The following is a 72,089-nucleotide window of genomic DNA, read 5'->3' as shown; positions in this document are numbered from 1 at the left end:
TACTTCGGGTAGCTTTTATATTCCAAAACCCAGGAAGTATATGGATGCTTCTTATGCTGAATAGACTTCATATGAGTTCAGCTTCTCTGGTGGATACCTCCCTTCAGCTTGTGTTCTCAAAGGGATAGTTGAAAGAAATACTCCGAAGAGCTTCTGGATGATATACTAATTCCAGAGACATTCTCCAGTGCAATTCTCCTGTCTGGTTCAGTTTAGATATTCTGTAATTTACTGAACCAAGGGAAGGGCTGAGTCTGGCTCTGGGCCAGAGTGAATTGGTGGGCTGCAAATTTTCCACCCTAATATCTCAGTTTAATTCAGGTGCATAGAAGGCAGAGAAAGGAAAAGCAAAAAATCCACTTGTTAGCCAGCGGATTACAGCACAGTTGTCATATCCTCTGTCTGTCTGACTCTAGCACCAATTACCCTAACCCTCATCACCTGGGACACTAACACCTCTCCTTCCAAACACAGCAGTGCCCCCAATTAAATCTCCCATGCATTGTCTCTAACATGTGCCACCAGGATTAGTTATCAGGCCCCAAGATTGATGGTGCATAATACAAAAACCCCGATCAGTAATAATTCTCAGGCAACATTCAGAACTGCAATTTATTCCACTAGTAAAACATAGAGAAGGTAAATTAGAGAGAGTATAATCATTTCTTTTCTTTCTTATAAATCATGCCACCTCTGAGAACTAATGTCCTCTCTGCATGCTCAGCCAGACTCTGTTTCATAATTTTGGGGGATGAACGTTCATAAATGTGCATAAATGTGAGGGACTGATAGCATTTAAACCCGTGCAATCTGCACAAGGAGTTATCCAAGCAGATACCAATGGAGACTTCATCAAGCCTCTCTCCTGCCAGTCAGCTACTCCTGGTGTTCCAGTCCCGGGTTCCCAACTCCCGGCACAGCTCTTTTGATGGAAACAAAAGGCAGGAATAAATGGTCAGTTTTCAGAGTGGAGAGAGAAAAATAGCAAGGTCCCCAAGGGATCTGTCCTGGGACCTCTACTGTTCAACATATTCATAAATGATCTGGAAAAGGGGTAAACAGTGAGATGGCAAAGTTTGCAGCTGACACAAAATACTCAAAACAATTAAGGCCAATGCTGACTGCAAAGAGTTACAAAAGGATGTCACAAAACTGAATAAATGGATGGGAAAATAGCAGATGAAAATCATGTTGATAAATGCAAAGTAATGCACGTTGGTTGGAGAACATAATCCCAGCTATAGATACAAAATGATAGGGTCTAAATTAGCTGTTACCACTCAAGAAAGAGATCTTGGAGTCACCCTGGATAGTTCTCTGCTAACATCTGCTGAATGAACAGTGGCAGTTAAAACAGCTAACAGAATGTTAGGAACCATTAGGAAAGGGATAGATAATAAGACAGAAAATATCAGAATGCCACTATATAAATCCATGGTACGCCTACAACTTGAAAACTATGCAACCGACGAAGTGGGTGTTCACCCACGAAAGCTCATGCTCCAATACGCCTGTTAGTCTATAAGGTGCCACAGGACTCTTTGCAACTTGAACACTGTGTGCAGTTCTGGTTGCCCCATCTGTAAAAAGATATATTTGAATTAGAAAAAGTACAGAAAGGGACAAAAATGATGAGGGGTCTAGAACAGCTTTTATATGAGGAGAGATTAAAAAGACTGGGAATTTTTAGTTTAGAAAAAAGATAACTGAGGGGGAATATGGTAGGTCTATACAATCATGAATGGGGTGGAGAATGTGAATAAGGAAGTGTTATTTACCCCTTCACCTAACACAAGAACCAGGGGTCACACAATGAAATTAATAAGCAGCAGGTTTAAACTAAACATGAAAAGTACTTCTTAACACAACACACAGTCAACATGAGGAAATTGTTGCTATGGGATGTTGTGAAGTCCAAAAGTATAACTAGATGCAGAAAAGAATAAGAAGTTCACGGAGGATAGGTCCATCAGTAGCAATTAGCCAAGATGGTCAGGAACGCAGCCCCATGCCCTGGGTGTCCCTAAACCTCTGTCAGAAACTGGGACTGGATGACAGCAGATGGATCACACAATAATTGCCCTGTTCTGTTCATTCCCTTTGAAAAATCTGGCATCAATGACTGTTGGAAGACAGGATACTGGGCTAGAGGGACCATTGGTCTGACCCAGTATGGCTGTTCTTATGTTCTTAAACATTTTATAATAACCCCAGTATGCTCTTCTCTTCCTCTTTCTTTTCTTTACTCCTTTCTTCCCCTCCTCCTCTCTACTCTTGTCACTTTCTAATTTTCCCTTCCTCTGGTTTCTTCCCCCCCATGCCATTTCTCTTCATCTCTTTGTTCATCTGCCCCCCTCTCCACCCATTCCCTGTTTCTGTAAAGCTTGGGGAAGTAGTCCTAGGTCTCAAGGCATCATATCTTCATGGTGGTCTATGGGACCATGTCCTCCTTACTTCTTGATGTGCAAAATGGGCACAGAGAGATCAAGAAGGAGGACTGAACCTGAAGATCAATAGTGGAGTGGGGTGCGCATGCTGGGTTCCATCCTGGACTATTAGGAGTTAATTTACAGCATGGAGTGTTTGCTGTTTGACCCCCATTAGTGTGAATGTCAGTTGTGCAGTAAACTCTTTGCAGATCACCCCGCAGGGAGTACACCCCATTATGGGCATCAGGGCACTTCTAACATGCCAGCAGGCTGGATTAACAAGCATTACGGGAAAAGTACCTCCTGAACATGGGCAGCAGCCAGCTTCCCAAGATAACCATGGAGCTGCCCTGTGTATATGTCATAGTAAAAGGCACCTCTGTGAAATGAGTTGTGTAGGTGCGTGGGTGGGTGAGGCAGAGGAGTCTCAGTCCAGTTCCCAGTGGATAGTTGAACAAAGCACTATGGTATTTAGTGCCGACTGATTCCTCCTAAGCAGAGGAAACATGAAATGTGAACTTCCCCTTGCAGCCCCGGGACAGTGTTTTTGGGGAGCTTGCTATCCTTTTCTACAGGAGCTGCTTTATGGGAAAACATAGGACTGGGATCAAATATGGTGCCTTCCCTGGCACTGCGAGGGATGCTAGTGTCAGCTGGACCTGTGTGGATCTGGAGTCGTTCCAGGTACTTTGGTGCAAATGCTACCGATTTGCACTGGTGCAAGCAAGATCCGAATGTAGCCCCTATATTCAGCTAAGCCACATCAGTAAATAGTTATAAATAATGTCACTATCCGGCTTTAACATTGAGAGTGGCGCAGTCACTGGTGTGAGCTCGGTGCTGGGAGCCGAAATCTCGCACTTTCCAAGCATGGCTCTGAAAGCAACTCTTTGGTTTGTGTGGGCAAGTCCCTTTGCCTCTTTCGCTGTCAGTAAACCGACGCTACCTGCTGAAGATGGAGAGAGAATAACGATGCGAGGGTGCAATTTTCCAAAAGCGTTCCACTTTGGCCTCACCCTGTTGCCATTGAGGTTGACGCTGAACCTTGTATTGACAGCAGCAGGAGCAGCTGGCATTGCCAGAAGAGATTTTGAAAACCACACTTAATAGCTGTAAAGCACTTGGAAGGCACTTGAATGGGGCCAAAAAGCATATAAAGAGTTCTCATTTTAGCTTCCAGTGCTAGTCTGTCCTACCCCTGCTTACATTCTTTTTTTTTTTTTTTTTTTCTCTGAGACAAAATTCTTGCCATCCGGCTCACTCCTTGCCTGTGCCAGCCCAGTGTTGATCCATAGGGGCTATGGCCAAGACTTTCAAAAAAACAAGACCCTAAAGTGAGGCTCTTAAATACATTACTGGTTTTTTAAAAGCACTAGGTTCTGAGCACTCAGAGGGTTTTGAAAATCATACCAAAGGGAGCTAAACACACCCAAATCCATAGGCTCACTAATCCACATTTAGGCTCCTGAAAATGTGTCCTCACTGTTCTAAGTGTCTCAGTCAACGGGGTTTGTGCTACTAAATCATTGAGTGTATGTCTACACTGTAACCCCCTTCTCTCCCAGCTGCAGCAGCTCCTCTCAGAGCCCAGTCAACAGACTCAGGCTCATGCTATGGGGTTAAAAATAGCAGTGTAGCTAGTCCTGCTTGGGCTCTGAAACCCAATGAGGGGGTGGGTCTCAGTCCCAGGCTCCAGCTGAAGTTTTAAAGAGGCTAAAAATAGCAGCATAGATTTAGCACAAGCCCAGTTGGCCCGGGCTCTGAGACACACTACTGCATTGTTGTTTGTTGGGGTTTTTTTTTTTTTTGCAGTGCATACGTGCCCTTAGGGTCTTTTGAAAATCCCAGTCTCCGTGTGGTTTTTAGAGTCAAACTTTGGGCATTGAGGTGGAGATCTGTAAGTGCTCAAAGGAGAGTTTGACTTTCAATGGGAGTTGGGTGCCTAAAACATCCATTTGTGCCTTTGAGAATCTCTTCCTCAGGCCAAAGCTTTCCAACCTGGTGCCGAACACTTGGTTCCTCAGTGTGTCCACGAAGGCACCCTGCATACATGTAGCCTGATTTTCAAAGGTCTGAGCGACTGCATAGTTTTTCAGTGGGGTTTGTGGGTGAGCCTCACCTTTCAGAATCAGGCTGCTTGTTATGCAGGTGCCTAAACATGGATTGTGGAGCCTGACTTTAGGCCCCTAAGTTTGAAAATATTGGTCCAGAGATTTTTTTTAACCAAATTATTATCCTGCAAAGGTGCTAATCATGATCGTATCTGAACACCTCACAGTCATCAAAGCATTGATCCTCACAACACCCATGTGCAGTAAGGTGGTGCTGCCGTATTATGTATGGGAAACTGAGGCATAGAAAGACTAAGCAATTTGCCCAAGGTCAGCCAGGGAGTCTGTGGCAGAATTGAGGCTCGGTCTCCCAAGTCTCCGGGTAGCACCCTAACCCGGGGGGGCCATCCTGCATTTCTGGGCTTGAGCCTGAAACACAGAAGCCAAAGGGAGCTTTGCCATTGACTTCAGTGGGAACAGACACTTAAACTGCAGTCAGACAGGGCTGCTAATGAGGCTGGGGACTCAGCCCTGATGATGGCATCTTGAAGCACAAAGCGGTAATGAATGGTAATTCTTCAAAGCCAGCCATTTGCTCTGTTTTTTCTCCCCTTAACAACTGAACTGATTAGAATGAAACTTTGACTTGATTAGTGATTATTGTCTCGGTATGGCGGTCGCTCGCAACCCTTTCATTTTCTTGGTTTGCTTTTTAAAAAACATTGGCAGGCATCTCAGTCCCTGATTTAGTGCCTTGGTTCTCTGCTCCATATTCATTTCTCTTTCTCTCTCCCTTTTTCTCTAGCATGCAAAGGTTTGAATTATTGTTTTATTTTTATTATTTTATTTTTTTTACAAAAAAATTGGGGTGTGTTTGAAATCTTGGGAGGGCATTTGGGGCACCTGTCCCATTTTTGGTTCACATGCTTGACTCTCATGACTGGTTGCAGTTGTTGAGAGGAAGCTATACGCAAGCCTGGGCGCGTTCTACACATGAAGACTAAGCTTGGATGGGAGCGACAGAGGAAGCTCCAATAAGTTCCTGTTACAGAGAGAAAGGCAGTAGCTGCTTTATTTCCTCTTTCTCCTGGCTTACAGCCTGATGCCCATATTCCCACCTGGGACCTCCCACATTAGAGAGCTACAAAGGGCTCATATTAATTATTGACATCACAGCAGAAGGATATTAGATGTTGTACAGCCATAGAGGCAGTTACAATCATAGACTATCAGGGCTGGAAGGGACCTCAGGAGGTCATCTAGTCCAACCCCCTGCTCAAAGCAGGACCAATCCCCAATTTTTGGACCAGATCCCAAATGGCCCCCTTAAGGATTGAACTCACAACCCTGGGTTTAGCAGGCCAATGCTCAAACCACTGAGTTACAATTCCAGTCCGGAAGAGCTTACAATGTGATAATGAAGAGAGAGAATTTTTGCGTAAATTGTATTTGGAACAACTTGCAAATCCATCACACAGTCACAACATCCACCACTGCTGGCATGAACTGGCCCCAGTGCTGGCTGTCTTAGCAAAGAGGCCAAAGACTGAATAAGCCATAGAGACTGAACTGCTTTAAAAGTAGGCTTGGAAGGATGAGATATGTTGGTAAAGGTCAATTTCACTGCTTGCGCGCGCACAAACCAGTGACAAAATATTTCCATCAACAATAATAAAAATTTACATATAAGCAAGCAAGGTGAATGCTATTTGGGAACCTATTAGAGTTTGATTTAAGGCTATTTACTTTGAATATTTTGACATGTGATGTTTGCAATTTGTGTTTTGATGGTTATAAAACTTTAACTTTTGGAATTCCATGGCTACTCTCATTAAATAATTATTGCCTGACCTCCCACCATTTCTGGCAACTGTGAAAATTTAAATAGTAATTGAAAAAAATGCTTTAAAATAAACAGATATTATCCGCCTAAATTATTTTTAAAAAAAATCAAATTTCACCAAGCCTGTTTACAGGGGATCCCTTCTGGCCAGGGTCTTTGGACAGGGGATGGCATGAATGAGTGATGCTTTTGCACTGCAGCTGCCAGTGTTATTCCTGTTTTGTAGCTCAAGGAGGCTTTAGTCTCCAGTGGCATCAGATCCAGCACTAAAACAATCCCACACTCATCACATGCCTTCCACATAATTTACAAAATATTAAGAGTGGAGAGCAGCTAGATACCAGCCACCACAGGGAATGTTGCTCATGTGCAGCATATTTCGATAACAATGGCTTATTAAATAATAACTGGCATTTACCTAGTGCTTTTCATCCTCAGAGTCCCCCAGACTTGGCAAACTTTAATTAATAGTTGTTTTAATAGTTAAATAACCTTTATAACTGCATTTCATTTGTTCTGGGCCCCTCAGAAATAAAGTCATAATGATCTGAGTCAAGTGATAAAACATAACATATGGCTGAATGTTTGCAGGTTATTAATGAGTCGACTAACCTGGCAGAGGAAGAATATATTTTATTTTCAGTCCTGTCTGCTAGGAGTGGGTATTTTGAGAGCAATAATACTTTTGCCCATGGGTTTGCCTTCCATCCATGGATGTCAAAGCACTCTGCAAATATTTATTAAATCTCACAGCCTGTGAGGTAGGTCAGTGTTAGAATCTCCATTGTATAGATGGGGAAACCAAGGCACAGCGATGAAGCAACATCCCCTAGGTAACATGTGAATCAATGGCAGAGCCAGGAATGTAGTTCAAGGACTTTAGTCTGCACCTGAGGGGTATATGTTTTAGTCTGCACTAGTGTGTCGTGCATTAACGGGCCTGTCTGGATCCTGCTGGTGTGCACTAATATTCTCATAGACTTGCCGCCTTTAACATCGGAAGGGACTATCATGATCATCTAATGAGCTGGAACTACATTAATGCAAGGTAGAGAACCTTTAGTGAGTGACAGCAAGGTCCACGCTGGCCTGTTAGCATGTGACATACTACTGTGGACTAAAATCCCTCTGGTACAGACTAAAGCACGGTGTAAAGCCTCAAGAGTCCTGAACCCAAATCTGCTCTAACCTTGAGGGAGCACTCAATAGTTAGGCCTTGAACTAATACCACAGTGGCTCCATTCTGTGCCCAAGGGCATGAACTAGGGAGATGAAAGGTGGGGTGTGTCCCCTCTGGTCAGAGAAGGTTTTTCATAACCACACTGGATGCAAATTAAGACACTTCTGAAGCTATCTGCCAGCTTCCCCTCAGCAATAGAGTCTTGCCCAAGCCCCCATCTGAGCAGAGTGCTTCAGCGTGAGGTTAAGTCCCACGGCCTTCAGTGGGATTCATGATTCAAAGTAAGCATGTGCTCACCTGCTTTGCTGAATTGTGCCCTAAAAGTCTGCCTTGCATGTTATTTGGCTCCTTCTCACATCCCACTGGGAAAAGAGAACCTATTGTTCGTACTGCTATGCCTCACTTTTCTCCCACCCTCTCTCTTTTCTTTGGCCCAGTTACCTCACCCCACACACTCATTAGCTAAACAAATTTTGCGTCGGAGACTCGCTGTATCAGATCTGTCCACTGACAAAGTGGCAGAAGCACCGTTGATTTATTTCTTTATGCAGTCTTTGCCATCTGTTTTTATATTGCTTTGAGCACAAGATGAGTGGCTCCCATATCGTGCCGAGCTTCATAGACTGCAAAGTTCATGAGTTTGCAGAATTTATGATAAGGAAGAAAATTGTCTTAGTGCATCATTCATATGAGCAGGGTCCAGAACAAATGTTGCAACCTCCTGAACTGAAGGAAACATCTGGAAGTTTTGATAGCTGCTGCATACTGGATGGCTGGTCAGTGTTCTGAAGCTCTTGCTTTATATAACAGGCCCACAGAAGTCAGACTACAAAAGAGCTTTTACTGTCCTACTAAATATACCCACTGCAATGAAAATGCCATGTACAATACAAAGCAGCTTCTGTTCATCAAACTCTTTTTGCATTGTATCAATACACCATACGACATATCAGTAGCTGACTCCGGACTCCTGTTGTGGCTTCACCACCATTCAGGGTGAACTGGCCAACCCAGGAGTGTAGGACATGGCCAATGAGGCTTTGCGTCCAGATACTGACACTGCACAGATACTGACATTACCTAAAAATCGTGGCAGGTATACTTGCAAACAAATACACTGTCCTGGATACTACTTCAAACTACGTAACACGGAAACAGTTCTTCCCAACTTACTTTATGTTAGCAAAAGGAATGGTGTCTCTATCTCACATCTCTGCCTCCCAGCCAATTCCTCCTAATTCAAGGCCAGCAGTTGCCACTAAATATGCAAAAGAGCTTGGCAAGATCCCTAAGAATGAAGCCTTGTGGGATGCCAGTTTGTCTATGGCCTCAGACATCCATGTAAAATGGGTGCTGGTGTCCTCAGTATGTCTCCTAGAAATTAGATCCCATAGTCAGACTCCCAGCTTGATTTAGCTCTGCCGATTACTCCCTGTGGAACTTAAGACAAGTCACCTCCCAGGGTTCCTGGCTCCTGTGTTTATGCTGGTAGAAGTTTCAGGGGCTAGATTTGCAAAGGAGATCAGCACATTGTTTGCTGAGAGTGTCTGCAAATCTGGTCTTAAGTGCCTCAATGGGAGCTGGTGGGTGCTGAGCACTTGGAAATCTGGCCCCTCATGACTGTTTCAGCTGTGACTGCTTTAGCAATCCTGAATGTGCAAAAAAGGGCAAAGGAAGCAAACTGCCCTATTTGGCTGTAACTCAACTCAAGAACATTAAAATTGTCTTGCTTGCATTTCCTGACTCTGGTTTCATCGTTTCTCTCTGCAGCCTATTAAGACTCTATCCTGACTAATGTAGCTTAACACAGCTCCCACTCTATAGTTCCCAGAGCAGTGTCTGCACAATAAAATTAGCTTCGTCAGGTATATTTTTGGTACTTTTCCTTCCCCCCAACATTACCTATTAATTGCTTTCAGAAAATATTCCAGAAATCTACTTATGCCCTTGAGCTATATTCATGTTTATTTCCATAACTGTTTGATATAATATTTGTCTGGAACAGTTTGCCAAAAGAAAGGAGGGGTGGAAGAGGTGAAGCATGCAAATGATTCTGATTGCTTCACATCTGCCTTTTTTTAAGCGACCCATATGGGAAAACATTCCTTTGCACAGAATTTTAGAGGTTTCATAAAATACACTGCACACATATTTTAAACACAGCTGAACAATATTTATATTTTAAATAGGACCAAACAGACCAATTTGGATAGGGTATAAAATAGGTAGGATGGCAATTCAGTTTGAAAACATAGCTGTTTACGAGGAGTGTCTGTTCAGTGTGTGGGAGATATTCATGCAATAGGTTTAATAACCAATACCCCTAGAGCATGTTTGGTGCATCTAATAATAATATATGCAATTTAATGGACACGTTTCATCTGAAAGAGGTGAAGCAGAGATGACATCATCACTACACTGTTTTACAGTTGATGTACTGAACTGGGGATGGACACCAGTAGACCACTTGCGTGCTTGCCTTCTGTTTGTGTCCAAGGGTCGGATTGTGAATGCTTTATTCCCATCAGAGAGTAGTTACATGATTGACTTCCTTGCAATTACTCACCTGGGGGAGTTGAGGGTTCACAGCCTAGTTAGCCCAAAGGGTTCATGTTTGGTGCTAACACTTTCAGCTCCAAAAGGGAACTGGGGGTATTTAGCACGTCCAGCAATTGTACCTGTAAAGTGCCCTACAAGGTCACTTATGGTGGCATGGTTCATTGGAATTACACTGATGTGAGATCAGAATCAAAGCACCTTCCCCATCTTTAACTCCTAGACGTAACAGTGTGAAATCCTGGCTCACTGAAGTCAATGGCAAAACTCACATGGACTCCATAGTTTCACCCATAGTCTCATGAACAGCAACTGATAGGGATGAAAGAAAAATGTTCAACCATACCCTGAACAGCAAAGTGACTGTGAGGCAGTTGGGCTGTGTGTTGTGCATAGAAAGTTTGCACAACCCATCCGCTCATGTGTCCAGGCACTGGTGTCCTTGCAATCCCATAGCTCTGCACCCATCTTAAAAATGCCCAGATCGGGCCAAATGGTGTGCCCCAGCATAGCCAATCAAGATGAAAACACATCTCACTGTGCCATATCTTATTTCTAAATTGCATCTACTCTACTGATTCAAAAATATTATTCTCCCCCCTTGGTGTGTTTCATTAAATATACAAGTTCAGCATCTAAACAAGAATGGATTTGCAGGTTTTACAAGTGAAAGGTAAAAATCAGAAACTGAAGAGAGCTAATCAAATTCGATGAGTTAGTTTCAGACTTCACTGAGTTTTGTTTGGTCTAGTTTATCTGAATCTTTATTAGATAAGCTTGAATTGGCAACATTGCGTATGATGCAACTGCCTACGTGATCTCCATCTGAAAAGGCAAAATGGCAGCTCACCAGCCCCCTAGTTATGCTTCCTGAGAGCAACTCACAGCTAGCTCTGCCTGCCTGGAAATAATTTTATTTAATCTTGGCTATAGACATAAATACACAAAGATGAAGCCACTTACAACCTTAATTAGGATACACATAAATAACGGCTTACTGGATTAGCCAGGAGTATAGAGGAGAGATGTGAAAGTAATAAGAGATGCTACTAGTATTTCTCTAACAGTACCATTCCCCCCTCCGCCCTGCTTTACCTGCCAAATGGCAATGCTGGGAAAATGGAGGAACAGGAATGTAGCCAGTATGGAAAAGAAGCTCAGATACTATTGTGAGGGGAGGCCTGTAAAAGCTAGATAGGTGGATTGGATTGGGGAAAGGGCTATGTATGGTACCGGTTTCATGTGTGCGCAATAGAATTGGCAGCCAAATTCTCTGCTGTTAGGAGAACTGGGCCATGCTTTTCTCTCAGGTCAAACCCAACCAGAACCCTTTTAGAAGGTTGAAGAAGTTGAGGTGACTTGATTTCATTCTGTGCTTTGTTTTTCCTGCGATGCCCCTGTGCTTGCTGGCTTGGGCGAGAAACACGGTAGTATTCAGGGGGTGGGATCAATTCTTTTTCTGTTTCTGAACTGGTTAAAAACAAAGGAGGTAACAATTGAATAAGTTCTCTGGCTGGAAGAATTACTGAGCGGCATGAGCACCTGGAGTTTTGGAGGCCTTGTTTGAACTTAGCAGAACTGCCATTCTTTGTGAGGGAATATCTTTTATTGGACCACCTTCTGTTGGTGAGAGAGAGAAGCTTTTGAGCTACACAGAGCTCTTCTTCAGGTCTGGGTAACTAACTCAGATTGTCCCTGCTGGTAACCCTTCACCAGCTGGTGAGAGCTTGAGTCCTTCTGGGAGCTCCAGGCAGCTCCAGCCTACAGAAAGCTCCCTCGCTACTGGGAGCCCGATGATCAATTCTGTGGGATCTCCAAGAGAGCCACTGGATTCTGCCTGGTCACTAAGGTTCTCAATCTGTTCCTCTGTGAGGTACTCACATTAGAAGAGAGAATTGTGTGGCACGTGATCAGGATTCTTGCCCTGCCCTCTCTGCAATCTCAGGCCTGCAGGAGGGAATACCTCATGCACCTAGCCCTACTCAGAACTAATTGCCTGGGGCTTACACACATGATACTCCACATCTGTGCTGAGCAGACTGCGTTCAACAGGTCGAGCAGACAGGATGGGCTTCTGAAGGTACTGGAGAACCTTTCTGAGTCGTTTCCAGCCATCACTCTTCCCTTACCATGGCACAAGGAAGAAGTGTCGATTCTGAGTGAACTTGATTGTGCGCGTATGGATGTGCACATCACTATCCCCTACTGGATGGACTCAGAAACACCCCACCACCTCACTGTCAAATGCCTTATACTGCTAACAGCTAGTGAAGATTCTCCTGTGGCTCACTTGGCAGGGGTCTGCAGGACTGTCACCAGGAAGTCCCAGGTGGGTGCAGTTTTGTTGCAACCCTTCGATTCGCCAGGCAGGGAATCATTTGTGAATGTTGTTTTCTCAGAGCAGGTCTTTGCCAGGCTGGGCCCCTCTGTTACACACTGAATGAGCCACAGCTCATGCTGCCTGCACCTACGCTATTGACAGTAGGTAAAAATGATCATTTACCCAGGCCTATTACTCCTCTGCTGCCTTTAAATGATAGAGAGACTCAGCCAAGTCAAAAATAACTCTCTGGCTGTGGTAGTTCATCCCAGATCAGCAGTCCATGTGGTCGCTATCTATCAACGTGTGTCCTATACTAATGATGTGATAGCTTTGAAAAGTTGAGCTATTTACACAAGGTCACTTTATTAGTAGGGAAATCGGTCTTATGATAAATGAGCATTCAGCAGCCTGTCACAGGTGCTCTCCTATCCCGCTCGGTGAGATCCTCAGCACTGTGGCACAGCAGCCTTAGCAGAAAAGTATACCTCTGCCACAAACAAAGCAGAAGATGATCAAGAGGAGCTGGGTTATTCAATGGATAGTGGTGGAACTAGGGAATGGACTGTCCTTTCCTTGCTGAGTTGGTGAGCTGACTCCTTTGCTGATCATGCAGTCTAATACAGTCTCATTGTTTCCTTCTACTTTCCCATCTGTCTGTATCCACCTCTTGTATATTGATTTGCACTTCAATTATAAATCCTTAGGAGCAGGGACCTGCGTTTTGTTCTGTGTTTGTTCTGCGCCTAGCACAATAGGCTACCGTGAAACAAATAATGGTAATACTCCCCTTCTGTGCATTGGGTTAACCTGAGTCCCCCTAACCTATCTTAGTGCATCTATATTTGACTGTGTCAAATCATCGGTCAGTTACAATGTTTCTCGGTATTTAAAAGATACCAATAATAGAAAAGGGAAGAGGATGGTGAGGAGAAGCCTTAGAAGTTCTGAGTCCCTCAACTCCCCCTTAAATTGACAGGAGTTGAAATTTCTCGGCACCCTGCGGGGTTGGGCCTCAAGAGCATTGCATGATCCTGGGATATAATTCCAGTGCCATATTTTGTTCTCCTCACCCCCCAGCTGTTGAGACCCTCCACACGGGGTTTTCCCGGGGACTTCACATTCCATTATGCTGCCATAGGGACATAAAGGGGCATTGAGTGTAACTGAGAAGTTCCCATTGTCCTTTTGGACATTTTTATTGTTTACAGTCATCTGTCTCTTTTTTTCTGAATTGGTCTCACTGCAGGTTCAACTTGGATCTGAATTATTTTAGCTCAGGGTCTGATTCTGAATCATTTTGAACACCCAGTAGGATCATATGGGATTTTTGGATGAGCAAGGAATACAGAATGAGACACTGTAAAAATAGATAGTATAAAACCCTCAGTGGGATCCTTTTAACCTGCTGTATCTGGACCCAAAAAAAAAAAAGCATCTGTAAGCAAATCAGTAACATTCTCCCTCCCCTATTTTGCGCATCCTTCATTCGCTGCTTATCTATAGAAGGCTAGTAAATTGGCCCAGCATGGTCACACATGCTCAGCAATCTGTCAGCGCTTCCAGCTGCATGCTGTTGCTCCCGCCTGTGGAGACAGAGGCTGGAGGTGGGTGAGTGGCAAAAAAACTCAGCCAACTCTAAAATAAATAAATCAGTAAATAAATCATCAGCCATTCCTGCCCTCTGGAAGGCTTGGAAATAGAGCCTTTGTTGCTCCGACAGAGAAATAAAAGGGCCCAGTGCTTCCAGGATGTCTGAGCAGGATTCCATTGTACCAAGGAGGAAGGCACGGTGGAGGGGCCAGAGGAAGTCAGTGGGTTGGCATGGGAGACTGCCTTTCAGCAACTATCATAGAGCAGGACAATCTACGTTCTGTCCCCTCTGTTACTGAGAGTTTACATCATGGTGACAACAGTAAAGTCCTAGGTGGAAATGGATTTACCTTCCCACAAGAGGGCTAAGTGCTCTGAGATCCTTGAAGGGAAGGGGCAAAGCACTAGCAGACCAGACCATTTGAACACCTGCCTTCGCTTCCTGTTTTTAACCCAGGGGGTCCTTGGCCAAGAATTTTGCAAAAGGGACAAATGATTTTGAATGTCTTGATTTTTCACTTGCTGTCAGGGCACTTCCTTGTGGACACACCTGGGGATTAGCTCCATTGAGGTCTGACACCCCCCTTCTGATGGCTGTTCACACTTCATCCCTCCCCCGCCCCTCTCTCTCCCAGACTCAAAGTGCTCCCTCTCCAGGACTCAGCCCTCTGGCCAGGCTACTGTACAGCCCCCACTCCAGGGCCTCAAAGTCCCACTGGACTAGCTGTCCACATGCCATTCCAGACAGTCTTCTGCTCCAGGGTCAGGTACTGCGCTACTTCCTTAGCGGCTGATAAGGGAACCCAGGCCTGCCCACGATGCTCAGTTCCAGCCTATGTCTAACAACTACAACCTGCTTGCTTCCAGACCCTGTCACGACTTCCCTGTGTGCCTTCCTACTTTTCTATCTTCTGGCTCTCTCTGAGTTTGTCAGCCCAAACTGTCTCCTCCCAGGGAGTAACTGCAGACTACTTCCTCTCTCTCTGACTTCTTGCCAAACTCTGTACCCCAAACAAACCTCCAGTCTCCTAGGGAATGACTGCAGACTGCTTCTCCTGCAGCCCCTTCTGTTCTCAGTTTCTGCCCTTTATTCAGGCCCCGCCTGCTCATTCACAGCTGAACTTTATCTTCCATTAGGCTTTATTGATCTCTGGCTCTCCTCCAGGTACAGCATATAAGGTTAATTGACCTAATTTAACCTACTGGTGCACACCCCATTACACTACCCAACTCAAGAGACTTTTAAAGGAGACTCATTTCAGAAAGTGGTGAGCACCCCTTGTTCTGAGCACTTGCTCCCTTTTGAGCATCCAAAAACAGGCCCTTAAAATCACTTTTGCATTTTTGAAAATTGTATTGTAATGCCTAAGTCACATTTACAAAAGTGACTTAGGTACTTAGGGCGGGATTGTCAAAGGTATTTAGGCACCTAGTGGAATTTACAAAAGTGCCTAAGCAGGACCTAAAGCCTATTGAAATCAACGTAACCTACTTAGTGCTTTTGAAAATCACAGTAGGTGCCTACCTGCATCTCTTGGCACCTAAATACCTTTGAAAGTCTGGCCTTGGGTGCCTACATTCCACTGCCTTTCAGGGACAGTCAGGCCCTTAATCACTTAAAAATGGGAGTTGGGCTCCCAAGTCACTTAGTTACTGCTGCATATTTTAACCCTTTTATTTATCAGTGAGGCTTGTTAGTAATTCTGTGTATCTGCCTGGCCCCCCGTGAAATCGGAGACACCCATCTTCTTTGATGGTGTTCTTGCAGCAGGCTTGGAATGGAAATGACTTCCACAGCAGCCGGAAGGGAAAGCTGATGCTGATGTATGATAACCTGGCTGCATTACCAAAAGGCATAAAATAATACAAGAAGTTATTTTTCAGCCAATGTGCTGACAGCACCATTTTTGTTTCTTAACTGAAAATGATGTATGAATTACCCCCAACCTAAAGCCTGAAATATGCATTGTAGACTGTATCTTCCTGAGTTTTATTTGGGCTATAAAGTGGTACCTTTATTATTTTTCTCTCCCAAGCTTCCTTAAATGAAGTTAGATTTGAAAGTGAAATATTTATTATATTTCAGAAGAGGGATTACATCTTAGTTTAGGTGGGGGTGGGAGGAATATGTTAATCTGCAGGGCAGCTAGAAAATGGTATCTCGGTGGTGAAAAATGGCCTGTGTGTGTGTGTGTGTGTGTCAAGCACTGGGCGGCTGCCCTCAAAGGGGGAGTTTAACAGGGTGTGTGCACTGGGATTCGGTTTGAGATGCAGCCACCTTATTTCTATTGATCTCATTTGCAGGGCGGTAGTTATAACAGGGTTAATACCAAATATCAGAAAGGAGCGCGGAGGGTGCTGTGGTCAAAGCAAAGGATCAGGTGCCAGGTCTCCTGGGTTCGACACGTGGCTCTGTCACCATCTTCCAGTGAGATCCTTCATGAACACTTCACCTCCGTTGCACCTCCCAAGATTGGACCCAGTAACCAATACCAAGTATAATCAACGCAAAATAAATCCCTCCTTTCGCCCCTTTCACCTCAGGATCTCAAAATGCTCTACAGACATTCATTAAAACCTGACAACACCCCTGTATTATCTACATTTGACTAAAGGGGTCACACAGTCACCCAGCAAGTAAGGGATTTGCTGTGGCCACTAGTATATACTCTCCCTCCCAATGGATGGAAAGGGCTTGGTGGCTGGATATTCTGTAATAAAGGCACTTCGTCATCCCAGTCCCAGCCCTCAAATTGAGTGAGTTCAGGTGCTCAGATACCACAATGATGGGTGCTGCAGAAAGACCCAGAATAGGCTAGAGGGAGCACAGTTCCCCTTTAAAGAAATCAGCTTGCAGTCAAACCTTCTGAAGCGTTCACTAACTTTGGGTGCTTGACGTTTGCGGGGTGCCCGAACTCAGACACATTGGGCCTGGTTTTCAGCAGCGCTGGGCACCTGGATCTGCCACTGGAGCAGTGGCTCCTCAGCCCACCTCATGGTCAGTTACAAAGTGGCTCTAGTAAGTCACCCCAGGCCCTCGGAACTAGTGAACACTTCTGCAAATGTGGCCCTTAGCATGCACGCTCGGAGGATGCAAAGACATAGGAGTTCCCTTGTTGAATGTTCCCCATTGATAGAACCAGCCCTTTCCGATGCCACAAGAATAGATGGCCCAGAATCCAGAGCAAAAGTCAACCTACGCACCTCTGTGAAGTTACAAACCTCCTTTTCAAGCAACACCTTCTTCGGACAGTTCAGATATAAATTCAAAATCATGCCATTTTCACCCAGGGCTACACGGTGATGGCACATTCATCGTGAGAGGTGGCAGGCCCTACTGATCAGTGACACAGACAGCAAAACTGGCTTCTGCCTTTTCTGACATCCAGATGCAGAAATTGAGAAAAATATTGTGTCTCTGGAGACAGAGAGTCCTCACGGAGTGACATTTTCTCTGCCTGATTTATTGCTTTGCACCTGTTGCCAAGCAATGAGGTGTGAGCCTGCCAGACTGTTTACAGTGCAGAGTTGGAGCCTGAGGAGAATTCGCATTGTTCGTCACTCAGGGATAGAAATTTAGAAATTCAGTTCAGATTTCCAGAGGTGGACAAAAGGTCCAATAATGCCACTTTGTGGGGGCTTGCATTGCTTGCTCTAGTGGGGGGCGGGGGAGGGGGAGGGAGGAAGGACACGAAACAAACAACCAAAAAGCTTTCAGAATTGGTTTCCCAGCAGCAAACTTTGTGTACCAGTTGTTTTTGCTACTTAATGCTTCATATGTGCAAATTCTCTCTGCCCATGGCTCCAAGCACCACACACAATGCCACTTTTGGAAACGAAAGGCCAGATCCTCTTCAGCCCCCTCGAGTACTACGTTACACAGAGGCTGCGCCAATGCCACCCCATTCCCAGCTTGGCAGACATGAAAAGAGCACGTGTCCGAAGTGTCTTTTACACACCCTGGTGATCCAGAACTGACCTTTGGGAGACTTGGGACCAACATGGCCCCAACACTGCTGCTAATAGCATAGCATGAGTTTTAGCAGCCCTACGGCTACTCTAATGTGTGCAACAATTTGGGCCTGTACAGATAAGCTCCAGGTGCCTTAAATCTAGTTTTGGCCTCGTTCCTCAGTTTGGCCATGAATACAGCTCTGCTGGGTTAGTAGAGCTGGGTAAAAATTAATTCAAATTAAACAAACACCCAAAATTATTAACATTTTTAAAATTATTGAAGTTCCTATCAGTTCCCATTTAACTCAGCTATGGTTTTCAAAACCACAGTGAGAAACACATGCCATTGAAATTGTATCTTGCCAAACCCTGGCACTTTTTAACATGAATACCATTTGTTTAAAAATAGAAATATGCCGCTTTCCAACAGCAAGAAGGAACCAAGCTATTAAAGGATTAGGATTTTGTGATTTCAGACCTATTGTACTTTTAATATTTCTTGGTGCATTGACGTAGAGTGCATAATATAGTGAATAATACTGTTGGTTTCTGCTGTTCCAAACAGTACAATGGAGAATTAATTGAATCAAAACAATTACAGCTGAGGAGAGAGAGAGGGAGCATTTCAGCATATTTTGTAACACGGGAGACTAGGTGTTCAGAGTGCACATGAGAAAAACTCCCCATCTTTCTGTAGAAAAGATTTCAGGCCTGATTCTCCCTTGCTTTGTGGAGTCATTTAGAGCAATGGGCAAAGGGGGCGAGTGAATGGAAAGGTCTAATTCATTAGCATTGTCCACACACTTTGCTTCCAGTTCGCACAGGGGCAAGGCAGTAGAAAATCAGGCTTGTTTACATGCAGACTTGGGCTGGTTTAATTAAACTGGTCCCAACCCCTGTGTGGATGCCCTTATTTCAATTTCAGAGTGGTTCATTGCATTTTATCTTAAACCTGTTCTTAATCAATTTAAGCAAAACCAAAGTAAGCCAGATTTAAACTGAAATAAAAGTATCCACGTGGTCTTTGGCACCGGTTTAACTAAGCAAGTTTAAAGTTACATGTTAAGTTAAACCAATGTAGGTCTGCATGTAGACAAGTGCTCAGATCCATTGTTTTCAACATCAGTATAAAGAAAAGGAGTACTTGTGGCACCTTAGAGACTAACAAATTAATTTGAGCATAAGCTTTCATGAGCTACAGCTCTCTTCATCATATGCATTTATAAATTTATGGGTTTATAAATCTCCCCACTGTATTTTCCACTGAATGCATCCAATGAAGTGAGCTGCAGCTCACGAAAGCTTATGCTCAAATAAATTGGTTAGTCTCTAAGGTGCCACTAGTCCTCCTTTTCTTTTTGCGAATACAGATTAACACGGCTGCTACTCTGAAACCTAACATCAGTATAGTAATTGGTGTGTCCTCCTACAACCTCTTGTAGCTACAAAGGTGATATCACTGGCGGTTCAGCGGTAGAAAGAAAAATAACCAGGAAGAGGTCCGATGTTTGTGCAGAATTTTGCAGGCATGCTCCACAACCTCTCCATCCTGATCCCTGTCGATGTGCCATTAATTGAACCTCCTCAAGATTTTCCTCCTGCCTTTTAATCCATCCTCAGCTCCTTCTGCTTTCAGGGTGAAACTCACTCCTATGAGGACTTAAGCAATGCATTGACTTTTTTCTGGACTTCTGCATAGGGCTGAATTTCATTCTTAGAGCAGTCTTTCTCCACAATTCCTACCTTTCCTCTTCCTTGCAATTCCGTAGAGATTTTGCTCAGATGAGGTTTGGATACGAGACCTTTGGCTCAGTCCCAAGCATTGCCCGGTTAGTGGTCACCCACACATATATAGCACCATCTCATTTTTTAGTGTTTCCCCCCCGCCTCCCCCAACCCAATCATAAACATATGGCTCTGACTCCCACATTGCACGCAACCTGGCAGTTCAAAGGGAGATCCACCTCTCTGTTCTTTGAAGCCTATGGCCAATGAAATCAGATGATTCTGGCCCTGCGAGCAATACTTTGTTAACAAGTTTTTAGAAACTAAGGAGAGGCATGGGGGGAAGCAATCTATACTTCCTGTTCTTTTAGTTTTTGGCCTTTTCTGCCTCCAGTAAAATTTTCTTGCCTTGTAAGTTTCCTTCACCTTGTTCATTATCATTATTTGTTTCATTTTACCTATTTTGTTTTTTTTCCATCTAGGTAAAGTCAAGAATGGGGTGGAGGGAAGGATTGCTTGTGATTTGGTCAGGAGCTGTGATTTTTTCCTTCTCATAGTTGTTAGACGTCTTTCCTCCCTCACGAGATGGTTCTAGCGGAGATTCTGAATCACAAATCCACAGGCATTCAATACAGCATATTCCTCCTTTCATTTCTGCTGCAGAGTGAAAACCATTTGCCTGACAGAGAATTCCTTTGTACTCATGAGGGAAATGTAACATACAACGGCAGCTGTGTGCCACTATCTGAAACCTCAAAATATCCTTTGCACCTCATCCAGGTGCCCCAAGTTTTGAGAAATGCTACCTTACATTTTAACTGACTTACTTTTTCATGAGCCTGTCTCACATTTCACCTTCATTCACATCTGGTGCTGTCTCCTGGGCCAGCGGCATGGGTTCTCAGACTTCAGGTTTCACAAGGCCAGCTGATCCATATGGGTTCCAGAAGGCCTCCCCACTCATCTCATAATTGCTGAAATGAATTATGGGCTAGATCCTCAGCTGGTGTAAATCAGGGTAGCTCAGATAAAGTTGCTATGCTGATTTACACCACTGTGGACTCACCCTATCAGTTGTTCCCTTTCTTTGAAGCATTAGGCATTGGCCCACTGCTGAAAGAATTATAGTAGATTAAATGGAATAATGAACTGATCTGCTATAGCAGTTACTGTCATGGTCTTGGGAGGTTCTTATGTTTCCTAAGAGGTTTACTCCTCAGGAGGGGTATTCGTAGACCACAGGCTATTTCAATATTACTTTAAGGGGTTCTCAAAATATACAGATGAGGCCAGGAGCATAGAGCGGGTAAAATGCGGTAAAATGTGACCAGAATCCAGTAGTACAGGAGGCTGCTCGTCAGAACGGAAGCCCAGCAGCAGGGCTGTGATGCTGGAACAGTGCAGGTATTACTGTCTCAAAGAAGTTATTGAAAAAGCCGGGGATGTAGATGGGACCGTAGGACTGGAAGAGGAGTGGGCGCTGCAGATCAAGATGGAGGTGTATTGGCAATGTTGTGCGTGTGAGAAGCTTACACAGCACCTAGTAATATTCAGTGACCACCACACTGACATAAATTAAATTATGTCCGATCTCTAACTAGATTCTGACGGTCTATCCTGCTGCTGACGTTCCCATGGACAGGAGCAGCATGAGACCGTCCGGCATCCAGCTGAAATAATCACTGAGTAGCCTGAACTTCATGTATTTTCCCTAGAAGCTACCACTGGCTTCGAAAAGCCGGGAGCTATTGAAAAAGAACTGGGGTGGGAGCTTTGCAACTGGCCAAATTATTGAATTGGAACTGCAGTTCCCAAAGGAACAGCAGGGAACTGTGAACTGAATTCCTTCATTTTTCTGAGATGCTCTGGCTCAGCTTTCCAGCAGATCTGCCTCCTCCCCACCTCACTCCTCAGCCCCAAGGTGATTTTCAGATGTCTAGTAGATTATGCATTTGTGATGCATCTGTGCATGTATTTCTCTCTTTAAATGGCGTTAGATGATTTGTTTATCCTTTGGAGTCTGAAGTTCTTGTCTTTTTTTTCTTTATCTCCTGAGATAAGTTAATCTTCCAGCATGCCTTCAGGGGAGATATATAAGTATATCTCCCCTCCTATTCATAAATTGAGGTTAAAAATTAGTAAGGAGAACAATGTAGCCTAGCTGTTAGCTTTTCAGTTGCATGGGCAGATGCTTATGATCCTGCCTGCATTATTTAGCACTGCGGCGCATGGGATGCTCAGGAGCTTCACCCATACCCTCTTTGCATTCTGCCCAACACTGGAAACAGCCCTGAGAGGCAAAGGACTTGATTCTCACCTGGTGTAAATGGGTACAGTTCCACTGACTTCAGCGAACCTTCGTCCAATTATACCAACTGAGAATCTGGCCCAAAATTTGGTACTGGATTTCAAATGTACTGCCATTCCCAGTGTTTGGATCTAGAGGCCAGTTTGGGCTTATTTCTACTTAAAACCACATTTGTTGCAATGTCAGTGAAGTAGGGCTGATTTTCTATCCTTTTCCAAAGGCCACATCACAAGTATAAGGACACTTCACTCTGTCATTTAGGACTTTTCACCTGGCTACTGATCCAAAAGCCCATTAAAGCGATGGAAAGATCCATTGATTTCAGTGATCTTTGGACTAAGTCTTTGGAGCTTGAGATCAAGTAAGTCTAATGGGAACAGGCAAATATAAAAATACATTCTGTGGGGGAAATTCCCCCATGCAGAGGCCTAGCAGTCACTTAAATTCCACTTTATTCTTCAAAACAAGTCTTTAGTAGAATTTGATAGGCCATGTGCTGTGACCGTGCACAGATGGGGTAAGCACCCTGTGCTCCTGTAATGTCTGCCTTGTCTCTTAGTACCCTGTTATCTGTACAAATCTCTAGGCTGGGTATTTTCTATCTAGCCCATATATTTGGGGCCACCTGCATGACTGCCCTGCTGCCTGACTCCAATTTCTGACTTGTCACTGCAGAAAAATGAAAGAGAGGAAGAAAAATAAAGATATCAGGACATGCCCCTAGAGGTCTTCAGGAGAAGGTTCCCGTTGGAAGGCAGCCCCTGTGGAGATCAGGTTCACTCTGCATTGGTAGCATGACACCTGTCATCTCCAGCATGTCTCAATCTCTGTCTCTCTCCAGTGGCCAGGAAGTTTCTTCAGACAAAACTTGAATTGCTTTAAATATTAAAGGATTAAGTTAAAACAAGCATATCTATGAAAGATTTGTGTATGGGAGACTAGGATTAGATCCCCATTGCCTTGAAAGCTTTATTCAGGGCAGCCTGCTGGAGACACTTATGCATCTTTTATATTCATGAGAGTTGGATTTGTGCTTTTTTGTTTTCTGATGCTGTTGCAACCCAGGGCAAAATTCTCCCCACATCTGCCCACTGTGTCTGTCTCCTGAATGTTCTGCACTGTCACGAAGTATAGGAAATTCCCTCTGTGGCATTTGCTTTCTCATGATGGCTCAGGTATTGGCCACTGGCAGGAGTTGGATACCTGAGTGGATGGAGACTAGATGGGGTTGTGGTTTTTTGATGTGTTATGGTTGAAGGCAGCTTTCTAGACTATGTGGGACATTGGGCTACAGCAGTACGGCTGGAGACAGGTTACTAAACTAGATGGGATTGTGAGGGTTCTTGGGGTACCCAGGACCTGTTAGCCCTTGCCTCCAGCATGACAAAGAGAACCCAGATATTAAAGCACTGATAGGTACTGGAGGGTATTCGGGTTAAAATTCCACCCCTAAGTTGCAAGGAAGGTTGGGTGTAATCTCTCTGCCTCTGATAGAATCATGCAGCCTCTTTGGTAGTCAACCCTGCCAGAGATGCATTATCCATGGGGGACTGTAAAACACTTCTGCAAAGTAAAGTATTTCCTTTGGAATTGGCCAGGTTTCAGGGTGAGTTAGCTTAAAAAAAAATTCTTAGTGGAGAGCTAGGAATGGGAAGCTATGTTGGAAGAATAGTGTCTGACTCAACAGGAAAATAAATATACAGTGGGCATTTCACTTCTCTGCAAAGGCCAACATGAGGTCCCAGTCCAAGGGTTTAAGTGAGATTAAATAGTCCATCAGCTTTGTTTTAGCACTCTGGCCAGGGGCAATTTTCACCTAGAGTGGCTGAATGGTAGCTGACTCATAAATTATTTTTGTAGTGACTTGTTGAGATGTTAGGAGATTATTATTATTTCAATTGCAATAGGAGCCCAAATGCTCTTTCCAAACAGATAGGAAGAAACTGCCCCAATGTACTTACAATACTATCTGTTGGTACAAAAAGAATGGAATAATTTTTCATCAGAACATGCAGTTCAGCTTAAATCACGTCAATTTTGCCAAAATTTTGTTTTAGAGACTCAAAGGTTTTGAAGATGTCAAAACATTGGTTTTGAAATTTTTAGTATAAAATGTTTTGATTTTTCATTTTGTAATCACTTATGCTTTGAAATATTTTTGTATTTTACATATTATAATACAACCTTTATAAAAAGTCAACATCAAAACAAAATGTTTTGGACGGTCCAAAACTAATGGGAGGTATGGGAGGGGGAACACTTTCTTTCCTGGAGAATCTTGAAAATTTCAGGTCTTGTTCTGATTCAGAATAATGCCAGATTGTGAAATCTCAAACTCCTTTGTGAAATGAAATTTCTGTCCTCCATACAACTCTGCTTGCAGCTATTTCCTCTCGTCTTCCACAACCATAGGGGAACTCTCTACAGTATCTCGGCAGCATCTTGCAAGTACTGTGTGTGCTGAATGCCTGAGATTCTTTTTCTGACATCGTGAGGGACATGAAGTCAGGCTGAATTTTTCGTGTCCCTAAACATCCTAATGAGATGACATTCATATGTAAGGAAATGTCACCTCCAGTGTTAGTTATTATAAATCACTCTTTGCTGGATATGGTGTTACAAGATATAGCAATTTTTTACCCTGTGAATTTAGTTCATTTAGAAATGAACAGAGGTTATCTACAGTACATATTGGAATGGAACATTCTATAATCAACAAAACCTGAGCTTTAGCACTTTTAGCTTGCCTTGGTGACAGATGAAAAATTGATAGCAGAATAGCAAGTTCAGAAGTTGGCAAAGGTTCAGACTCTCGGCCAGTTGCATTCTGGTTGCCCTTGTTGCTGAGCAATATTCTCAGCTCCCCACCACTTGCACTAGAATTTATTTGTGTGTGTGTGTGTGTGTTTAAAGCTCATTGTTTCTCAAGAGCAATTATTCAGGATGCAGCCAAAACATGTGTTCTCTAATTAGAGGGAGGCATTTACTTCATGTGCAGGGGGAAAAAATGCAGCCTTTCAGTTCCTTTGACTAGATATTTCTTTCATTGAAGATCCTCTTTGATTTTCTTTCATCTGAATCCCCCTCATTTTCCTTCAAGGAGCCTTTACTCCTTCCCCCACCTTTTTTCTTTCATTCTTTCTCAGATCCCTTTTTATCTTTATCTTTCTGTTTACAGATGCCAGTCATCTACCTCTCTCATCTCCACTGCCTACTATTTCAGGCCTCTCCTCTGAGTCCTTCTTTTACCTTTCCCTGCTACCACTCAGCCTTTCCACTTGGCTGCACTAACCAGACTTGTGGTACTTGGTGCATCTGTCATGGTCTTGTGATCATGCCACTGCTGCTTGCCTGCTATTTCCTCACTTCTCTTGCTGTGTTGCCACCTGCCTGCCTGAGGATTGTTTCAGAACCAGCTCGTCAGACTAATGCCACTGCAGCCCCTCCTTCATCCAGTCTTCAGGGGACTGTGAGTCGATGGAACTTACACCTCAGGTTGTTCCATTCCGATAGGAAATGGCAGACCTGTGATTGTGCTCCAGTGAGTCTGCAATGGAAAAGTTCAGCACGGGGACAGCGTGCTGCTATTCTTCTTCTGAATTATGTACTTGTATTCCTGCAGCACCCAAACGCCCCAGTCACAGACAAGCACAAAACGAAAAGATCATCCCTGCCGCAAAGAGCTTCCAATCTTACTCTTGATACTATCTTGCATGACCATCTCATAAACAAACTAGGGAAATATAATCTAGATGGAGTTACTGTAAGGTGGGTGCAAAACTGGTTGGAAAACTGTTCCCAGAGAGCAGTTATCAGTGGTTCACAGTCAAGTTGGAAGGGCATATCGATGGGGTCCCACAGGGATCAATTCTGGGTCTGTTTCTGTTCAATATCTTCATCAGTGATTTCGATAATGGCATAGAAAGTCCACTGATAAAGTTTGTGGGAGATACCAAGCAGGGTGGGGTTGCAAGTACCCTGGAGGATAGGATTAAAATTCAAAATGATCTGGACAAACTGCAGAAAGGGTCTGAAATAACTAGGATGAAATTCAATAAGGACAAATGCAAAGTATTCCATTTAGGAAGGAACAATCAGTTGCACACATACAAAATGGGAAATGACTGTCTAGGAAGGAGTACTGTGGAAAGGGATCCGGGGGTCATACTGGATCACAAGCTAAATATGACTCAACAGTATAACACTGTTGCAAAAAAAGCGAACATCATTCTGGGATGTATTAGCAGGAGCGTTGTAAGCAAGACACACAAAATAATTCTTCCGCTCTACTCTGCGCTGATTAGGCCTCAACTGGAGTATTGTGTCCTGTGCTGGGCGCCACATTTCAGGCAAGATGTTGCCAAATTGGAGAGAGTCCAGAGAAGAGCAACAAAAATGATTAAAGGTCTAGAAAACATAAGTTATGAGGGAAGACTGAAAAAAATGGGTTTGTTTAGTGAGGAGAAGAGAAGTTGGAGAGGGGACATAACAGTTTTCAAGTACATAAAAGATTGTTTTAAGGAGGAGGGAGAAAAATTGTTCTCGTTAACCTCTGAGGACAGAACAAGACACAATGGGCTTAAATTGCAGCAAGGGAGGTTTAGGTTGGACATTAGAAAAATCTTCCTGTCAGGGTGGTGAAGCACTGGAATAAATTGCCTAGGGAGGTTGTGTAATCTCTGTCATTGGAGATTTTTAAGAGCGAGTTAGACAAACACCTGTGGGGGATGGTCTAAATAATGCTTAGTCCTGCCATGAGCACGGGACTGGACTAGATGACCTCTCAAGGTCTCTTCCAGCTCTATGATTCTGTGATTCTATAAAGGGCTTGTTTGAAAATTTAACAACTGGGTGAAGGAGGCTGGCATCATGGGCCAATCTGAGGTGGGAGGTGACATCTTAATAGTGAATGAGAGATGATCAGTAGGGTGGGGTTAAGCCATGAAGCCCATGAAACGGAAGACAAGTAGCTTATGTTTTAAGCAATAGAGAAGGGTGGCAGTGGAGGCATGCAAAGAGACAGGTGCCATGGTCCAAGTGACGGGCTAGGAAAATGGTGTTTACAGCGGCATTCTGCATGGAGATGAGCGGGGCAAGGTTGCATTTGTCAAGGCCAGAGCGAAGGCTGTTGCTGCCTGCTGGACGTGGATGCTCACCCCTCTGTGACTGCAGTGTGCAAGTTGTGCACTCGCTGAATATGCCTTTGTAGATGCTTAGCTTCCAGAAATAGCAGTGCAATTTCACAGCAAATACATCATTTCAGCACCGACGTGGCACTATCTCCTCTTGAAGAGGCTGCTGGTGGCCGTTGTCCTTTCCTTTGTCATTCCCTATCTCTGTATGTTCACATATCCCATCCAGGACCAGTTCTATGGGCTTTTCATGGCAGCTCCAGGAGTCAGGGAGGAAGCCCCATATTCTGTTTTTGCAGGAGATGAAACAATATGGAACTTCACTCTCTTGGTGCCTCTTCCACAATGTCTCTCCAAGCCCAGTATTGACTCCACCTTCCAAGCTATCAGATCATCTATTGCTAGTTAGAGTTTGAAATCACAGATACAGTGTGACTATGTTCAGTGGACGGCTAACAAACACCCTTAAAGCTCCTTAGCATTAGAACAGAGCTGTCAAGGGCTGAAGATTGCCAAGAGGCAATTTGTTGAGTGAGACATAGTTTTAAATAAATTATATTTTACTTCAGTGATGGGCAAGTTATTAAGCAGTTTGACAGCGAGTGGCATGAAGAAATGGAAGCGTACCTTCAAGGTAGACTATTTTTGGCAGCTAAGGGAAAAAAATCGGTGGGCTGGCAGCTATGAAAACAGAAGTGCCAATAAAGATATGATGCTCCTACTTACATGCGCATAAGGTAGATACTGCTAATAAAGTGGGGAGTTGTGGAAATTACGTTATGCGTAACTTCAATGCCCTGAAAATGGGCACACCACCAAAAGGACCACCTGCAGAAGAACCTGCTGGGGAGAAAGTGCTAATTCACGGCTTCCTTATGCTGAGTCAGAACAGAATTTTATAGGGTTTGGGGTTTTATTTCCAACATTTGATTGGAACTGATCATGGGAATGATCTTAAGGTTTTATAGTGCCACTCCTCCAAAAGACTCGGAGAGCACTTTGCAATATTTACGAACCATTGTACAATTAGCTACTGTTGGTCCAATATAAATAATAACCAATAAAAAAATACTAGGGATCCTGATCTCTCTTTGGTGTGAAAAGTACTATATAAGAGCTAGGTTTTATTGTTATAAGAACCACATACACCTGCTACTGAAATGCAGCCACCTCTGGCGTGAAACACAGCAGCTGTTTAACTCATGCCCAATAACTTACACAACACTTTAGAACAAGAGGTGAAGAATCCTGTATGTAGTGAGAGTCAAGAAGGAATTTAAGGAATCAGAATGTGATTTGTCCTAGTTGGAATTTTGCCAGGAGTTCCAGATTAACACCTTTTGTTCTGCCAAAAGAACAATGGGATTATTTGTGCCCTTGGTCAGGAAGAGGCTGTTTTTTATTTCTCATCTCTGAAACACAGAACTCCATATGGTGTCCCTCCCTCCTTGAGCCTTTAATGAAAACACGCTGTGGGAAATGAGCCTTCTGTTATTACCTGAATAGAAAAACTCTCTGCTTTTTGACTTTTGTACTTTGCATAATGTGGCTTTCTGGGAGATGGGGAAATTGGAGACAATACTCTTTCTTTTGCTAGGTGACAGTCGGGGGGAAGAGAGCCAGGACTCTGGTTAACAACGTGAGACTCTGGCTCTCATCACGATCAATCAGAATTCTTAAACTCATTCCTTTCTGCAGCAAGTGCCCTTGAGCCTGTTTGCATTTTTATTCCAAGGCTTTCACGGAGAATGCAAACAGGCATGAGGGAGCGAGTTAGTCACACGAATATGCAGCCCCTTGTGTGGTTGTTCTTTCGTGATATGGTGGAGACTACGATACAATTGGAGATGGCAACGTCCTGAAATCCAGGGTTTCTCCTCCCCCAGAGGGATCATTTATAAACATCCAGGTCCCCACCCTTATGCCACCATGGGCACACACACAAAATGGAGTTTCCTTATCTCAGAAGCTAACACAAACCAAGACATAAGTAAGCGTTGGCATTTTCTAGATTGCCATTGCAGTAAATATTTAGGTGGCTGTGCGTGTGTGCACATGTGTATATGTAGGGCCAGAGCCTCAGCTACTGCAAATCAGTGTCATTCCCTTGAAGTGAATGGAGCAATACCAATTTACACGAGCTGAGGATCAGGTCCAACCTACATGTGTTTTGCACAGAATGTGAAGTAAGGAAGGGTTTATTATCTTAAGGTTTGCACGTGTGTGAAACTGGCCCCTTTCGGAGTTTCTTAGGCCCAGCTCCTCAAAGGGATTTAAACTCCTAATGGCCACTGAAATAATTAGATGTGAGGAGCCTACATACCTTTGAGGATCTTCTCCGAAGTTTCCAGATTTTGAAAGTGCCTGAAAACAGTAAAATGTGATGCACTGTTGCAATTAATATTCTAGCTTATACCTGTAAAAACAGCTTGAGACTAGAACTGGTAAGACTGTCAATTTATTTTAGAGAAAAAAAATAAAATGGGTGTTTCTAATTTCCTGGGTTCTTTCTGCAAAAGCTGAAAAATGTTGGGTTTCTGAACTGAATTTTTTTCAGGTTTTTTCACCAAAAAAATGGTTTAAAAGAAACTTTTTTTATGACCAAAAGGCCATTTCCTGTTGAAAACTTTTGAACGTCTCTACTAAAGAGCTATGATGCCTTGTGAAGTGGGAGATGGTCTGCATTCATATTTGGGTCCTTGGAGTCTCCTTTCTGAGTGCAAATATAAATTAAACATTTGTTAACGGAAGCTAAACTGAGGCTATGTTCTTCAGAACAACGTCCGAGGTGTATACTGCTAGCTAGTGCTGTAGTTGCCCAGAGGAGAGCAATCTGCCATTGCAATCTATTTTCTGAATGCAGGGAAAAGAAAATTAAACATGACTCAAAGGCAGAGAGTATAAACTTGCAATACTTTTGGAGATCAAGAATGTTAAAATAAATCCTCCAGCAAAAAAAGAAACAACCCTCCCTCCACCCCCAAAAACCCCACAGGTGATGACTATAAGTAATAACAGGGGATCTTTCTCATTCCCCCCAGCACCACAGGAGTGAGTTTCTTACATAATTACTTGCAAATATATACTGCAGGGGGAAGTAGGTTTGCAAAGCAAAAAATGAAGAAAGATGGCCTTGCAGTTAAAGAATTAAATTGAGACTCAGGAAATGTGGGTTTTCTTCTTGGCACTTCCACATTCCTTGTGTGCCTTGGGCAAGTCATGTAGATTGAGATATTTTAAGGGCAGCTGGGCACTAATATGGTCCTTTTGAAATCTCTGTCTCCATGTCTCTGTGCCTCAGTTCCCCATCTGTAAAATGGGGATAATAATCCTGGTCTACCTCACAGGTGCATGGTGAGGTTAATGCCATCATTGCTCAAGAGGCGCTCTGATATCATGGTGATGGGAGCCATACACGTGCCTGGGCAGACAGCCACAAAAATGCCTGCTCAGCCAAAGAGAACTGTGACTATGGATCAGCGGTTCTCACACTGTGGGTCAAGACCCCATTTTAATGTGGTCACCAGGGCTGGCATGAGACTTGCTGGGCCCTGGGGCCAAAGCCAAAGCTCAAGACACACTGCCCAGAGCAGAAGCTGAAGCCTGAGGGCTTCAGGCCTGGGTGGTGGGGCTCAGGTTGCAGGTCTCCCGCCTGGGGTTGTGGAGTAATTTTCATTGTCAAAAGAGGGTCCCAGTGTAATGAAGTTTGAGAACCCCTGCTATAGATCACCCTGGTTTGAGGGGAAGAGGTTGGAATCTGATGCTCACTTTCATAGGCTTGGTCTTTGTTCCCTGATGCCAGGATTTGTCTTTCCCCTGTGCAGACTTCCGTATGCGTGGCATGCCTAATACTCTAGTTAGTCTTGTGCACAGATGTTTCCTTGTCAGTTCCCCTTCTCAATGCACAGGCAAGTTGGGCTAATCACTTCGTTCTCTCTCCTGAGCTTTCCATCCAGTGCATGTCTCTTACCACAGAATGGGATGATCAGTCTGGCAGCCTGTGTCTAATCTGACAGAACTGTAACATGTGAGAGAAGAACATCAAACAACTGAATAAAGGCCCAGCCACTTCTCTCTCTGTGTCCCTTTTGAGGATCCTCTGTGCCCTGTTCCCCTAGTGATGAGCCTTTGGAAGCAGAGCAAGGAGTTTTTTCTCAGCCAGCAACGTTTCCTCCTGCTGCTGGTCTTCTGGAGCGGGGTGTATGTGCACACGATGGGGAATTCACAATGGACATCAGCACCTAACTCTTCATGAGACAATTAAAATTCAAGGGGTTCATATCCTGCTCTCCCTACCTCTCTCTCTTTATTTTAAAGAGAGAGACATAGCCCAGGTACTCAGGCCTGGTCATACTATCCTCAGCACAGGACTCAAATTAGTGTGAGGATAGGAAAGGTGGCTTGTGCAGCACCAGGAGTAAATTAGAGCAGTCTCAGGCTGCTCTAAATTATGCCAGCTGGTACGACCCCCTCTCCCCCTTTCCTCCCCAGAGGTGGCACACAGCAGAGAATCACTGGAGTAGTAGGCACAACCCCTAGGCCTGCTGTATGCTATCCAAGGAGTCCCCTATATAAGGGGAATCCACAGCTGAGCTGGTAGGGCATCTTAATAATGACTCATCTGTGCCCTACAGAGATGCAAAAGAGATGTGACACACACACACTGACATGGATCAAAGTTACCATAAAGATGATTCCTCTACATACATGAATCACACACAGGGCTCAAATACATTTCACTGCAATTAACTTGATTCTAAGTTTAGCGTCCTCTCAATTGTCTTGTGCAACATTTAATTAACGCCAAATAGCCTGATGGGAGGGGCATTCAGAGACCACAGTGATTCTGTTGCACTCCGTGCAAATGGAAACAGGTCCTCTTCTCTTTTTCCCTCCCCACCCCCATTCTCCGAAGATGCTCACCATGCTGTATCTATCTCAATGTCATTTTCCTCAAGATGTGAGCTGGAACAAATCTGGAGCAGCTGCTTCATTTCTAAGTGTCCTTTAGGGATCCCCTCAGCAGACACTTTGCAGAATATAATGATGACATTCTAACGAGCATTAATGCACATGTTGTCATTTTTCTATATTTACACTTCCCACAGGAGGCATAGTTCTCAAAGAGAGAGAGAGGGAACGAAGGAAACTTTTTATGTGTAAACTTCAGTGTCTGAGCTGGGCTAGGCAGCCAAAGAATCTAATTACAAAGAATTACAAACCAGAGAGAGCGGGGGCTGAGGACACAGAGCAGGGATTCTGGGTGAAAGATGGGCAATGTGACATTTCCTGTGTTCAGGCCACTGACTGAGGGCTGGATGCAGCTCCCTGTAAAGTCAGCGGGAGTCTTTTATTCAGGGTGAAATTCACCACAAAGCAGAGGGCTAGCATGGGGGCTGTGCACCACTTAAGTCCTATGAGGGTATTATTTATTATTTGAATTAAGGTAGTACCTACAGGCCCGCAACTGAGATCAGGGCCCCAGTGTACTATATACACACAGGAAGAGACTGTCTCTGCCCCAAAGCCCTTACAAAATCTCATTAGATAAGGTAAAGAGTGCAAGAAAAACAATGATCCCTGTTGTACAGATGAGGAGCCAAGGCAAAAAGAGAGATTAAGTGATTTGCCCAGGGCCACACAGGAATTGCACCCAAATCCCCTGAATCCCAGTCCAGTGTTTTAGCTGCAAGACCATCCTTCCCCTGAGCTATATTGGGGATGAACTAACAGTTCACTTATTGCATTGTCTTCTCAGCTTTCCCCATGAAGATGATGAATGGAGGCTATTTAGGGGCCATTGTGTTGGACGTCTCTTGACCATTACGAAAATAATTCAGTGGCTACAGAAAACTATTATTATTAATATAATTTACTGCGCACAAGATGCTCACGCTGTGTTTGGTACTTTGAAAAGAGGATCTCTGCCTCAAAGATGCATCTGAAATCAGTTCTGGCCAGTTTGTCTCCAAAAGCAGAAATCGGTCCTCCTCCTCCACAGGAACGGCTGTCATAAAAAAACAAACTAACTAAATTAATCTGTATATGCTTGGTACTTCACAATATGCACAGCTGAAACGAATAAGGTCACAGCAATGTCCTCCGTTTACCAATTTTATCGGGCGGGGGGGAGAGATTGTATCAAATAAATGTATCAAAAGATTTCTCTCTCTTCCTTTCCTCCCTGCTACATTATCCAAATCAGTAGTGGATATCCAGCTGGTATGATAAGTAGTAATAAATGGGTATGCTTGTCTGTAGAAATTTTGTTGGCAAATTTCCGAACCAGATTAAAAAGTAAATTAGATTTCTTCTGGAGAGTTATTTTCAAGGGTTTTTGTCTGCTGATGTTCTTGTGCAAGATTGCAGTTTTGCCAAGGGGGAAAAGAAAAAGAAGGGGATGAAGAATTCAGCCTGCAATTATCTGACTGAACAAGGCTCTCCTGCAGAAGGCACCTAATCAGGAAAGTCTCAAATTTGCTTAAAATACAACGTGCAATATAACATTTACTTATAATGTGCCTCACCTGCTCAGATAAAATTGTTTCTAGAGCCAGGCAATTGCCAAAGACAAGCCATAAAATGGAACAAATAGAATCAAATCGTGTATTAATAACAGTGGAATAAAATAAAATAAAATGCTTTTCCCCCCCTCTGTTGGCAGTCTTAAATGTTTCTATGTGGGAAGTGCAGATGAATAGCAGAGCAGACTTTGTATGTGTTCCAAGCACCAGGGCAGGCAACGATAGGGACAGACAACACACTTGTCCCTCAGCATCAGAGGGCATTGGGGAATGAAAGGGGAACATAATTGCAGCCCTGGGCACATAGGGGTGGGAAATGAGAGGTGGATGATGAGATCGTGGTGGTCTTGCTGCTTTTGCTCGCAGGGGATAATGTGGTATTTAATTGCCCATCTCTGGGAATTAACAAAACAGCTCCCCAGTGGAAAAGATGGACCCTTTTCTGCCATGATGTTGTGGACAGGAAGGATGTTTGTGTGGTCAAAGCATTGGGCTGGAACTCAGGAGACCATTTCAGTTCTCTGTTTTGCCACAGATTCCCTGTGTGACCTTGAGCAAGTCATTTAACAGCTTTGTGTGTTAGTTTTCCCATCTGTAAAATGATGATTTTTCCCCTTGTCCATTTAGATTCTCTGTCTCTCATACTCCGTAGCTGTTCAGTGCCTAGCACGATACGGCATGATCTCAGCTGGAGCCCTACGCACCACTGCTATATAAATAACAAATATAGTAGGGTTGTTTGTAAAACTGACCCTCCTTTTCCCTCTGTCACTTCCAAAGGCCCCATGTCTCTGTCCATGAGTGTGGGCTCGACATAAGGGCTGCTGGATGTGGGTGTGTGAACATCTTTCACAGCATCGCCAAGAGCGGTCACCCCAAGAGTAACTTCAGCCTTCCCTCCGGGTACGGAGTAAGAGCCAGGCTGATCCAAGCCTTGCCAATGGGGCAGGTGGCTGCATAGGAGCAGCATTGGGCTCTGACCCAGGGACGTACATTTATGGTCACAACTTATTTGAATAAAAATCTCACCCACAAGGTAGTTTTCGTAATGTTTGAATAACTTTATAAAATCACTGCCGTGAACAGAAACCCCCCAGTGCTGCAAAAGGAAAGCTTTTCCCATAGTTACATGGTTTTCCAGCCATGCGATACATACTGGTTTGTTATTGTGGTGCTAGGATACACATGTAGATTTGCTCATGGGTGCACTGGACTGGGAACACTGGTGCATTATTGTGTGGCTCTTCATGAGTACTGGGCTGGACCCACGGATTTATTATTGTAGGGTTACTGATTAGATTCTGAGGCCTGGCCTCAATGGGTTTGGGTCAGATTTTTAGTGCAGGTGTAGGGAGTGGATGGTTGGTATGATTAGGTGAGTGCCCCAGGCACATGGAGTGCGTACAGCGGGCTGGTCAGTGCATGTGGGGGCCGTGTAGGCTGGTGAGCTAGTGTTGGCTGGTGAAGAGTGTGGATGGACTGGGGGGGGGGGCATGCAGCAGGTGCAGAGGTGTCACTAGACGTACATCTCCCAGGTCTGGATGGTGTTGGCAAAGATGGTTTGCAGGAAGGTCCGTGTGTGCTGGAGACTCCCAAGGGGATGCTGTACTAGTAACCTTGCTCCCAGGGATCACTCAGACCCTGTTCTCCATCACAGAGTTGGCTGGCCACACCTCTGACACCTCCTAGTCACAGATGTTGCCCTTCATTTCGTCTGCATTGGAGCAACTGAGTCTCCAGGCTCTGAACAGCTGCCTCACTGACCTGAGTGACACACTCAACCTGTGTGGGCTGACTTCTTAATTGGGGTCAATTGTAAAAAGCCCCGTGACACTGGAAAGCAACTTCCTCGACGCTGGCTCTGCTGCAGACAGCAGCCATCCGGGAACTGGATTGGAAGAGAGCCATGCTGCTCTCTCTCTCTTTCCCCTTCCATTCTGCTTCTTGTTGCCCGTTTTCCATTCATGTACCTCCATGCCTCTGCCCTGCAGATAGAGGGGAGTGTGTCGTTCGCTCCTCTGTGCCACACTGCTGGGGTTGCCGCCTCTCTGGGCCTTTACGGCTGACCCAGGGGAGTCATTGCCATGAATCATTCGGGACATTTCCAGGGCTCTCCCTGTCCTTGACCCACCCTGCTCATGAGGACGGCCCTAATCAGGCCTTCATCTGTCTTCTGCCCTCAGTCCAGAAAGGGAACCAGCCCCCTGCTCTTCCACTATCACCAAGGAGATCCCTTCCAATCAGCTGTGAGGGCTGCTTGGCACAGCCCTTGCAGTCTGCAGTGATTGCTGCAAATGCCTAGAGAAGGGCCGGTACTCTGCGCTCCTGCTGCATATACAGCCACCTCCGAATCGTTCCTGGGTGTACAGGCTTTATGTGTCTCTGGAGGGGGCTGCCGCCATGAGGTAACCTCTCTGGGGTGCTCCCACGCTGAGTCACTCAGTACTGTTGTTTGGGGCTTTCGGAGTTAAATCCCAGCAGGGGGTTTCAGCGTGAACTTTGGGTCATTGCAGCCCAGCTGAGAGGTCATTAGGTGCAGCTGAGCCTAGTTAAGCTCAGAACTTTTTTTATAAAGAGGCTAGGCTACATTCAAGCAGAGAGAAAATGGTGAGGGTGCTCAGAGGTCAAGCTAGGAGTTTCTAGAACTAGGAAGGTGGCTTTGCTTAGGGCAGCTGATGTTTGAGCTGTATGAAGGGAATGTAGCTAGCGGTTATGAGGGGGCTGATTTATTTGTATTGTTTGGGCTATGCAAGAGCCTTGTAAAACCAAACCTGAAAACCCAGAGAGGGCTTTTCTGCTTACTCATGGTCTCTGGAGTTTTTCTCCCAGCAGCTCAGACTCCAGCCTTGACACAAGCATGCACCACCTTCAGTCAGCTCTGTATGCATGCTGTACGTAGAGAGAGTGCAGTGGAGCCAGCCCAGAGCTTGTCTGCTGCATTTGTAGTGAGTTCAGAGCTATGCCTTATGCATAGGCCTTTGACTCAGCAAAAGTACTGGATTTATGCAATATAGGGCGCGTCACAAGCTGCTAATATTCAGTTATAAGACCTGAAAGAAAAGCTAGTTTTCTCCCACAAAGAGTGACTGTGTGAGTTTGCTCTGTTCCTGTGCAAAAATTGCATGTTCCTGTAGATTTGACACTCAAGAGAAGCTAACTGATTGAAGGCACTGGCTTTTGCAGAAGGGTTAAATTAGTCTCTGCGCTTACTCTACTGATATGAAATCAACTTCTGGCCAGTGGCTTAAAGAACACATTTCTAGCCTTGGTGGTGAGGTAGGAGACTTTAAATCTGCCACTGATTCAGGACTGATTGTGCAAAACAAAACTGGGGAAGGGAAATCCACATTGGAAGGGAAATAAGGAAACAATACCCTTGCAGAGTCTTTTGCTTTGTTCTTTTAAATGCCATTTATCTGAAGCTGTTCAGAAGTGTGGAGTGTTAGGATAAATTCTGAGATAGATGGACTAGTGGGCAGAGTGCAGTGAAGAAGACAAGCCACTATTTAGGAGAGCAAGGGGTTTATCACACACCAACGAGCTCCACTGTAGATGTGTTTTATATTTTGTGCAGTGGTATGGGCAAACCACCCACACTACGCCAGCCAGGAAAGGGTTAGTGGCCTGCCATAGGGACAGGGACTGAAGACAACAATACCAACTTTGGAGAAAAGGCTTGCAGCTGGAAGGAACACAAAGGGAGAAGGCAGGCTTCAGAGATGGGCAAAGGGGTCTTGAAGCTGAGGCAGAAAGGACCAACAGAGGGGGCTGAGCACCTTGAGCTAGAAACCCTTGAAGTAGCCAGGGCTAGGAATGGATGTCACATGGCCTCAATGTCTGTTTCTCTGTTTAAAAGATCCAGCGCCAGGAACTGGGGAGTTTTGCACCTGCAGAAAGTGTGGGGACTGTTTTAGAGCAGTTACAGGGTGCATAGAACCTTTCTCTGTACGTTTGCATATGCATTACCTGGATAATGCTGGAATTTCAAGAGCTGCAGCAGCAGCCCTCTTGTCAGATCCCCGTGTCAGCTTGTGACACGCCTCAGTCAGGGCTTGGAGACTTGCAAAACCCTTTTGCGCTTTCAAGGCAAGCAAAATGCCACCTGCCCTCAGTAACAGCTTCACCCCCACAAGGGAAGCTGCTGCTTCTGCCACACCGCTGTGCAATCGTGTCTCAGCTTGGACTGTTAACCAAAGCTCATCCACCCTTTCCAATTTCCCCCAGATTGAGGCACCTGAGTGTCTGAAGTGCAGAACAAAGTCAGACAGGCAGGAGCTCCTGACCAGGTCTCTGCTATTCTCTTGCTTTACTTTTCTGATGGTTTAAAACACGGACACAGTGGCTGGCCCAACATGGGTTCCATCCCAAACTCTTTTAGAATGAAGGTAGCAAATGGGCAAAGATAAAGGCTTTGGAGGTTCAGTTCGAGCCATCTGTGAAAATCCAGAGACTCCTTTGAAGTTATTTGATCCTCTTGAGGTTAGAAACATCACAAGATCAGGCTACTTGCCCATGAATCTTGGTTTGGCCTGAGAACAGTCTCCCCTGTGGTTATTTTATTTGTGCTATTCCTGGCCTAGACCAAGAAATCCAGAGACCGGTGGAAAGATAACTGAGCTTTTCTGGCCCTTCAGAAAGGTTGGGGGTTGGATCTGGGTCCTGGGTGAAGGTTCAGGTCTTGACAAATTTTTTCTGCAGTGGTTTGTTGGACCCCTTAAGAAAGCGCTATAAACACTCAGCTGTGGACAGACTTGTTTCTAAAATATGGAGCACTTTGCAGATGTTGCCTAATGAATCCTCACAACATCCCTGAGAGGCAGGGATATATTACCCCTGTCTGATAGATGGGGAAACTGAGGCACATGTAGGTTAAATCCAAGATCAGAGAGGCTCCATCACACAGAGGCCCATTTGTGGTTCACAACTCTGTGTCAGAAGTTCTTGCTCGCCCTGACAAACTCACTACACCTAATGCAGTGTTATAACCTGTATCTAATAGGTGTCAGTGGAAAACTAATCACTCACTGATCTTTAACATACTTGTGTGATGTGTGTACGTGTTACATGTAAGAGTTATGGCTATATGCTGGAATGATGCCTAAAACGTGTTGGAGCCAGGTCTGTCAGGGAGAGTTGGTAAACAGGTCTGCCCTCAACCAAGGCATGTGTTTCCTTTTCTGACTAGCCTAGTCAGCAGGCAGAGACCATGAAGATCCATTTACATAGAAAGCTATCATGCAGGGGAGAAGCCCACATGGCATCTTCTCTCCAGCAGGAGACAGAAATTTTTCTAGGCTATAAAGACGGGGTCTGAACCTCAAGTGATAAACAATTGAATCAACTGATGGTATACAACATAACTGTACTATAGAAGTATAACCAGTGAGGTGCTTTATGAAAGTCTGTGACATGCTGGTGATTTGTGTGTATTGATACTGCATAAGGAATTATAGATACTCTTTAATAATATACTTTATAGTCTGTGGCCAAAGAAAGGAAGAAATAGATCTCTCCTTCCTCGGGCAGGAGGGAACATCACAACTATCTGCCTGGCTCTAATGAAATTAAGCAAGGTGTGACCAAAAACAGTGGAAGCCCCATTTACACAGAAATAAGGAAGGGGATGGGAAGCTCACAGGAGAGGAAGAACAGAATGAGGTTAACCAGCCTCTTGAAACAAGGTAATTGAGCTTTGGAAGATAGAAGCAAGGACAGAAGCCATCTTTGGCTTCTATCACGAGACAGATACTACAAGGGAACAGAGCTGAGAAAGATGGGCCCTTCAACCAAGGGGGGGGTTGAAGTCCCTGGAAACTGAATATAGGTGAGAAATCTGTTTAGGCAAAGATCTTTCACCTGGGAAGACCAGGGAAACCAGCCCCTTGTGTTTCTGAGAAAAAGTCAGCCATGGCTGGAAAGAAGAAAGACTGGGGGGAAAAATCTACCTTGAACAAAGACTGTAGCTTGTTAAATTAAGTCTTAGTCACTAGGAAGCATACCCTATTTTGTTTTACTTGTAACTCTTTCTGTCTTCATTCCTGAAACTTGAACTCACTCAATCCTATGCATAAATTTGTTTTATTTTTACTATAAACCAACTGAGTGCTGTGTTTTGAAGGGAAGGGTGCATTTACCCCAGTTAAATTCAGTTAAGCTGTAATTTGTTTTTGTCTCTTTAAAGGTGCAATGAACCTTATTATTTCTCTAAGTGGCCCAGGTGAGGGCTGGACCCTTCCGGGCACAATGTTCTGGGGAAATTCGGGACAGGGAGTGTGTTGGGGTCACCCTGCAAGTAGTAACCAAGGGCTCCGGAAGCCAGGGTGGGGCTATTATGCTGTTGGCAGGCGGCTGGAGTCAGCGTTGCTGATCCGAGGATGTACAGTGCGCAGACACGCCAGGTGTGACCTGCAGGCCTGTTGCTGACTGTGAACCTCGCAGGGAAAGAGTAACAGTAGCAAAGCATTTGAGGTACCCAGGGTTCCAGGGCAGCCGCACTGGTCTGGATTGCACCCCAGTTATAACAGTTCCCCAAATAACTCTCCGCCAATGCACCTGCATCCTGACCTGCAGTGCCCTGTGCTGTTTCAGTCCTGTCCTCCTGCCCCAGACCTGGCCTATCCCCCTCCCCTGCTCTTCCAGTCCGGAGCTCCCCACATACAGTTCCGCTGATGGCCCCTCAGTCCTGACCTGCAGTGCCCCCTGCTATTCCGTCCATTGCCAGTTCACCGCGCATGCAGTGTAGGAGTTACTGGCAGAACCAGGCTGGTCTGAGAAATGGAGATCAGAAACTGTCCAGTGCATTGATAAAGAAAGGGGTATGTTTTTGCTCTGAATCTCCTGCTGGATGTTTCCCAAAGGAGTGGGATTGTCCCGATTCGGTTGAGGATGCTCACTGTTAGAGTTTCTCTGTGCCTCTCAGTCAAGGCTCCTAAATTGCATTTTCAGCATAAGGAATGATGTTTCACCCCCCACAGGGGATAGGCCATTATTATTATTTACCCCTTCCCCTAGAGATAGGGGCAGTGAGGGACTTGCCCAAGAACACACAGAAAATCGGTGGCAGTTCTGAGAAGAGAAACTAGGAATCCTGGCTGTGTAGCCACAAGACCGCCTTTCCCTCCACAGGAGCTGTGCAAAATGCCGAAGCTCATGTGCCAGAGTAAAAAGCTCAGGAGGCAAAGGCTATGTATCCCCGACACGGTCCTGTTGAAATAAATAAATAAGCATATAGATCATTTCTGGTTCTTTTTGCTAACCCGGCCAGTCAGTGACAAAGGAGCAGGAGCCCTTTCATTGAGATAAATACAGTGTAAAGGGGTAATTAAAGTGAGCGATTTCCCAGTCACAGTAGCTCTCCAAGGTTCCACTTCCCATAACGTCCTTGCATTCAAATGTGGGGGAGAAAAGGACCGTGTAAGTTTCCAAGCAGCACCAGCCTGCTATCATTCAACATGGGGACAACTGTCTCTGAGAGGACCCCTTCTCTCCCCATGAAGTAACCTCTAATCCGATCTGTTTAAAAAGCACAGGAGGTCTAAAAGCATCCATCTAATAACAACAATCTCATGTCCCAGTCATGGCATGTTAGCAAGACCTTTCCCTTTTCCCTTCTCTGCTGTGAAAATAGCGCAGGGGGAAGATTCACAGCTTTAAGTTGACCTGTTAGCTTTGGCCCTCAGCTGTTTTCATGCTTTCCTAAATCCAGGGAGCCAGGGTTTGGAGCTGTCATCGTTGTTGGGTGGCTGACAAATCTACTTAGAAGGTGAGATACAGAAGACACGCAAGTCAGGTTTCCCAGCAAAGTGGATTTTGCAGATGCATAAGGGGAGAGGAAACTTCCTCTAATGGAACGAGGAGCCCAGAATTTCTGAAATGGCCACTGGAACAGGTGAACTGGGGGCTCACTGTCCGAGATATATGGAGCTATCCTTAGAATGCTCCATTGACTGCAAAAAGTGGCTTCCAGCTAAGATAGGCCCAATATAGATCCTACGAGTCAGATTACAGGGGGAAGACTTGCAACTGAAACCAGTTCAGTGCCTCTCCTAGCAACTCAAAAGAGACAGCAGTTCCAGCAGAGATCAGTGCTGCCCAGCTACTACCAGTTCAGCCAAGGGCAAGGGACTCTGCTGAGTCCCTGCTGCTACCAACTCAAGCAGGGGGGAGATTTGTATCTCTTCGGGTCTCCAGTATGTAGGAAGCAGATGCAGTAAATCCAGACACAGATAGGGGATACCACAAATTAGTTAATAGCCTTTGCAGCGCCTGCCTGCGGAAAGCCGTCTGGAAATCCTAAGAATGCTGGGCTTCAGTTCATCCCCATTTCTACACCCAACCACTCAACAATTTCTAAGAGCCTGGCACATGTTCTGATCTAGGTAGCATTTTTTCCACTTCTCTTTCCTGCTCAAAGTGGAGATGCTGCGATGCAGCACAGAAGGGCTGAGCTCATGGTGCCTTCAGCTGGGAGCAGAACCAGAAGGGGAGATTTCATTCCAACTATTGCAAATGCAGAAGGTCGATAGAAGCATCTAACCATTTTGATACTTACATGAACTGAACCATGACTCAGAAACATTTGAGGATCTCCAGCCATGGCACCAATCGCACACAAAGCAGGTAATCAAATTTCTCACGCATTGTAGAAGTCCCCTGATAACTTTTGCATTCTCCTGCCTTTGCTTGAGGCTCACTGTGTGGACAGATGGCTGTTAATTAGCGATGGGCCCAGAGAACCTGGATCCTCAAGCCATTGGGGAATTCCAAATCCAGTTTGGACACCCCCCAGATTTCAGATCTGGATCCACTTTCAGCCTCAGACTCAACCCCGCCGAACTTAGAGGAAGTTCAGATCTGGGTCTGGGCTTTCATGCCACAGGCCCCATAGTCTGCTGTTCATTAAAGCCCACGGTTAACAGGTTCAGTCATTCAAAAGCCAAATGCAGCTATATTAACTCTATGTGACAAGTAACAACACCCCAACATCATACACAGCAGCTGCCTGCGTCACTGCAGATTCTGCAGGGTGATCATCAACCTTGATCCTACACACACAGCCCTCAGCTCTGTCCAGTGCCTGCTGTGAACCACAACGGGAGCCATGGAATTAACCAGCCTTGAGCAAGATCTGCATTTGGCTGTGCCGTGCAGACGACCAGCACTGCAAACCGGCAGTTCAGTGTAATTTCCCAGTGCTCCCTTTTCCCTTTGTATTACTCCTTTATCTTCACGCAGCTTCATTATGGATGTCCTATTACTTATCGTAAGAGAAAATATGTCTCATCTTGTTTATGAACAATAAACGGTTTATATACAGCATTTAATCATTACCCTCCACCTTAATCTAAAGTGTTAGCCCAGGCTTCAACAGGGGCCTCATTTAGATTTCTTGTTTGTAGCAATAATACCCTTTTACTATGCTAAATGAGCAAGCAAATGAACCTTCCTCACACTTATGAGTTTTTAAAACATCCCTTCTTTAGTGGCTGAAGGTCATTTTGGCAGATTAATGCTTAACTACTAGGCCCTGTTTATTGTCTGGGGTCAGTTCCGCTGCTCTCATAGCATATTAAAAAGTGCCTGCTCACAACAGCAAGAACAATGCTGCTAGGTGGGGAAAAGTTAAAAGGCCCAGCAAAACACGGTGATTCACTTCTCCGGTTCTCATTTAAACTCGCTCGCCGTCATTAATGCTTTAATTTGTAGGGCATTAATGAATTTTAATTCCCATTGTGTTACAAGTAAATGGAGCTTCATCAGACCAGGTCTGCTGTGCATCTTGCTCGTTGGTGTATGAATTACAACTGCTTTGCTCAAAGCGCTGCCAGAGAGATTTCCTGTTTGGAAGCCTGCCTGGTTAGGGGGGTGTTTGTGCTAACCAGTGGCCCGATGCTGCAGATTTAAACCCCTCCCAGAGCCCTCCATCAGTCAAGTAGGTTTTCTTTGTGTGTGTGCTCAGCTTGTTCCTATAACTGAAAGTCTCATTTGGTACCTTGTGATCCACAGACCGCAGCTTTCCCATTGAGAGGTCTTTGGCCAACCAAAGCAACTCTGAACGTTTTACTTACTGCAGGCCATACACAAAGCACCCCAGACACACAGTTCATTTCAGTCCCAGGCCAAAAGGGTGAACCCTTTACAATTGGGAGACTGGGTCATTGATCTTGCACAGCACACAAGGGGCCAGGTGTGACTTCACTGGAGTCCGTGAAGAGACATGAGTTTGGCCTGTCCTGCCAGGTTCAGCAGTGCTGCAGCCCAGACACCTACTATCCTGCTGTCTCGGCCCTAGCAAGGAACCACGGGGTCAGCCTGCTTCGAGAACGCACAGGGAAACCAGAAGGAACTTTCATCAGTGCATTTTTTGTGTGTGACTTGAACTCTGGAGAAAGGTGCCTGTTGGAAAGCCCTGGACAACTGAGTCCTCCCATTCCTAAAAGGATTATGGGCACCTATCACCCTGGTGTCTGAGCATGTCCCCTCCATGAGTAAATGCACCTTTACGACGCCCTCTCCCCCTGTGATATGTGGATGTATTATCATGCCCACTTTACCAATGGGGAGCTAAGGCACAAAAGTCTCAAGGGACAAACAGGAAGCTTGTATCAGAGATGGGTCTTAAAACCAGATTTCCTGAGTCCCAGTTCATAGCCTGTTCTTCCTCTGGGCAATAGCGGTCCTTCCCCTGACACGGTTCATGTGATTCGAGCCTGAAGTGGAGAGAGAACCTCTCGTCAGGTGCAATGGAAGTTTCGTCTCCATTCAGTCCTTGGCTCCTTTGCCAAGGCTGCCAGCAATGGGGATATGTTATAGAGCCGATTGTGCAGGTGGTTTTTATGATTAGACTCCGACCTCACTCAGGAACCGGTCTGAGACCCAAAAGACTCCGATAGAGGCCAGCCTGCCACCACCACAATCAACATTTTTTTCCAAGATTTTTGTCCAAAATAACTAACCCTTCCCAGCTTCTTCACCGCTATTGGCTTGCTTCTTGCAGATGCAGCCTGGAGGCCTTTCGAACTCATTGTCAAACTGCAGGCTCTTTCTACACCACAACTTAGGCACCTCCTTCCACGGAGCTTCCAGCAAGAACCTCTTCTGTTATTCCAAAAAGTCAAGAAGCATCATCAAGCCACTTCTAAATCCCAGCCTTTGATAAGTGTGGTGCTGCTTCCTTATGCCAGATGTGTCTCCTCTGATGCCGTCAGACATTCTTCTCGCTTCCCTTTTTGCTCTTCTTAGGAGTTTGTGTCCTGGTGATCTATGAGTTGTTTGGAGAAGGAGTAAACACTACTTATGCATTATATACATGTCTTGTCTGTTCCACTTGATGATACCATTCTTTAATATGCCCAGCGGTAGCTTTTTAGCTGCTTCTGTTTTTCCTCCATGTCTGCCTGGCATGCGCTGCGATCCTTTTATTCTTCAGATAATTTAGATTTCATTATATCGAAAACTTTGTTTTCCACCCCACTCACCCACACAGAAGACAACACCCCCATCGCCCAGAGTGTGCCTGTGACTGCATTTGCAAAGATTTAATGGAGCTGAGGTTTGCTGAATCAGAGATCAAAGAAGAAAAGACAAGGATAGATTAGTGCTCCTGAAATTCACTCCTGCACTAAGGCATCACATATGCATTATCCATTTAATCAGCTATGGGTTGGGAAGCTATGTGTGTTTATGCATGCCTCTTTTTCTGTATGAAGGCATCTGTGCCGGCATGTGTATGCGTCTAAGTGTGTCTATCCCTGTTTAAGAGCTGGGGGGGGAGGGTCTTTGTGAAAAGGGGGAAATCAGCTTTTCTTTACATAAGCGGCTGTTGTGTTAGTCTCAGAAAATTCTTTGAAGATGCTGGATGTTTTGACAGGAAGCCAAATCAGGAACAGACAGTGAGCACTGCAGGTAGACCTGGGGGTAGGAGAATGAGCATTTCAAGCATTGCTCAAAAGCAATCCAACGCGTTTCACAGGCTCAGCTTTGGATTCTGCAGGTGCCTGGAAACCTGGCTGGATGGGACTGTGCTGCTCCGGAGAGGGGACCACGCTGGTGTTTTCCATCAAAGTGGAGCTGATGCCAGGCACGGGTGATGACTAACAGCTCAAGGAAGCCAAGGACTCTTTTCCAAGACACAGATTCACAATACTTTAAAAAGAAAAAAGCGTTCTGAATCCTCTCCTCCCAGCAGAGAGGGTCTGACATTGTGAGGCTGATTCATGAAAATCACTCTATGGATAGTTTCAGCTCTCTGTATCCACAGGAGCCTTGGCCTCATCACCGAGCTCCGTTATTTTACTTGTTCTCTCTCTAGTGACACTAAATAAACCACTTGAGGTACAGTAGTTAAACACGCTCCGGCGTAGCTAAATGTAGCCCCCAGTGGCCTGTTCTCTTTGGTTCCTATGCAAATGTGAAGTCCTGCGTGCTACTCCCCTCTGTTTGCTCACCTCCTGCAGCAGCGAGCAAGCTGGGAATAGTTGCTGAGCTCGCGGAGCCTTCGGCGGAACAGTCAGAGTGGAAAAGCAAGAGAGGGCTCACTCTGAAGGCTGCGGGCTAACCAGAAAAATGACCCCCTGCTGCCTGGCTGGGTGCAAGTAACCTAGCTCATTGAGCTGTATGCTCACCTTCTCATCAAAAGGTCCTGGGTTCTCTCTAATTTAATCCACTTAGCCTATCGCCGTGGCATGTGGGTTCAAGTCCCACCCTAGGGTCCTGGCTGAGCTTCTGTTGAAGTGATTTCAGGGGTCTTTCCACTAAGTTCAATGGGCTTGAGATCAGGCCTTCTGACTTGGGCTCACACAAAATGCTGACAGCACCGTTAGGCAAGCAGGGTGTGACGCTCCCACACACTTTGTCCACAGAGCCTACCCAGTCAGATGGCCACAGGGACAGAATCCAAGATTTACAGCTCAAAATACACAAAACATCCACCCACGATTACCTGAGCTTCCATTAGCCATAGCAGTGGTATGGTTCCTAACACCCCAGGGCAGGTGCGGTGTTTCATCCAGTAGCAGTTGCTGGATGGGAATTCCCAGCTGACAGCATTGGGTGCTGCTTCATAATTGATTCTGAGACCATAGTTTAAACTCCTGCCTCCCCCAGAGAACTGTTCCCTTCTCAGGCTGGTTATTGCCAGCACAGAAGAGAAGTGTATGATGGATAGGCTAAAAAAACCTCCCCCAGGGTCATGTATTCATACATAAAGAGTAAATGATGTTGAGAGCAGAGACACGCACCCAGCCACATGAGTGCACGTAGGATGAACAAAGCGCTCTCTCTATCTGATGGAATGATTCCTCAGGGAGCCTTGAACCCAGCTGTAAATAAGAGACTTGCTGGAGTGAATCTGTCGTTCACCCATTTTCCACTCAGCCCAGGAGAGTGAGACTGTCAGTGCAGAGAGCCACTAACAGGAAACAACTTTGAGGCTATAAAGACGTTTGCTCCTTGCACAGCATTTCCTCCGTTTATATTGCCAGTTGGCAAACGGCTCTCTGATGTCTTCTTCCAAAGGGCTCTGTGTCGAAAACTTTCCCAACTATGAGCAAATGCTGCTACATAAATAAATAATGCTGGGGGGAAGCCCTTAAAGCCTTGGAAAATAAAAGTACTTCACTGAGAGCAGGTATGTTCTGTGCTTCTATGGTATGGATTGGTGGTGGGTGATTGGATGCAGTTGGGATATAATTACATAGTCAGAAATAGCAGGGAGTAAAACTTAATTTCTTTGGCTAGCTTCCCCAGTCAGTGCAATAGTGAGCATGCTGCAATGGTGCTAGCCCTCCTGGGAGGATCCAGAGGAGGGCTTGAAAGCATCCCAGCTTCCCTTATTGCCCAAATCAGTGTCTGCGAAGTACAGCTTGACCTTACTTGGAAAGAGATGTCAAACAGTTCTGATGCTCGTTGCACATGGTTTCACACACACACACACACACACACACACTCCCCCCCCCCCCCCCAAATCAAACTCTTTCATTGACCTGGTGACCTGATCCCTTTCTGGGGGAGTAAAGTGAGGTCGGAGGTGCTGGGTTTTGACATCAGTTTCCCCCAGCTATCTCTGGAAGCAAATCTGAGTTGCAATGTGGTTATGAAGAAGCCTCACTGAGCAGCATCTGTGGGATTATTAGTGGGTCAAATGAGCCACAATAATCATATTTAGAAGTGTACAGACAAGACCTAATTATGCCCCATGATCCCCCTTGACAATCCACAGAGGCTAAAAATAATGGGACAAAACACCAATCTTGCGAAATTGTCAGGAACACCAGGATTTGTCCTGGAAATGGGGACATGTCTGACTTTCAGGGACACATGTTCATGGGAGGTTCATTGGGAGGATGGATGGGTACCCAGCACATGGCATCAGATGTCGCTGTGCTCACGTGGCTGATGGTTTGGCCAAAGCTTTGTATTTTAGGGACGACTGAGCAAACTGTCCAAGGAGAGGAGTCTCAAGATGAGGTTGCAAAAGGTGCATAGTACCAGGGTGGGCAACAAAAGGCAAACCCATTGGTCAGTCTGCAGCCAGGGGTGCAGTGAAGAGACCTCCCATTGCGCGAACACCAAGACTGGCAATGAAGGGAGATTTCAGCAGGTGAATGCGAAGACTGGCAGTAAAGAATAATCCTATTGGATTAATTGCAGGCAGTGAGGAGCAATCCCATTGGGCAGCCAGGAGCAAAGTAATCGCTATAAAGGGATCTCACTGGCCAATCAGTACTGGAGACAAGTGGCGACGAATGGGCAAGGTGGGGCTCAGGAACGGGCCGTTTTTAGTAAATGTCAGCAGTGCCACATGCTTGTTTGGGGCCATCTAGGCCTGATAGGCCCCCTGGCAGCATCCTTGTAATGGACACCGTCACTGCAACATTGTTTCCATGCTGGGGCAGGATGTCTCCTCTCCTCTCACCACAGGCAAGAGAAGAAATGCTCTTGGAGGTTAAAAAAAGACTAAAGAAAATCCCATGTAGCATAGGCACATTAGAGTTTCTTAGCGTGTCCCTTTGTCAGACAGGGCACAGTGCAGGTACCCGGGGCCAGCTCATTTAACCAGCTTCTTGTTCTATGTCTAATTCAACAAACTCCATAGCAACGTCTGAACTGCTCTGCTTACCCGACCTCAGCTGACCTCACTGTTAACATCTTTCCTACTAAGTTGCTCTCGTGCGAGTCTAAAATGCTGCAGAAGCTCTTTTGACTCTGGATTATGCTGCCCTGAGATGCAAACCCTCGGCAAGGTGTGGTGGCAGGGCTGTGGAAGAGCAGATGGAAAATTCCAGCCTGCTCTGCGTGCAGCTCCTTCGGTGGTCTCTCCCCCATCTGCCGGGGTGGGCCTTTGGGGAGGGGATGAAGATGTGGGGCAGGGAAGAGTCGGATGTTTGCTGATTTGTCTGTGGGAAGGGGAACAGGGATGCTGTTTTGATGTACTGGTTTTTTAGGTATTTTTTTAATTAATGGCAACGGTGTTTAAGAGGATGCTGATGACGATTTATTATACAAAGCCTAGAGGCCCCAACTGAGACCAGGGCCCCATTGTGCCAGGCTCTCTGTACACACTCAGTGAGAGACAATCCCTGCCCCAAGGAGCTGGCAATCTAAGTACGTAAGACACAGAGCGAGGAGGGAAACTAAGGCACAGAGCGAGGCTGTGACCTGACCAAGGTCACAGAGGAGATTAGCAGCAGTGCCAGGAGTAGACCCAGACCCAGTGCCCTGTCTACTAGACAGCACTGCAACCCAGCATCTGTCTTCCTCTAGACTCCTGTATTTACTATTATTATTTTATTTGTTAGTATTATTAAATAGGGTATCACCTGGGGGCCCCATTGTGCTGGGTGCTGTATAATCACAGAAAATCCCTGCCCCCAAAGGATTTGCAATCTAAGCCCCACACACCTGTGAAGGGAAAGGGATGAGTACGTAACACACTAACGGATTAGTATGAGGAAGAATTGGCGCAGTTTTATAAGTTACATGCGACCGTGTTATTGAAGGCCTTTGATTCATAAGAGTAGCAATTGTTTATACTTCAGTAGCACTTGGAGGTTGGGTGCAGTACATACAGTGGGAAGGGAGTGTCCCTGCCCTGGCCTGAAATAAATGAGATGCAAAGGGGATGAAATTCACCCCTGTGCAGTAGGCCAGCTCTAGGCCTCTGCGCTACTAAACCCTATTTTGGGGGCTTGATTGAGAAAAAGCATCCATTATTTTGGCATTTAAATATACACAAACACCCAACCCGACGTTAAAAGAACAGAAAGGTTGTAAAGTCCATGCACTGAAACATTAGGGAATGCCACAGTGAAGATGGCGCATGCAGCCTTAGCTTAACTCACTTGTATAAAATTTTAGCCCAAATGGATACAATTCAGCAAAGTTATAAGCAACTGAAAATAATGGGATGTATCCAGCAACCTTAACAACAGGAGTTGCTACCAGCTCTGCATCTAATAGCTCATCTCTGTTGGGAGACAGATGCTCTATTTTAAGCAAGTGTGAAATCAAGCACTGTCAAACATACAACCAGTCCAAGAGAATACCAGAAAAAAATCCTTAGCCATTATTGTAGCAACATCCACACTGGTGCAGGTGTTGGGCTACCAGCCCTGGAGCTCCGTTTATCTCCCCCGCATGGCAGCGCATCAGGGCAAACTTTCTCCACGCGTCGTCTCCTGCTGATTCGATCAGGAGCTCATCCCTGGGGGCAAGAGGGGAGTTTGGTCTCAGTGGCCCATTCAACCCTTGGCCTCTGCACTGAGGCTGCCAACAAGGAGGCCAATTAGCTCGAGTTGCAGCAGTGATGTTATTTGTGCTGGAGAAGAAAATCCATACGAGCTGACACCTGAACAACAGAAGGGCAATGGCGCAGTAACTAGCAACAAAAGGCACTTCGTGCCTGAGAAAACATCCTCTGGTTTTTGCGGTGGTTTTATTTTGTTTTTCCTTTTTTCCCCTTTGGGGGACCCGGTTGTTTTGCTGTTTACGAGCAAACGCTTCGTCGGCAGACCGAGGCCCACAGCCTGCAGCCTTCCACATGGCCCCACAAAGGGTTTGACTGATTTTTCTTCCCTGAGTTCCCAACGGAAACAAGCCAAGATTAGTTTTTCCCCACTGTCGGCTGAAAGAGGGTAACTGCTGTTGGTTATATCTGCCATTGCCACGTCAGTGTCTCAGTGCTTTCTGATGGATGGGGCACGAGCATCAGCAGGGAATTGGAGAGAGCGAACAAGAAAAGATCCCATGACAGCCCTGGCTGCTTTCCCTCTTTTTTACGAACCATATAAAGCAGCAGGAAGTCGGAGCATCCACATTGCACTTCAAGGGATTTCAGATCAAATGAAAGAACACAGAGAAGAACAACAAAAATGGAAGGAGTGAGCGGTGGAAAGAGGCTAAAGGAATAGATACAGATGGACCAAAGACCACTGAGGCCTTCTCTGAGCTGGGATTTCACCCACCTGTATAGCTGCATGAGTGCAAACACCTCGTGTGGATGTGATTACACCAGTGCATAGTAATTTGCACTAGTGCAGTTTGTCCTGATTTAAAACTAAGTTGACTGTTGGATGCAATGTTATGTTTGTTACATACACACAGAGAAGTTAGATGAAAACATAAATACCCTTGCTGGCAGGTCACAATGTAACACTGCTTTATTTCTTAGAATTCAGAACGATAACACATAAGAACCTCAAAATAGAGAAAAACAAAGCAGGCTGCTCCTCAAAACAGAGGGGCAAAACTCACCCACTTTACTTGAGCTGTCTGTCTACAAACTGACCGCTGGTAGGAGGCCCAGATTGCAGGCTTCCCTATAAAGCCACCTTGCCTGCAACCAGGACCGGGGGAAAAAAAGCTGAAATTTAAAGCAACAGGCTTACAATTTTTAACACTGTTTTCAATATACTATATGCAACTCAGCTGGAATTGCACCTGCTTATGTCATGTTTGAGTATGACCTAAGGGTAGAGCCACACAGTTGAAGTGTGTAAATACCAAGGGGCCAAGCTTGCACACAGCACTAGCAGGGTGAGTGGCAGAGTTGTTCTAACACTGATGTCTGTAATGCCCAGATCTAATGGCTTTCCAGGCATTTATGTGTAAATTACATTTCATCAGAGTAATAGGGCACCCCAAGTCGTGCATTTCAGGTTGATCGCTGTGCTTCTTGGCTGCTTCAAGTCCTCTCCCTTCAGCTTTTTGCCTGCAAGCATACCTTTGGGCTGTGATAACAGAGATGAAATGCTGTCATTTTTGCATTGCTTAAATAATTATTTAGAATGGAATGAACATACCTTGAAAGGTCTCATTAAATCTAAATTAAATGTATAATCAAGCTTGCTTTACACACTTTGTTGAGAGCATTAGCAGTTAAAAACATAATATTTAATGTTTATATCCGGTAGCTCCCAGAGACCCCCATTGGGATTAGGGCCCATTGTGCTAGGTGCTGTACACACATATAAGATGATATGGTCCCTGCTCTGAAGAGCTTGCAATCTAAGAAACCCAAAACCTTTCTGACTTGATCATCATGTCTCCTTTGGTCGTCATGATCATCTGAGATCAGGAAACCATTGTCAGATATCCTCCTGCAGTCCCCATCTCCTGACCTGTTGAGAGAAGTCGTAGCGGGATGCAAAGAGACACAATGGAAGTGCATTTCCTTAATCCAACCAGCCAGTACTGTCAGTGCTTAAAGGGAGAGGAACAGTGGGCTAAAGTGCTTTCAGAGGTGGGGTAGATTTCTTGGTACCTACAGTGATAATGTATTAATAATTACCGTGGTTTTGTAATACATGCTACCTCTACAGAACCTCTTTCATTGGAGGAGCGCCAACCGCTTTACAGGTCTGAGGGAGTCCTGCCTTGTGGCATGTCACCGTTATCCTCATTTTACCGATGGGGAGCTTTCCTCTCAGTGGTGGTAGAACCAGGAATTGATCCCAACAGGCCCCTGACACCCAGTATGTTTGCTCCGATCCTTTCCTCTCAAGGGGGTGTGGGGGGAGCACCTGACAGTGAATCTCACATTTGCATGGCTTTGAACCTATTCAAGCCACTGTCAGTGCAGAATGTCACCATTGCATTCCCCCGACACCCTACCTGATTCCTTATGAGACACATTACAGGCAGAGATACTCAACTCCTAGCTCCCTGGGGACGATGGGGTTGGACGGCTGCAGGCTGCAGAGAGCGAAATGATAGAATAAGTGTGTCCGGTTGCAGGGAATTGCATCTCCATGGGGATGATCAAACGAAGGAAAATTCAATGAAACCCACAGAGTAGAACAGAGCATGTCAGCCTGTGCATGCCAAACTCCCCATTATGGGACAATCTCAGCAGCAGGTGTGTTTTCTCTCCTTCAGAATCTGTTGTGTTAAACCTTCAACTTTGAACAAAACTTGACAACTATAAGATCAGCTGCATTTTCTCCCCCCCCCCACTTCTAAACTAATGTTTGGGGTGGGGAGGAGGTGGTGGTGGTTTTTTTGGGGTTTTTTTTGCAAAGACTTAATTACACATCCCTGATTAATCTTCAGACAGAGTCAAGCATTTGTCATAAATCCTTGAAACAAACAAGTCTATTTATATTTTAATTATCTTTTTTAATCTCCCTAAAATTCAGGTTGATTTGTGTTTCTTCTACATATTTATAGACTGGATAATTCTACATTCACCTTTCCTAGACTTTTTGCAGACAAGATTTTAGTTCCCTTCTGGCCTCTGACATCATAGATGCTCCCATCATCAAACAAAGGATGATAACATGCCTCCCCCAGCCCTGGGAGGTTCGACGAGGAGCCAGCACTCCTGGGTTCTGGAGCACTTTTGGAAGAGAGCGTGATCTAGTACTTCGAGAAGTGGAGGAGGAGCCAGGATTCCTAGGTTCTGCCACTGACTCTGTCTGTTGTTGTTCAAGTTATGAGGGTCAAACATTCCTAAGGGTGCCCTCCATGGCACTCCTCTATGGCACTCCATTTTTGGGTGCCTGACTTCAGTCACGTGGGGCCTGGTTTTTCAAACGTACCAAGCACCTGCAGCGCCCATGCGTTTCAGCTGGAGTTATGGGTGCTCAGCACCTCTGAAAATCAATCACCAGGTGTCTAAAGCTGAGCAACCTAAAAACTATAAATATTCCAAAATTACAGGCTGCTTGTGAAAAGCCAAGCCTTCACGTCTCTGTGCCTCAGTTTCCCTTAGTGTACCAGGTGGACAATACTACTGAGCTGTGTTGTGAGGGAGTGTGAGAAAGAATTCACGAGTGTTTGTAAAGCACTTTGGGAGCCCCAGAGAAAGGCAAAAGATTCAGGTGTTATCCCTACTATTTTCAAAACCAAGGTGAATAACACAATGCATTAGATCCACAACAGGCATAAACTGATGTTGTTCAGTGGGCTTCAGTGTTGCTGGGTGGAGTTTAAAGTACTGGGCATGACCTATATAAAGCCTAAAATGGGGTGGGCCTGGCCTACGGGAGAGACCACCCCTCTCTCCATGCCATACTGCCACAGCCTGTGGTCAGCAGCAGGGCCTGAGCTGGATCAGGGAGGGAGCTACTGGCAGGGTCTTCTTGGCTCTGAGACTCTGGAACTCATTCCTCTCCTTGGTCCGACATAGCTTGAGCTTGGTGAGCTTCTAGGCATGCTGCAAAAGACCCCTGTTGAAGACGGTTGAGGGTGTGCTTCCATGCTGCTGGTGCGGGTAAAAGGGGAGTTTTGGTAAGTGTCTTGCTGTCTGGACTCTGGCTGGGGTGATTGCCCATGCTGCTGGGATTGCATTTACCATATTGGTAGTGATTGGTTAGGGCACTAGTGGCTTGAATAGGCAGCTTCTTTTGTATTCTTTCCCATGGAAAAAAATAAAGTACACTGACTGATACTGCGGCTTTTTGCCAACGTGTCTCAGTTTGTGAAAAGAGGCCGTGTTGCCAGGGGCTGGGTGCGCTGGAAGTCCATCTCTGCGGGCGCCTGGATGCTTCCTTGTTGGAATCTGAAAGAAGGTGGCCTGTGTTCTCTGGGTAACCATTCCAGCTGTGCTCTCATTCTGAGTGAGGCTCTCAAATTTGTAAACATTAATAACCATTATTATTATTAAAAAGGAAAGAAAGTGAGTATCCCTGTAACTAATTACTTTAAGTGTTTTCAATGAGCCACAGTTCAACTCCTTTATAAAATCTCCTGCTGTGAAGACCAGATTGTCATTATGATCAGATCTTTCCTTAGACCTATTAATTTTATCCGGAATAACAGCAGAACAGATGCAGGGAGAAGGCTAGTCTGATGAACATAATTCTTTTCAAAGACCATTTCTTCCCTAAAGGCCACCGTACCGACTCTTCTATCGGCTCTCGGATCTAATTACATTCAGGAGAATTCAGACTCTGATCGGCGATCTCAGCAGATGTCACTTCTCCGATATGAAGCCCCCTTCAGGATATGAAACCTTATCAGAAAATCAATTGAAATTAACAATCCTATCACTTCCCCTCCCCCTCTTTTCTGTGGCTAGATTAAAGTTGTTTCTACAAAGTGACCTTTCTCAGGTGGAGAAGCTGAATTTTCAGAAATTCATTATGGCTGAAACTTGATACTTTAATTCACTTTTTGAAGTATTTTGCTCCCTGAGCTTTCTCTGTTCTTCGGTCTATTGATCTATCTGTCTATTGATCTAAAACACTTTGCTCTACATACATCAGCAGCTCTAATAAACAAAAAGAATAACTCCCATGAAATGTTTTAAATCTGAACAAAGCCACCAACTGTCTTATTGCTATAGGGCCTGATTTACAGATGTATTTAGGCAGTAAAGATGCATGTGAGTATTTACATATCTTTGTTAATCTGACCCATAAGCCTTGTCTTCTCATTCTCTTGCCCTCTATTGATAGAGCTCAATGTCATTTTTGGCACAACTTTAAAACAGAGTTTGTCTCCCGGGCTACTTCCCCTCCTTTCTGTGGTCATTTAACCTCCTTGTGGCAACAACAGTAATTGCTTATGTGAGTAACATTAGCAAGGTTTTTGAAATCAGTTTACCAGCTGGAAATAGAGAGATGCCATCACCATGTAGTGGTCTGTGCTATGCAAGAGGTCAAGCTAGATGATCTGATGGGACCTTCTGACCTTACACTCTGTGTCCATGTGACCAGCTAGTTCTCCAAAGACCATCATGAAGTGCTCTGTAGACCATCAGTGGTCCATGGACTACAGTTTAAGAACCTCTGTGTTAGGTGCTGTGCACACAAGGAAAGATACACCCCCCTGCCCGGAGGAGATTAAACTCTGAAAGGAGCATTTACAATCTCCCCTAACATAGCTAAGATTATTATTATTATGTGGCGAAATACACTCATACCCCGTGTGTATATGTGTATTTGCCATTTAAATGAAGCTTTTAACTGAACATTGCATTGGCATTTCACATGGGGAAACCGCTTCAGTATTTACTGCTATTAAATTAATTTCTCTGCAGAGGATTTTAGACTCTTATAATTCATGAGGATATTTTAGGTCCTGTTTACTGTCTGGTGCTTAAAAAAATTGTCTTGAGCATTTATTTGCTGAATATAATGTTATTACATTAACTTTCCCTCACAGGAGAGACAAGGGTTCATTACTGCTGATGCTGGGCTCATTGTGTTGCTGAGGTTTCTGAACAGCGAGTAATTTTTCATGCCATATGTGCTGCAATATGTAGGCACGTTGGGATGAGCTAAAGATAGGGTTGCCTTAAATCAGTGGCGGTACAAACCCTGAAGGGGTGGAGCTGTGAGTGGTACATGTGGGAAATGCCTTGGAGAGTCTACAGGCTCCCTTGTGTACTAGGGAGGAAGAGAGCTGGATTCCAGGGTTTTCCAGGAATGGACCCTTTGTGCTAATTCATTTTGGTTTTTGCATGTTGATTTCAAAAGGAAAATAATGAGAAGTGAGATGGGGCTGCCACTTGACTGGGCAGATACGCATTCAGGCCATTTTTGAAATACATGTCATCATTTACTCAGTAGACAGAAATAGCTCTGCTTGAGTTTTCATAGGGTCTCGACTGACTACTCACTGTACATTTATGAGCATCCCCTGGAAGAGCCCTCAGGAAAATGGAAATTTCCATGTTGCACAGATTAATCACTCACCGGAGCATGTTTGTCTCAAGGAGAAGTTGCTTTGTAGAGGCTTGAATGCATGGAGGCGGCTTTAAGACAGGTGGCATCTATTTGGGAGACACAGAGGTGAAGTGAGCCAGCCTCACCCATACTGCATGAGCGTGTGTGCTCTTACGCAAAAACCCAGCTGTCATTCTCAGCTGTCACTGGGTCTCCTGTCAGTGACAGCTTCCACTTACTGCAGCTGCTGGTCCTGCACAGTGAACAACGCACGCGAGGCGCCTGGAAGCAGTCAGCACGCAAGAGAAAATGCAGTTACAGTGATAGGGCTATTTAAGAGGCCATGCATGAAAGGAACTGTGATCTGGTGGCTAGGACACTGGGCTGGGGTTCAAGAAATGTGAGTTTTAGCCACACCTCTGCTACTTAACCTATTATATGATTTCAGGCAAATCACTTCACCTCTGTTTCTCCTCTCACCAGTGGTTTTTCTTTCCTTTCCTTCTTTCTTGAGTTCTTTATTCAGATTGTAAACCCTTTGGGTCAGGAACAGTCTCTGGCTGTGTCCTGCACCTTGGGAGCTCCATCTCTACTGGGGCCTCTAGACAGTACTGTAATAAAAGGAAGTAGAAGAACCGAGGTGGCCTTAATATAATTTTCCAAAACTACAAATGGGATGAAGAAATCTGATAGAAATTTGTTCCCAGAGGGACAGAGTTGGGCTACATGCTTCATCTATGTACTCCCACAAAGGTTGTTGAGTATCTGGATTAAATGACCAGGTAAAGCAACTGAAGCAATGACAATAACTGAGTTTAAGAAACACCGAGATTTTTTTTCATAGGATTGAGGCTCAAGGGTGACAGTGCCGTGGAGTGGAAAGTGCAGATGAGATAAACCACCAGGGAAATGTTGGAAGCTTGCAATGATGAGAGCACTGATAAAATTGCTGAACTCTTCAATAAAGTATGGGACCAAGAAAAGCCTCCAGAACAATGGAAATATGGCATCATTTTCAAAACTCCAAAGAAAGATGATATATATGATTGTAAGAACTGGCAAAGGGTTCTCCTTTAGTGATAGGTAGTCTTCTACAGTATCTTCTTAAACAGAATAAAGAAAACAGTTGAGGAAAAGCTAAAAAAGAGCAGGCTGAATTTCAACACAGAAGACTGTGTGTTGACCAGAATAATCTTTGAAGCAAGCACTGAATGGCAAAAACCTCATAGATTTCAAGAAAGCATTTGGCATCTTCCATTGCAATTCATGTTGGAACATCTTGAAGTGTCATGGTATGCCATTAAAAATACATAATCAAGGCCTTATTATCAAGGTGCAGCATGCACAGTTAAAGTAAATGCAGACTGAGCAATGGTTCGATATAGACATTAGTGTCGAACAACGATGCGTTCTCTCACCTCTACTGTTTGGCCATTAACTTCATTAGGAGAAAAAGTGTAGACTGATACAGCACAGTAACTGTGTGGCTCAACAGCAATAAGCTAGAAGATCTAGATTTTGTTGATGACAGAGTACTTCTAAGTGACAGCTCAACCAATAGCAATTGAAGGCCAAAAGACCACCCAGCATTACAAAAAATACAGGGTTAATAATCATTTATGAAAAATACAAATCTAATGACACCCTCAGCAACTCCAACTCAGTCATTACTTTGTAATGGAGTAAAGGAATACAAGAAGTGAGTCAATTCACATTCCTTGGCAGTAAAGAGCAAGCCAATGGAGATGTCCAGAAGGAAATAATGCCCCTAAACAGCAAGGCAGCAGACGTGTTACCAGATTGAACAAGAGTTGATAAACAAACATCTAGAACTTAAAGACCGTGCTTTGAATCTTCAACTCAAATGTTATTTCCACCTTAACATACGGATGTGAAAGCTGGAAATCCACCCAGGGTATAGACAGACATCTAAAAGCAGATTAATTATGATTCTTGTCCCTCCCTGCCACACCTTGAAAAAAACCAGGTTAAGAACCTAATGGCCAACACAACCTTAGTGTCAGCAGTGCTACTGAGTGCCACAGCAATAAGTCCACTGACCTTTATATCACCGCCCTTCCCTGATTCCTTCCAAAAGTCAGCTCACGGCTGGTATCCAGGGGTCAGTTCACAGGAATGCAAGAGATGTGCATAGCCTAGTAAGGCTTCTTCCCTCTCCTATTAAAGCCAATGGCAAAAACCGCATGGACTTGAATGTGCAGGCTGAAGCTCTAAAGGAGTGGGTGGCATATTAACCTTCCTAGTCTGCAGCAGGATGAGGGCTTTGCCCGTGCTGTGTGTTGTCGTGGGGAGGCAGAACAGAACATCTGAGGCTGGAAATGATACCGGATTTGAACGCGACAAGGAATTTCATTAAAAAGCTTGGGCATATCTGGCTCTTAACGGATGTGTTCTCTACCAACTTCCTGACTGCCTGCAAACTCTCATCTCCCTTCTGCTATTTCACTTTTAAAAATGGCTGGCAAGCAAAATTACTGTATATCCAGGAATGCAGGGAAAAGCTCCCCTTTTGGAAGCTAAGGGTTGAAACCATAAAGGTCTCAGCTTCCCAGTTCCCAGAGAGGAGCAGGAAGTGCTTGGTGGCAAGGCTTTATAAACAGGGAGAACTTCCTCTTTACATATGGACATAGTGCATGAACTTTGCCTGGAACAAAGCACCTCTCACTCTCATGGACCCTGGCACAGATGTGAAGTCAATAGCAAGCAGCTGAAATAATTGAGAAGATTGCCTAGCTCACAGGGGTGTGTGAGTCCAGATAAAAAAGAAGATAGCTCGTTTTTCCTCACTCCCCATATTATTCCATTTATTGTTGCCTCGAAGCTAATCTATAGCAGCCTCCTTGAACAGTGAATGGGGAATTTAGTCTCCATAGTCCATTGAGTCTTTCCTGACAACAAGAGGATCCAATACATGACAACTGTGGTGGTATTTTTCTGTGATGTGGGCATTTGTCCACTGGGTACAGGAAAATGAGGCCCAGCAAATTTGTTTCACAACAGCCATCTGATGGTAGCAACTTTCAGTCCCTTGAAAATGTTCTGGTCAACAGAGCACAGCCTCGAGGATGCAGGCTCAGCATTATTGCTTCCAGTTTGCAAATGGAGTCACATATCTGGAAGGTGGTAGCAGGGGAACAAGTTCCAGAAATCTACAAACCTATTTTTAAATAACAAAAGGAGCAAAGCATTGACCACATGGAGCTCAAAGTCCCATAAACGAGTCTAACGCTTTGTACCTGCCCTAGCCAACAGCTCTTTCCAGGCAGCATTTACTTAAAGGCCAAAGAAGAAATGGCTATTGGTTCCTATACCTGTATTTCCTGTGGCTCTGATCTTTGGAGGAAATTATTTTCCCTTTCTTCCGCTTTTAAAGTTGCAACAGTGAAGTAGGAACGCATAGCACTCACAATATGAAAAGCAAACCTATCCAGACTGGAAAGTTAGCTTATCTCTTTGAGCACAAAAGCATTCATCACAGCTTTCATGTCTGGGCAGGAGGAATGTAAAAAGCTGAGCTCAAACAGAGAAATATATATATACTTTCCCAAAGAACTGATCACAATCTACTGAAAAATACACAGCCTAGGGTGGGATGGAAAAAAAGTGCTCCATTTAAAATGTTATGAGTATCTTTTACTAATGCCTTTGCCTCCAAATGGCTGTGTTTCTGCAGCTGAAATTGACAGCAATCAGACTTACAAGTGTTGGGGAAAGATTTACTTGGACATATGAAAGAAAACCATTTCCTTCTAAATGCTGTGCCCAGAGCCAGATCATATGGCTTTCTCTAGCTATGCATGAGGGTGGATATGTTCAAAGGGCTTGTTTTGTCATAAAATATAGTTATTGAGATGTCGGAACAAAACAAAACAAAATCTAACCACTGTGGTTTGCTTGGTTAGAACACTATTGTTCAGGTAACAGTATTTGCATAGGGTGGTGATTAAAAAAAAATGGACGGATTAAAAACATATATCAAGGATGTGAGAGGTGGATAAATACACATTGCTGAGCAGTGGGGGGAAATAACTGTCTGACAGCTTTTCTGTGTCTCCTGAGTGCTCCTATGCCCCTTTGCACTGCTCATAAAGTGGTACATTGAAAGGGAGAGAACTCTGTGATGCACTTGGCAGACTGAATGTCAGAACCTTGGGGGTGGAGCAGGAGGGCATTTAATGATTAAAACTGCTGCCTCAGCAGTCTCCAACACATCCCTGTCACTTGCTGTCAGCAGCGACTGCTCAAAGCCCCTCCCAGGTGCTATGCAGGAAGGGAAAGCTAACAACCAGGAGGGACAGTCATAGGACTGGGATGAGTGAATGTGATGTGACACAGGATGAGGTGAAGAAAACCAATGGGCCAAATCCTCAGCGGCTGTAGATCAGTGTATCTTAGCTCACACCCGCTGAGGATCAAGAAGATGGACAATCCTTGTTGCTTGCAAGGGTCTTGCATGCTTCAGAATTTGTTTGGGAACACTTGGGGGAAAAAAATCCGGAGCTAACGCAGTTCGAGCCCCTTGTGGGGCACGCAGCAGGAGCAGGTGCTGAATTGTGGCCCAAAGATCCTGTGCCCATGCACACACCCCTCGTAACATAACCAGGGAGAAGGAGATGCAGAGGACAGGGTTCAGAGGCAGAACTGTGTCTGGATCAGCTGCTTTTCAAAGTAGTTTGAGGCATCTGTGGATTAACAAGCAATGCTCAAACCCTGATCCAAAGCCCTTTGAACAATTCCTACTGACTCCAATGAGCTTTGGTTCGTGCCTCTGGTGAGAAAAAGAGTGTAGATTAGCACTGACTTCTGAAAAACTACTTCTTCCGTAACAGCAGATAGAACCCAGCTGAATTTTGTTCTTGAAAGACAATCCATGAGTGCTTAAAGCCCAGCCAGATCTGCCTGGATGATCACTTGTAAGATGCTAGGAACAATCTTCTCTCTCCTTCACAACCCCACAGGTGTGCTGGAGAGGTGAAAATCTCCCCGCTCCCCAGTTTTGGATTCAGGCTGTTTGCATACTGAGCACCCTGGAAGAACACCAGCTCCAAGCCACTCATGTTTGGATACTTCCTGTATTCAGCCCCTCCAGCCTTTGCTTCCTGTGCTAGGTGTTTTTGTCATCTAGTGATAATGAACAGCTCAACCGTGATTTCTTTGTCTGAGCCGTTATTTATCCCTGGTGTTTTGATCAACAAAAATTATACGATTCTGAACTCTTTTTGGGGGGTGGGGTGGAAGTAAAATTACAACTAAATCGGGGGGGGAGGAAAGCGAAAGCCTGTGAAAGATCAACAGGGCTTCAGAAAGGGGGAAAAAAACCAAAACCTTATTCCCCCCCAAAAAAGAGAGCTTTTCTGTGAGCCCTATCAAAGCCACACTGCGTCCTTCAGATGAAAGTCCTCCCTGGTTAATTTGCTCCTTTTCACACCTCCTTTGTTTTTAAAGGCTGTGGCACCTTAATGAACAAACAGCATAAGTCCGTAGCATGGGAAAAAAAGATCTGCAGCATCTCTTTGCTGGATTCCGTGTGTTCTTTGAGATGCCTCACTGGAGAATTAAAGCCAGCAAAAATAAACTTGGGAGCACTCTTTGATATATGACTTATTTTGCAGTTTATAAACACTCCAGGCACTGCAATGAGTCTAAACACCCCAGCTCAATGAGTGCAAAGCCCTCTTATCCATGGAAAAATTACCAACACCGTCTTCTAAGCTTCAGGAGCTGGGCCTGCACATCAGCCAGTTACCAAGAACCACAGAGGGAAGGGTTTTGATCGCTGGTGAATAAATTAATTGTTGCCAGTCCCAGAAGCTTGTTCCTTGGTCATAAACCAGAGATTCTTGGAGGTCTGGGGACTGTCTCTGTCCAGCCAGAAGGAGCCAGCTCTGATGATGGGTTCTGTGACAGGTGGACATTTGCCCATTAAGAACCAAACTGAGAGGACTCCTTGGCTAGTAAACAAACCTAAGATACTAATTGCTTTGGTCTCTAAGTGACCTTAGGTGGATTCAGATCTCTGAACTCCATTTCCTGTTGCCAATTCCAAGCCATCCATTCCCTGCCAGACACATTTCTTAACAGACATGCAAACCTCTCATCATCCCTCCTACCAGCTTTGTTTAATAGATACTTCCTCCTTTGGAGCTTAGAGCAGATTCCATACCTGAGAGGTGGGAGGAAGCAGCTTCCTTTAAACAAATGTGGCTCGTTAGTTTTTGCAGAATCTTCTTCTGTTTCAAAGCTTCTTAAGGTCACAGTTCCCAGAAGCTCTGGAGCAGACACCTTCAGGACCTGATTTGCTGTTGTCTTACACCTTATGTCGTCCTTCACATCAGTGCAAAATGAGTATAAAACCCAATAGATCTTGCCCACTCCAGGTATCTACTTTCAGGCCTTGTTACATTGCTAGAAAAATGGAAAGCACCTTTGATGGAAATATGAATCCGAGTGTTGCTCATTCTCATGGTTTTATTGCAAGTCTCTCAATATTGGATGTTTTTCTTAAAGCCTCAGCTTTAGGTCAGGTGATTACATGTGAATCAATACCTTTGATTTAAAAACAAAGTAAGTTTCTAGCCCTCATGGTTAGGGAGAAAAGCCTGAAAACATGGCCTAAGTGTATCCTTCAGACTCAGAAACTTGATGGAGCAGAAAAATACCCCAAAATGTATTTTTTAAAAATCTGGTGATTGTCTTTTTAAAAATCTTATAATGTTGGGGACCTAACTCATGATTTATTAATGTTTGGGGTTGGTGATACTGTATTCTGATCCAGCAGCAAGTTATACCTGTTTTGCACTCTGTTTGCACTGGTGCAAATCACCCCAGAAAGTGCAAGGGAGTTGTGAATCAGGCCACCAGCCTGCTGCAAGTGCTGGGGAGGGAGGGCAGGTGCTAAAGACTAAGGCATTTCATTATTAACATACAAACAGTTTAAAAGGACAAGAAACCTGCAAACAGATTTGAGAACCACTGAATCCCTTTTAAACATCCAGTTCTGCAAAAGGGGACCGGTTATGGTGCATTAAGGGTATATGCTTTGGTGGTTCCTGCTGTATTTTCTCCACCAGTTGATCAGGATTGTCAGTTTCTTCCAGCCAGTTCAGCAGTTCCAGATGGCAAAAATTCAATGTATTCCAATTTTTAAAAATAGAAATAATAAAACAAATGGTAGCAACTAGCAGATGTTGCAAAATGTAATTACCAGCTAATCAGTTCTGGCCCTTTTTTAAAAAAATTTAAAATAGCTCCCAGATTTAGTAAACTGCGATCGGGTTGGCTCTGCCTAGTTACAAGAGAATGCACAACACAGATCTAGGTGCCTGGGGAGCAGTACAGCTGTTACAGCAGGGTGCAATGTCTGTTGTGGTGTACAGTCCTACAGCCCAAGATGTAGCTACCGGGTGCTCGTGAAGAGGGACTGTAGTTCCACTAGGTACACATGGGATCCCAGGGTAGCGTGTGGGTTAAAGATACAGGTTCCAGATGGAATGGGCAAACGTGCTGCAGATACTGTAAATAGTGTGTTATTGGACTGTAGGTGCCGCATGCGTGTGTGGGTGCCCATAGTAATTGTGGGGTGCATGGGGGGGGGGCATTGTGTAGGCGAAGCTGCAGCATAGCAACAGCTACTGGAGCCTGACTGGCTGGTTGGATGCCCTCCGAGAGAGGGAGCCTTTTGGGAGTCCACCCAGGCTGTGCTTTCTCAGGTAGATATAAGCATGTGTTGTAGATCACCAGCAGGCTGAAACAAATGCCCCTGATTCGCTCAGGCCCCTGCTTTGATGTTAATCCCAGATGCTCACATTTAAAATGAGGCCTTAATGCTTCATTCTTCCAAAAATCAATACTTATCTTCTCTCTTTGCTGGTCTCTTAAACGAACTGTGTCACAGAGCAGAGAAGGTCAGAGGAGGCTGCGTTGCTGGGGGTTGGCAAATTGCTATATCTGTTTGCTATGAAGCTGAGCAGAATGACATGGGTTCACTCCTTATTCCATATGTATGTTCCATGCATACATTTGCCAAAGACTCTCAGTAAATTCTTTTCTTTTCTTTTCTTTTCTTTTCTTTTCTTTTCGAATATTTTTGGGAGGACTTAAAGGGAGGAGGGAATTGGACAAAACACACACATTTATGTAAACAGCAAACTGGCTGCAGCTTTGAGGTGTAGAATACAGTGGACTACTGGAATGCCTCCAGGATAATTCGGCCAGACCCTTATTCTTCAGTGTAATGGATTAGAAAGTCACAATACACCACTATTCTAAGCAGCATGAGGACTGAAAGCTAGACAAAAAAGAAAAAAACCCTCTCCTCCACTCTCCCTCCCTCTTCCAAACCTGTACAACGAGGTGCCAATTAAAGCAGAAATGGCAGTTCGGCATCCGAGCTGACATCTCTGGAATTGATGCATCTTTAGCACTTGACAGAAATCCTGGCTTTCTTACCTCCAGTGTGGTGTTTGGAAGAAGGGAAAAAAATCCCGAACTCCTGCCAGGGAAATACAAAGCCCCCTCTCCCCACATGCACAGTTTTAAAGATAGTTTTTTAATAAAATAAGCAGCATTTAAATTTGTTTCATTTATTTATTTTGTTGTTCTGAGCAAACAGTGGGGGCTTATCTCTCATTCTCCTGTTAGGGAGAGGGGTAGGAGCCTTTCAAGACGTGTTTCAATTAAGATTTTGAAGCTGAGCAATCCGAGTTAGATCAGAGTAGAGTCTGATCTCAGGAACTCCCCTGCATTCCCTGTTGGATATTCAGAAATGTCATGTTTTGTAATTCGGCATCTTCAACACCGTTCACTAACGATTACATGTTTGTGAATATTACCTGGAAAGATCTAACCTGTTTTCCTCCAAATGGCTTACCCTCTGCGAATGGGAGGTAGGAGAGGGGTTTGTTAGAGAATAAATACAGAGCCATGAAATTTGTCATTCAATTTTGGCATTCAATTCCTATATATTTCTGTATAATTCTGAGGGGTGGGGATAGGGGAAGGTCTTATCCTGTGACAATATAGGTGTGCTTTCTATAATTATTTTTAACTTTGACATTTTTTGGAAGTTTTTTTGTTACCAGATGTGAAACAGACAATAGTAAATAAGCCACACAAAATGTCTTTTTAAAAACAGCTGCAAGGTCTGAGTGAAACACAAGGAAGGCAGGACGTTCAGGAAACAAAGGCAGTCTCATTGCCTCAGCACAGGGCTAGAAGCTAGGAACTCTGGAGCTCTCATCCCTCCTTGGGTTTGCCTTCATTGCAAAATTACATCGTTACAACATGACCTCAAGGAGTTAATGAATGTCACGGGGTGTTCACCCGCTCCTGCCCTGAAGGGCTTGAAATCCGCCCTGGGAGAGGGCTGACTGCGAGAGGGCTGCTGCTAGGGAAAGCAACAAGCTTCAGCAGATTGGGGAAACAGCCACAGCTGCGGCCATGCCCCAGTCAGCTGGCCTTTCTAAGAGGGCACTGGGCCAGGAGGACGAGGACAGAGTCTCTCTCTGACTGTAGAGAGGGAAGGACCTGGCTGCCTGGGGACTGAGCAAGCTACCTAGAGTAGAGTAGCGCTGGGGGAAGGCAAAAGGAGCTGGGGAGCTCTCGCCTGGAAACCCCCACAGGCTGCAGGGCCTTGTGCGGGGCCTAAACAGGTTCTGGGGCTGCGAAGGGGCAGCCCGAGGCTAGGTAGAGGCAGTAGGTCCTACCCCCCTTGCCTATGATGACTGGCTCTTATACTGCAGTCCGCCCCAGGGAGCAGGGGCTAGATGGTGACTGGTGGTGGCCATCTGAGGCGAGGTGGGGATAGAGGGTGGGGGTCCCCGGGTGGGCAGGGGGGGCAGGAAGACCCAGATCTGTGCGGGCACTGCCAGGGGGCAGCACCCCGGCTGGAAAGGGGCACCAGGGTCCAGGAGGGACACGGGAGCCAGCAATGGCGGGACACCGGCAGAAAGCGCTCTGGAGCTAGTAAAAAGAGCTAATTCCCCAGACAGCCAGCAGGAGGTGCTGCAGGGGTGAGTCCTGCCCCGTCACAATGACTAATGCAATGTTATATGCTCCAAGCCTGAATCTCAATTGCCCTCCACCTTGTGTCGTTAGTTACACATGACGTGATTTCCGTGGGTAGATCGTCAGCAGCAAGGACTGAGCCCAAGACCTCTGCACCTAAAAGCTAAAGCTTCTACTGCCTGAGTTAAAAGCTTCAGTGGTGTTAGCTCAAAGACTGTACCGATTCAGAAACCTCCATTCAGTTCAGCCACTAGATGGGGACAGAGACACACCGAGTAAGCAGGGGTTGCACAAGAATGTAAAACACTAGGGTTCTGATCTGGTACAACTTTGCACTCACTTTGCACTGGTGTCAGTGATGACACAGAGTGTAGGGCTGTGAGGAATCAGAGGGAATGACAAGAAGCCTAGGGGTAAGCACAACATTGCGTGTCTCGGCCGAGTGTAAAGTCAGGCTTAACATTATGGCTCCTCTAGGTCCTGTTTTAACACTATATCACTTTCCAGCACAGACACAACACACGTAACATGATGGCCCTGGGCGAGTCACGTAAATGCTTTGTGCCTCCATTTTCTGGGCTTCTGTGGCCCATTTGGAAAGTAGGTGAAATGGCACTTGCCTATGACTCAGGGGAGTTGGAAGGAATAATTAGTGCATGAAGCACTTGGAAGATAATTGTACATTCTATTACTATCATCTACATTAATTTATTCCACTGGGCCCAGTTACTGCAGCAAATGACTACAAGCTTGATAGATGGACCTTCATTTTGAGAAAGCCAGCTGAAACCAGAGAACAAGCACAAAAGGTCCAGAGGTTTTATTCCAATAAGCATTCTGATGCCTACAAAACACCAGACAATGGCTATACATCTGGTGTGTGTTGTGGCCACTCCTTATTACAATAAGCGTAACTGTCTCACCATAACCTTGTCCACCCTCACTTTGTTGTATTCACCTGTTGTTCTCTTGTCTTATATTTAGATTGTAAGCACGTTGGGGCAAGTATGTTCTTTTCTTTCTATGTGTGTGCATGTGCAGAGCCTGCAACAATGGGGCTCTGTGTGTTACCACTAGAGCTCAGCTGGCACCAGATTTTCCATTTCATGGGAAATTCCACAATTTAAACAAAAATTCCAAACCGCTTCTAAATTTCCCATAAAAATGGAATTGCAATAACATTTTGTTTTGGGTGAATCAGAACATTTCATTTTGACCTCTTATCAAAAAGACCTCCTAAAACATTTCAAAACAATGATTGAAAAACAATGAATTTTGTTCCAAAATGTTTCAAAATAAAAACTCAAAATGTTATGAATTGATTTCAATGAAAACTTTGTTTGTTTGTTTGAAAAATTTCCAGCAAGGTCTAGTTACCACAATACAAAGGATAAATAACAGACTTTCAGAGCTTCATCCAGTCTGTCGGTATAAGCCTTTTGCTTGCAGAACTCCCATACACAGAGGGCTTGAATGATTGGGCCCCTGGGGTGGAAGTCTCATGAGAACAAGCTTGCTTGCTTCGTATTTCTTGCTTGCAGTTTCACTTACCATATTTCAGTGCTTCTGTCTCTGCTCTTGTCTGGAATCTGAAGGCACAGAGGCTGCTATATAGATGTGTGAAATATATATTAAGTTATCCAAACAGTTTTGAACTTTGCAAAGTTTGGTTCAGGTTGGAACCTTGGTTTGAGTTTTAGGTGAAAGTTCAGGTCATTTCTCACTTCATGTATGTAAATTTTTATATTTTTTTACTCAGATGTAATAATGATTTTTAAAAGGCTATAAAAAGCTCTAAAGGTCCTAACAGTTGCTTAGTCTTACAATTGTAAATGATGATTATGCAGCAACAAAAACTAAACACACACAAATAACATGAACTCAGCCAGCCAATAAATCCACAGGTTAGTGGGCTTCATTCAACTGAAAAGTGGTTCTTGGTTTTGACTTTACATGCAAACCATTCAAAAAATGCTCTGGTAGTGACCCGAAACACTGTGCTAACATTGCTGTGAGCTCTAAGCTCCTGGACTACTTCAACTGGATACTGTAGAGCAGTGATACTCAGACTGAGACTTGCGAGCTGCAGGTGGCTCTTTAACGTGTCTCCTGCGGCTCTTTGCAGTCCATGATATTAAAACGCTGTGTGATTGGTTAATAATTTAATCTAAGTTATTAACCTATCAGGATGCTTTTACAATATTAACTGACTGTAATTGATCAAATAATACTTGGGCCGTCATTTTGCTGTGAGAAAATATACGCGCGTGTGTGTGTATATATGTATATATAAATTATAAACTAAATATTCCCATTGTACATTTTAAATATGAGTAGTACTATAGTAAATGAAACAATGAATTCCCACCACTGTGGCTCTGTTGGGTAATGTTGATCTCTAATTTGGCTCCTGAACCACTGAGGTCTGAGTATTACTGGTGTAGGGTATTGCTTTGAAAAGGAAAAGGACTAGAGAGATTTCCTTTATGGGACCCTACATCCTAAGGGATAGCATGACAATGCTGTACTCTGCTTATCTGGGAATTCTTTCTTTGCAGATGCTGCATCTCAAGGGACAGCATGAATGTGTAGCACTGCGCTTAGGTAGGAATTAATCTGGATGGGCTAGTTCATTTCAGGGATGATATGAATGTGCTATGTTTCTGTTTAGCTGGGAGTGCTATCCTTCGGGGCTGGGCATCCCAGGGGGTAACACAAATATGCCTAACTATGCTTATCTAAGAGTTCCACTTTAGGGGAACAGTTCTTCTCAAGGGATAGCACAAATGTGCTGGATTCTGCTTAGCTGGGACTTATCCGTGTGTGATAGTCTCTCTCTAGTGATGACAGGAAGTGCTGTTATCCACTTAGCACTGTGTAAATCACGCGTGTTTACTGATTTGGAATCTTTGTTTACTATCGGAACCTGCCCATTTCCTCTTGGCCCTTAGTCTGAGGCAGGTTTGACCGACAGAACCAATGTACTGGCAGGATCCTGGAGCGAGAGATTCTAATCTGCGCCTTGAATGAACATCTTTCAAAAATACCTGCACCACCGCTGGGCGTCCATTGCCAATATCAGATGAAACCTGTGATTACACCTCTTTGATTCTAACCATCAGTTGCTTTCTAAGGTTTACATTATTCTTCCTGGCATGCCTTTCTTTGTGATGAGCATAGAAATTACCATGGAGCAGAGTGGGAATGAGGATCAGAGGATCTCATGGTCTCTAAGTCCTCCCTTAATGATTGCTAGGAGATGGCGAAGTAGCCCGAAGAGCCTTTTCTCAACAAGATTGCCAGCAATGTGTGGGCACCAGCACTTAGAACTCTGTTGCTTTTAGTCTCGACACTGATATTTTAGATTATTATCTTTCAAATTTTAAATGTGAGATCTACTGTATTGAAATACCATGGTACAAACTAATTGCAGGTTTCATTGTTCGTGTGTGTGTGTGTGCGTGTGACATAAAAAGCACAATCTGACTGACTGTAAACCTGATGGTTTGAGAGAGATGCTTCCAGAATATCACACTAGAAATTGTAAGAGACCTGTGAACATATATGGTTATAGTTACAAAACCCTAAACAATTTAATTGGATGCTGCTGCCAAGAATGTTGAAAACTCCTCAGATTTTTTCTGTGAGGCTGAAACTTTCTTTGTCATGGACAACAGAGATGCTCCAGGAGAGAAGAGGTGTGGGGCTTCCCATCAGGGAGACCCTTTGTCTCAGATTGAAGCTTGGGAAGCATAGTAGCACAGATAAAAAGGATGGTGTTGCGATTAAAACCCTAGACTGTGGCTCAGGGTTCAAGTCACAGTTTGACCATAGGAATTAGGCAAATCATTTAATCTCTCTGGGCCTGCACTCTGTCTCTGTAAAAAGGTGATGATAATACTCCCTTTCTTCCGCCATTTGTCTGTTTAGACTAGATGCTCTTTGCGGCCAGGATAGTCTCTTACCATGCATAAGTTAGTGTCTGTGTTTTTATAGCACATAAACATGAGGTCCTTTTTTCTAACTTTGGTGCCTTCAAATTAATTGCTTAAAACCCTCATCAAAAGGTCCTCAAATTAACATGTATCTCCTAAAAGCTGGACCTATCTGTACTCTTAGACCCTTTCATCTGCATTTTATGATACCTACCTTTAGACACCAGTATTTGAATATTGGGCCCACTGAAGAAAACAAACAGAGCAGGTTAATTTCAAGCCTCACTAAAAAGAGTGGGGGAGAGTGGAAATCAATGCTCCCCAGATGAAAAAGGAGGGAGAATGTTATTTTCCAGTTTCTAAGAGGCTGTTTTTGTTGTAAACAATAGAGAATGAACCTGCAAAAAGAGCAGCCCTTAAAAATGTCCTGCTAATCCTTAGGGTGCTCATTGTGTTTCATAACTTAATTGTAGGAACACACGAAGCTCAGTGATGAAGCTTGTTCTCATCATCACAATTGACTCTCGTTTTATGTGCTGCAATGTTGCAGCCAAAAGATTTGTTGCTGTTTGCTGTAACGTAGCAGAAAAATCCAACAGATATATTTGATCTTTGTTGGAGGCATCTAGGCACGAATATAACAGACGGAGAATGACCTAGACTCAGAGGTATTCCTCTTCCTTTAGGATGTCTTAAAGGATCACTTTCTTTGTCATAAGGGTAATAGAAAGTAAATGGAGGATACTTGCCAAGTGCCAACAAATGACATTTTTATTCTGCTCTAGAGGAAGGTGGAGTCGCTCTCAAATCCTTGATGGATGAGCATGTTATCAATTCCTTCCTCAGAAGTGGAATAAAGAGCAGAATTCTACAGAGGGACGATTCCACTGTTGACTGGAAAGTGTCTTTGCTCAGTCCTTTAGAAGAAAAAAAAAAGACACAGGAAAGAAATCCTAGTCCCCTAATGTTGAAAAGAGGCTTGAAGACAAAGGCAGATAGAGTAGATTACACTGACATTTAATAGCCAAGTCACAAAGACCCTGGACTTTTATTCTATTTTCAATACGAGGCATATTATAGAACATGTTGGCAGTAAACAATTATTTCCCAGTATAAGAGAACCTGAATCTATTAGCCCGATGGCTGGTGATTCGCTTGTTTGCCCTTTTGTGTCACTCAGCAAAAGCTGATCCCAGTTTTTCAAGGAGTGACTTGTGAGTGAGTATATGTTGTTTCTATTACCGTAGCCACCAGATCCCCCCAATCAGTATCCAAACCTCATTGTACCACAAACATTCTTTGCCTTGTAGAGGCCTCTCCTGGACTATGGGGACTACTTGAAAGATGACAGATGATCTATAGACATTTGGAGACAATATGGAGATGGGGAAAGTTAGGGTCAGTT

This window comes from Lepidochelys kempii, chromosome 22, assembly GCF_965140285.1.
Source record: "Lepidochelys kempii isolate rLepKem1 chromosome 22, rLepKem1.hap1, whole genome shotgun sequence".
Taxonomy (NCBI): Eukaryota; Metazoa; Chordata; order Testudines; family Cheloniidae; genus Lepidochelys; species Lepidochelys kempii.
This window is presented reverse-complemented; position numbering follows the sequence as displayed.